The 72,089-nt window shown below is 37.4% G+C and overlaps 2 protein-coding genes across 3 annotated transcripts; one reads left to right on the top strand and one right to left on the bottom strand.

Annotated features, from left to right (window-relative positions):
* Window positions 1–28,366: 28,366 nt before the first annotated feature.
* On the top strand, window positions 28,367–35,520 carry LOC104098100 (glutathione reductase, chloroplastic). Of its 2 annotated transcripts, none has more exons than XM_009604756.4 (11): window positions 28,367–28,855; window positions 30,895–31,120; window positions 31,200–31,478; window positions 31,580–31,756; window positions 32,437–32,490; window positions 32,584–32,732; window positions 32,962–33,025; window positions 33,095–33,265; window positions 33,359–33,493; window positions 33,863–33,949; window positions 35,076–35,187. In XM_009604756.4, exons 1-10 carry the CDS (start codon window positions 28,479–28,481, stop codon window positions 33,902–33,904), a joined length of 1,674 nt encoding a protein of 557 aa, XP_009603051.1. In that variant the 5' UTR covers window positions 28,367–28,478; the 3' UTR covers window positions 33,905–33,949; window positions 35,076–35,187. The 2 variants fall into 2 exon arrangements, with proteins under 2 accessions (XP_009603051.1, XP_009603050.1); XM_009604755.4 differs by having other exon boundaries at window positions 28,368–28,855; window positions 33,863–33,953; window positions 35,076–35,520.
* An 8,979-nt stretch (window positions 35,521–44,499) lies between these two features.
* LOC104098101 (phospholipase A1-Igamma2, chloroplastic-like) lies at window positions 44,500–48,353 on the bottom strand. Its single transcript, XM_009604757.4, has 4 exons — window positions 47,649–48,353; window positions 47,319–47,563; window positions 46,513–47,004; window positions 44,500–44,928 (listed from the first exon to the last, which is right to left on the bottom strand). Exons 1-4 carry the CDS (start codon window positions 48,234–48,236, stop codon window positions 44,685–44,687), a joined length of 1,569 nt encoding a protein of 522 aa, XP_009603052.1. The 5' UTR covers window positions 48,237–48,353; the 3' UTR covers window positions 44,500–44,684.
* Window positions 48,354–72,089: the final 23,736 nt, after the last annotated feature.

Below are 72,089 nucleotides of genomic sequence, written 5' to 3'. Positions count from 1 at the left end.
TCGGGCCCGCCCGGTCAAATCCCGGGTCTCAGCTATAAACAAGTTGCATATGTTGCATTTGCGACATGGGGTTCGCAATTGTGAACCCTCGTAAAAGCGAAGCATCCTTCGCAAAAGTGAAGCTTGAACAGTTCTGATGCCTTCGCAAATGCGACAAAAATGTTACAAATGCGGTCGCTGATCTTTTGTAAAAGCGACCAGTTGGTCGCAAAAGCGACACTACCCCAGCTCAGGCCTTCATCGCAAATGCGATACAGAGTTCACAAAAGCACACTCTACAGGCTTCGCAACTGTGAGTCCCTTCCCTAGCAGCCCAGGTTCGCAAAAGCGAGGACTACCTCGCAAATGCGGTAGTCTCATTTGCGATAAAAACTTTGCAATTGCGACGAAACCAGCACCAGCACTCTAAATGCTATAAAACCAATCTGAAACTCATTCGAGCCCCCGAGGCTCCAAACCAAACACCTACACAAGTCTAAAAATATAACACGAACTTGCTCGCATGATCAAAATACCAAAATAACCTCTAGAATCACGAATCGGATGCCAAAATCCATAAAAATCACAATAAACTTCAAGAACTTCTAGAATTGCAACCACGTGTCCGAACCATAATAAATCAACTCCAAATGACGCCAAATTTTGCAGGAAAGTTTCAAATGATGAAACAGACCTATTCCAAGTCCCGAAATTAAAATACAAACCCGATAGCCTTAAAGTCAAACTTAAAAAAAATTCTAAACCTTTAAATTGTTAACTTCCGCCAAATGGTGCCGAAACCTTCTAGGAACATCCAAATGCAAATCTCTGTCAAAATTCTGATCCGAGGTCAAATACTCAAAAGTCAAACTTATTCAACTCTGTCAACTTCAAGCTTCTCAAGTGGGAGTCCTCCTTCAAAATCAATTCTGGATAACTCAAAAATTAAAACCGACCATGCACGCAAGTCATAATATACTATGTGAAGCTACTCATGACCTCAAACTGCCAAACCGGATGCAATTGCTCAAAACGACCAGCTGGGTCGTTACATCACATATGTAGGTGTGAAGTGTTAGCCGCTTCAATGAGAATTATGTAAGACGGTGTTCATGGCTGAAACAAACACAACAATGAGAATCTAAGACAGTTAAGGATTAATTATGTGACTTATGGTTGTCTAGGTATACACCAAAGCTCGATGTTTCAAAGATATCAAATCTACCAATTGACTGAGTATATCGACATAAGTTCACTATGGAAAGTTTAAAGGAAAACCTACTTATCCAGATACGATTAATCCTTACTTGCGAATCACATAATTTTTTATGCATGCTTTTATCATATAGTCATTCCCCATTCATGTGGAGGATTGTTGGATTTTTCATTAAAGGATGTGAATGGAAAATGGAAGAGGCACTTCTTGGATTGCATCTCTTCATCTCACCCTTTCATTGTCTATAAATTTAGAGGCTTGGCCTCATTTTTCATACCTAGAAAATCTGAAAAATTCTACACTATTTTATTTTTCAAATAAACATAAGTGTCAAGTGTGATTTGCTCCGTTTGTTGAGTTCGCTGAAGTTCTGTGATTTGTAGTACCGCTATCACAGAATAGTTATTCCGTTCTATAATGGGAGAACTTAATCTAGAAAACCTTGGGCAACAGTGAGAGGATTAAACTTCTTAAGGACACACAAGCAACTTGTGGGCTCGAAATTATTTTCAGTTTTGTTTATTGAACTAATATATTTTTTTCTTCTCTGATTTTTTGATTTTGAACACGGTTACTAACACAAATTCCTCCCATCAATATCATGGTCAAAGACTACAATTGCATCAATGTACATCTTCAAGATTTGACAACCCTTGCTAGACTCTACATCCACAATTCTGCATAATTTGCCTATCATATCATGGATGACAACGTGAAGATAATTCTGATCAAACTCCTCAGACAAGTTTTCCAAATTCCTTTGCATGGCATAGTAGAACATATCATATGACATGTATACAGACGGGTCAAGTTAGACATTAAGTGATCTGACATGATCTTCCTGTCCTTGGAATTGTGAAGGGCACCAGGCACTGTCTATACCAATGTAGTTCATGAGCATGAAGGAAGAATACAATGAATAAAGAGGGTAAAGAAGAATTATGTTTATCATCAATTCTTAATTTTTGTGCTGATATTGGTCGCTGAATTAGGACGATTGAATCCGAGGAGGGATGTTGGTACTTAAAAACATCACGCTTCATATCCATATTCAAAAGAGTTGAAATGGAAAAACTAGGAAGTGATCTCCAACCTAGTCTTATGTAGTAGTAATATATTTATACTAATTGAGAAGTCCTAGACCAATTGAACTTACGAAACCTGAATTTCATAGGAAAATGGTAGGTTAGTTGTGCCTTAAGAAATAAAACTATTAAGTAAACAAAAGTTTTTTGTTTAACCCAAAAAATAATTTTTAAGGTCAAAGCAATTAATTTTATATGACGCGCCACAAGCAACCGATTCGATCCGAAAGATATAAATTTTCATTAATACAACGTGATAGAGATTTAAAAAATAAATTCAATTATAGATAATATAATAAAAATAAAATATAGAAGAAATAATTATTATTGGATGATCTTTGATAGGATAATGAGCCGAACAGAGCTTGAAGAGCCAAACTATAGCTAACTTGGGAGCAAGATGCTATGAATTATAATTAATAGAACGGTAAAGAAGAAAATTAGCTGATTATAATGGTGGTAAAATGTCTCTATTTATAGAACTAGATCGAGGTAACCATTCTCCTTCAATTATGGGTCCATTATGAGCATTTACTCAATCCATCTGTTACTTTTGGAAGACTTGTAACAGCTGAGTAAATGCTGGAATTCCGTAGTTGATGTTGAGTCAATCATGTACCTTTTGAGTCAATCTCGTACTCGTGAGTAAATTTCGTAATTGATTGGCTTGTTCTGCCCGTTACAACCACTTATTACATTTATTATACGTTACATAATTGATTTATAACTAATGGCGTAATAATGGTAAATCCTGTGTAATCGGAGATTAATTGATTCTTTTCTCATTTGTAACTATGAGCTATTCTTTCGTACCCGATCCGGGGCTATTTTATGATGATCAGTTCGGAGACTAACAGGTATGGTACGAGTATGTTCGGCCCCGAGGGTATTTCACATATCATCTTTACACGTCATTCTTCACTTTTCTCATAACTTTGCTGACACGTGTCGCCATTTAATAGACCAACGTGGCGAGTCTATTTTTTACTAATACAGATAGTCCCCCCAATTTCCGGTTACTCACTGTGATATGACCGGGAAGTGAAAGATTTTATCTTCTCCACCCTCGCCCTGCCTCATTAAAAATCTTGTCGGAAAAACCGAATAGGGAAAAAAACTGGGTGAATGGAAAAAGAGTACAGAACTTAGGGATTCAAATGACAACTCCGCCACTTATTTTCTTTTCATCAATGATCGGTTGGTGCTAAAAAGTACCACTAGCACAGAAAGCTTGATCTCTGATTTTTAGTATTCATCCGAAACTTTTAATATTTGAGTTTTGACTCTTGAATTTTTAGTTGTACCCGAAACTTTTATAACCTCACAGCCTTAGAGACCGGTGATGTTAATAACCAAGAATTTTGTACTTCTGATTTTGATAAAGTCCAGAATTAATATATCCGGTTAACTTTACGATCGAAAAATAAAGCATCCGACCGTTAGCCATTTGACTGGATGACTTTAGAAGAAGAGTACTATGGGTACTGATCTGGAGAGTGTTTTTGCCTGTCTTCCAAAGAAAAGATTTGACAAGGGGAGGAAAGAGTTTTCCGAGGATAGTCAGAGTAATCCCTGAACCAATCCCCAACCTACTTAGTTTCGTCTCCAATCTAGATGATATTTTCATTATCATGGCGGATGATAGAGAAGATTCTCTGATTTGAGAAAGATATAAGTACTGCAAATATAAGTACTGTAATCACGCTTGTCTAGATATTATTTGGTACTTGTAGGGAATTTATCTAAATACTAATTTTTCTTGACACTTTAAAAATTTGTCTCAGTGCTCATATTTAGTCTTATAGACTTGAAATATATATGTTAGGATGCATTATTTCATATGTGATGTCTTAAAGTTGCACCTTTGGGTATCTGACTTCTAAATAAAAGAGGGCCTTTTATATATTTTAAACACTACGAAGAGGACGTCTCCTCTTCACTCGGATGTAAATAGGATTGATTGATCCGAGTAGACTTTTATTCTGAGGGAGTATTAATTCATGTAGTATTTATGGGAGTATTGACCCTGGTAAGACATTGAATCCAAGGGAATATTGATCCCGAATAAATGTATATCTTAGTAGATTTATCCCCAAGAGACATTTAATCTGATTAGTTGTTAAATCCGAATTGGAGTATACGAACATACTTCCAAGTAGAGAAGAACACATGACCGAAATGATATTTGAGATTTTCATTAATGTATACGGGATAATCGATCCAATTATAATATCAAATAGTAAGTTATTTACTAACGAAATGGAATATATATCCAAGACATAATACAATCAACCGTTAAGAAAGGCTTATATGTTTAACTTGAATAATCGTTGTTGGACCGAATATAAATCACGTGTTTGTTCAAAGTAAACTTTATTCTGGTGGCATATTTGCGTATATTTATCTCAACTTGGATATAAAACTCTCATTTTTGTTTTTTTATCATGGGACTCTTGACTCTGACATGGAGTTCTCAATCCTTTTTTATACACGTGTAGTATATTTATTTTTGAAGAACTGGTTCAGTACAGTTTGAAGTGTATGTGCTTGATATGAACAAGGCAACTGACTGAGTTGAGATAGTAGTAAATAATATCGGAATACTCTTAGGAATTCTATCTCCCAAGGCAATCGATTGTTTGTACTACTTATAATGTCAGAACAAATTGACTAATCTTCAAGTATGGATAGTCCCCCTAATGTTCGAGTTTTGAGGTATGAGAACTCAAACACTGGAATCAGAATTTGGCAGTCCCGAGTTTAACAGTCCCCGGTAGAACAACTAGTTCTAATGTTGATGGATTTTCAAATGGTCCAGTTCTAACATAGGGACGGTACCAGAGCTCTTTTTATCAAATATTTTTTATTCTGGTCGGGAACTACGGAGGTTCCAAAATTTTATCGAGAATCATGTCATATTTCAATTTGAGCTAGTCATACTGGCTTTGATGAGTTTTCGATTTAAAGTCTTATTAACAGAATAATTTTCATTGCTCTCTTTATGAATTTCTTGCATCAGATATTCTGTTTGTCTGGGTCCTTGGCATTTTAGACCCTTGAATATTCTCAAATGTAATTCTCCTTTAACAAGACAATTACTACTAGAAAATTGCTATTTTTTGACTACCAAAATAGTCAAAAAAGTACCTATTTTGACTACTTTTCGACTGATTTACAGTAGTCAGAAAATGGTATGTTGGAAAAAACTTTCCAACTACTGTAGTCAGAAAGTTTATTTTGCCAAAAATTCGAAAAGTGAGCTATTTTTCGACTGAACTACTCGAAAATTCAATAAAATAATTATTTATTTAAAAAATATTTTTGACTACTGTAGTCGGAATGTTATATAAATAATAACTATTTATTAATTATTGTAATTTTATTTTTTGACCACAGTAGTTAGAATGTTGAATTTTCTAAAAAAATTCAGTAATTGTTTCAACTACTATAATCGAAATAAAATAAATATTATTTTTGGGCACATTTTCTGGCTACAGTACTCGAAAAACTGTGTTGATTTTTGGCAGAATACTGCTATTTTATTAGCACACCACCTGCAAAATGACCAATACAATAAACAACAAATTCCAACTAAACAGCCTAATAATCTAGCCAATTCCAAATAACCATATCCAACTTCAACAAACAAACATTCAAACCCTATAATATCAAACTAAAGCATTAATTAAAGTCTAAATATTCAATATCAAGTCTAAGTAGCTAATACAAATCAACACTAATATAATAGAGTCTAAACATATATACCACAACATCCAAACCTACCATAAAGTCTAAATATAAATTCTAAACATCCAAAAATATTAATCAACCATAATACATTACTACGCATCAGATTCAATCTCTTCATCATCATAAAAGTAGGGCATGTATTTTTTTTTATGAATTTATCCACTCTAGCAATGTGAGCTTCGGTTGTTTCACAACGTTTCGACGGCAACTCAATTTGCTTTCGCATCGCTTCCATTTCTTCCTGATTTTGCGCAGTAGGAGCATCCGACAATAATGACGATGGACGAAAAGAGGAAGGTTGTACTCCAAGCCCGTAAACTTTATCTTTCGATACACCACCTGCCATATCTGTCCATATTGAAGTCATATCATCGGGTGACGGTTGGATTGGGGTAGCATCATCAGAAGCAGGCTACGTCTGACGCCATTCATCCAAGCTTATATGATATCCATCATGAATTAAAAGTAATAAGGATTATTACAATAAATTAATATCAAAGAAAAATGGAAATAGTCTTAAAGTTATGATCTTACATATGTTTCCGATGCACGTATCTCAACCCATCCTTCTTTTGAATCTTCCTTCTTCTTTTTCTTATGTGTCTTCGTAAAGACCTCATCATGAGACATTGGTCCCTCTTTTAACTTTTCATGCAAAATTAATAGGATATAGAATTTAGATAAAAGTTCAATTGAATTTAAATAAAATCAAGAAAAATAAAGGTGAAAATTACCAATCTCCGTCAATGCGCAGCAAAACTCATAGATCCCCCAGTGCGCAACGACCTACCCTTTTGAGAGGTTCGGGCTGCCTTTGCTCATTCACTCTTCTTCTTAAATTCATCACTATCCCTTATTTCTAAAAAATTTATGCACATATCTTCTCTTATCCAATCAAGCTTCTTCTTCTTTTCTCGAGCTTCATACAATGAATCTGCAATTATTTTTTTACTTTCTTCTCGAAGACATTGCTGCCATACACTTTGTCTACAAAATAATTAAATAAAGTAGAATAAAATTGGGTATTTGATAAATAATTTAAAAATAAAGTTTATATGTACCCTAAACTGATTCAACATTGCATCTCTGATATGATATAGAATTTCTTTCCATATACCCCAAGCATCATTGTAAAGTGGCTTAAGAGACTCTGTAACCATATGCGCGACAGTATATGGGGGAAAACCCTGGATTAAAATTAATATATGTAAAATATATATTTAACAGACTAAATATAAACATAAGGATTACTTATCCACCATGCTGATCCGAAATGATAATCAACCTACGATATGCATCATACTGTGAAGTCTCTCTATCACTTCGACCCCGTGAAGCTGCTGGTGTAGCACTACCAATAGATGGTGATGTTGGTGTGCCTGAGACTCTAATATTTAACCTAGATATGCTATGTGTTCTTGATTAAAGAGATGCAGCTAGAGTCGATGATGAAGTAGGCAGTGTTAAGGAGCTACCTTGTTGAATAATATAAAAATTCGGGAAATAATTCACATTTGGTATGGGCATAAAATTAAGGTTAGAGCCGGAGTTCGTGCCAACTGAAGGCATAGAAATGTGGATAGGCCCAGCTGGGGGCATGAAAAATATAGGTGACAACGAAGTCGACTGAGCAGGAAAAGTAGGAGGAGGCCCCATATGTGGAGGAGGAGAGTAACTTGTAGTTGGAGATTTTAATTGAGTCCCCTTACCCTTACGTCGTCAATGATCTCTACCCCAAATGCCATCTATGTAATATAAGCATAGTAAAAAATATAAAGTAAATCTTCAACATATTAGATGAATAAGGAATAACAAAAAACAGAAAGATATAATAAAATCATAAAGTGTTTCTTTAACATATTAGATGATTAGGAAAAAACATAAAAATATAAAGAGATAACATTTTCAACATATTAGAAGATTAAGGAAAAAAATAAAAACCTAAAGGAATAATAAAAATATAAAGTAATTCTTCAACAAATTAGATGATAAAGGAAAAACATAAAAACTAAAGAAATAAAAAAAACATAAGGTAATTCTTCAACAAATTAGATGATTAAGGAATAACATAAAACCTAACGAAATAATAAAAATATAAAGTAATTCTTCAACATATTAGAGTAAAGAGGTTTAAAGATGAACTAAGAATTAGCATAGGAAAATTTCACAATAGTATTGTTTAAAGATGTTTATACATGGTATATTGCTTTTTGCATAAAATCTTAAACATTTAATGCGAGATCGTCTTGACAAGAGGTTCACTTCACTTACGGATTCTTTACTAGTTGCTCGAGCGAAATCTATCAAAAGTCGATGTGTTTGTGTTCCAAGACCAATTGGCTATTCTATAACTAACAGAAACATATGCATAAGTCACCTCAAAATAATGAGAGGTGAAGCTAAAAACCCTAGAATTTAGGGCCCTAAATCAAATTGGAAATATTCAACCAAACAAAATGACAAAAACCAATAATTAGTGTCAATTTTTCCGGTAAGGATCATCAAGTCAGTCAATTCTAAGATAACAAAATTCTCGACCACATTGTGGCACAAGTAGGGTAATGAACTACGTACTTTACCCTATTCTTTTTCAAATCTACATAAACATCCCACAAAATTGATTACCATCAAGACTACTCAAATTTATTGAGAAAAGAATATCAAATAGAAAGAGTAATAGATTATGTGACTATTATAATAAGGCAAAACAAATTGAGCTTCAAAATTGAATAATCGAGGCTTTATTTACGCAAAAGATTGACGAAACGAAGAGGGAGAAGAAGATCAGCAATTGACCGGAGGAAGAGGCGAAGAGAAGCCGAGCAAGTTCGCAGCGGGGACGAAGGGAAAGTCGAAGAGGAAGACTCTTTCAGTTGCTCTTCTACTCTACAACTAAGTGAGCAGAGAAGCAATTGAATGGCGTTGATGGCGTAAGGTGTGGCTGTCTAGAAGGGAAAATTCACAGAGGTGTCATATCCGCTCGTTCTGTTCCTTGATTTATTTCTGTAATGTTAGAGCTAAATATTGTAAATTAAAATTACCTGGCATATCTGAACTTCTTGTTCCGGAACTATTTGGTGCGGATCCATTATAGTCAATTTCGGTACTAATAGTTACGGTACAAATATGTCTAGTACCGATGTCTATTCTCCATTTTTCTTTGTTCGTTGCTTCTCTATCATTATCATGGCTATTCTCCATTTTCATTTTTCTTGGTAAAGTCATCTCCAACTCGATTGTCCTCAAGTGTGTTAACTGGCAAATTTTAACCATGATGAAAGTTTAAACTGAAAACAAGCGAAGATAAACAAAAATTGTAAGTATCTTTGGATAAATAGCAAATTTGCTTGAGTTTCCAGTAACGGAACTAAACTGTTTAACACAAAAAATAATTTTTAAGGTCAAATCAATTAATTTTATATAATGGGCCACAAGAAACCGATTCAATCCGAAAGATATAAATTTTCATCCATACAACATGATAGAGAAGTAAAAAATAAATTCAATGACAGATAATATAATAAAAATAAAATATAAAAGAAATAATTCTTATTGGATGATCTTTTATAGGATGATGAGCCGAATAAAGCTTGAAGAGCCAAACTATAGCTAACTTGGGAGCAAGATGCTATGAGTTACAATTTATAGAATTGTAAAGAAGAAAATTAGATGATTACAATGGTGGTAAAATATCTATATTTATAGAATTAGATCTTGGTAATCATTCTCCTTGAATTATGGGTCCATTAGGAGCATTTACTAAATCCATCTGTTATTTTGGAAAACTTGTAACAATTGAGTAAATGCTGGAATTCAATAACCGATGAGTCAATCTTGTACCTGTTGAGTCAATTTCAAAATTGATTATCTCGTTCTGCCCGTTACAACCATTTATTGCATTTATTGTATATTACACAATTGATTTGTAACTGATGGCGTAATGATGGTAAATCTCGTGTAATTCGAAATTTACCAAACTTTCTATACACTTCAAAATCATATCAGACTATAAACATCTGCGGTAAATACTTAGTCACATAACCTAAGGGGGGACTGTCATATATTTTATCTCACAATAATAGCTGCTTCTTATAGTAACTTACTAATATGGTACTTTCTAGTTCTAATATGAATAAATCTGAACAACTTAAAATCATTCCATGAAATTCAATATCGGCTGCTCTTGGTTCTCATATCGTACATCATGTCTTCTTAGTCATATACATGAGTCGTACGAAAAATACATCTCTAATAATAACAATCATTTCTGACTCCTAGATATTTTGCCCTTAGGCTCTTTTCTATCCAAAACTATAGTGACCAATGTTAGGGTCTGACATCTCAACTATCATCATCCAACTTGTGGCTCCATTTTTATGAATTAAAATAAAATTATTCTGTGAGGTAAAATACATACGGATACACTACCATACGCAAACGTGTCCTTCAGAGTATACCATCATCTGATAAATCACTTCCTGCACCATCCGGCGAGTCTTGAGTCTTAATCCGGGCCTAAAACATGCAAAATATTTGCTATAACCACCGTTACTTATATTTTCTTTTAGCACCCATAGGCGTCACTATATACTCACAAGTCACCGGAATTTGGATACACTGAAAATTAGAAATCTGATAACTGAATAACTAAATACTGACATACCGAATAACCATACACCTGCTAACTGAAAGATTGTATAACTGGTAACTGAGGTAAACTGATAACCATAAAACATGATAACTGCTTTTGTACTTTCTGATAAGGTTATGCTCTAATATGTACTACTATCCATTGTATCCCACTTTCAATATCCTCTCAAGTCTCATTTGTTACCAACTTGTACTCTATAATTATACCCCAATAGGCGATCATATCCTCTAGGACCTTGGATTTTTCTTGCCCGTCGCTTGGGCATTCGATACGTATGGAATTCGATAGTAAGAGAATATTACCTATTTCTCTAAGTTTCATGGCACGATCTAGAGTAGAAAGAAATGAGACAATCCTGAATGTCTTGGTAGTTAACCGTTTATATGAGTGGTCGGCACACGCATATAAAGGAAACTCCACTGGACACAACTTCATAGACTCCCCAGGACTCTTAAACCTAGTGCTCTGATACCAAGCTTTGTCACACCCCGAACCTGGGCCTGGACGTAACACGGCAACCGGTGCCTGACTACATGCGACCGAGCGAACCAACTGCTGACTGAATCAACATTTGGTATCATAACATATTGAATGCGAAAGATAAGCTAACACATGTTGATATACTAAAAATCTAAATGATATAAATCAAAGTGCGAAAATACTAATACAATTCTGAAACATATTTGTAGCCAATATAGCTTGACATGAAAAGCCTGCGACTCTGTCTAACTATTACTCTAGTCTGTGAAGCCTCTAATGAAGTACTGAAAACACTGACTGTCTGAAAATACTAAAGACCGTAAGATAATGATAATGTCCTGAAAGAACTGGGAATCACCAAATAGCTGGTACGAGAATCTTAGCGCTCTGAATCGTCAACCTGTAAATCATTGCCTACATCGTGAGATGCAGGCCCCGGGCAAAAGGGATATCACTATATTTGAATTGCACTGGTATGTAAAGCAACTGAAAGAAAGAACTATAAATGTTGAAACTGATACTGAGCTGATAACTGAGAATTGATAATTGATAACTGAAATGATAACTGTTGAAACTAAAACTGAAACTGAAACTGAAATGATAACTGATAACTTAAATGATAATTGATAACTGAACTAAACAAAGGAAGTAAGGATATGAATACTCCCTCTTCTAAATGATGAACAACCTATTTATCTCAATAAACTATGGCTTCGGACCCAATATATATGTGCACAAGCTACGGCCTCAGGCCCAAGTATATGTATACATAACTACGGCCTCAGGCCCAAAAATGCATAAAGCATAAACTACGGCCTCAGGCCCAAACATGCATAAAGCATAAACTACGGCCTCAGGCCCAAATATGCATAAAGCATATAAACTACGGCCTCAGGACCAAATACAGGTGTTCAACATTTAGGGATTTAAATTTAGGAACTAAGAATCATACTGCAATATGTGATGCTGAAATACTGAATCATATTGAGTTACATGATACTGGAATACTGAATAGGACTAGACTGAGACATGTATTCTTGAACTGATTATGAAAACTGAAACTTCAATTGTTTATAACATGCTGAGTAATCTAGACTGAGACTCATGGGCATCAAACCCAAGTCTTTATTGATTACACACTGAGCTCACAACGTTCAGCATCAAAGTCATGAACGAGTTACGAAGCTAGAGAATAGAAGTTCTGCAACTATTCAAGGATCTAGGCTTAACTATATTTCTAAAGAAATTAGTAACGTCGTAAAAGAAATGTAGTGTAGGGAGAATCATTAACATTCCCAAACATGGAGAGTTAGCCTTACTTACCTTAACTTCTGCTCCTGAGCGTAATACAACATCCGCCAACCCTTTCAACTTTAATCTATATCAATACAAGTCAAAGGGATTTCATAATAGCAATAATACTCATGTTTTGGTCACTTAGACATTTTCTTAAACACTTGGTGGGCATAAAGATTCATAGCCCTTATTAATGGTATTTCTATACCCAACAACCCATCCTCTTGCTCATAGATAAATTCTAAAATCTCAAATTACTATAATCATTACCATTTTTTATCACCCATAAGATAATACACCCTTAATTAATAATCAACAATCAACAATCCAGACATATAACCGTTCATGCTTTTCAATCAAATCCATCAACTCATATCTCATGACCATAGAGTCTATAATCATTAATCCAATGCTATAATCATTTAGAGAGTGAAGATATTACTTTTTGACGTCCAATCCTCTTGAATTCAAGTTCTAGAGCTTCTTTCCTCAACAATGATGTCTCAATCAAATATCTAATGATTTGGAGGGTTTACCCATGTTAATAAGGTATTGGGGAATTGAAATTAACTTAGAATCACCATTAAAATTTACCTTGGATGGTGGAGGGACCTTTGAGGAGTTAGGTTCTTCAGAGCTTCCCTTTCTAAAGCATGTTTTTGTGTTTTTGGGTGTGGGGGACAAAGTAGGGCTTTAAAAATGACCACCCCCCGGGTGCACTCCCGTGCACCTAAAGGCCCAACCATGCACCTGGGCATGCAGCAAGGCAGTAGCACGGCCATAAGTACGCGGCCGCGCACGGGACTGTTTGGGCGTGTATACTGCGCATTATCCAGTAAAACACACATAACTCTTTACGTAGAAATTCGTTTGGGATCCACAATATATTGTTGGAAATCTATTTCAAAGGGCTACAACTTTTATGTTTTGTAGTTTCCCAAATTCCTTACCAATATTTACGAAATCTTGATGGAATACAAATCTTCCATAAACTTAGTCAATTTTATCGGATCTTATGCTCTTCACTCTCCGTCTTGATTTCAAAACAACTATTTCCACCCATACTCATACCGATAGGACTTCACATGTCTAAAATATCAAATTAATACTTATTTAACATATCCATTCCTAGTACGAATGTATGGGGTGTTACATTATCTCCCCCTTGGGATCATTCATCCTCGAATGATTGTCCTGACTGTAACTTCGGCTAACTTTGGACCTCAAACGGGTCTGGTGAAAATATTTGAACACTGAAATTTCATGAACATTTGCATACTAAACTAAACGAATACATGATTACCAAACTGCTGAGATACTGAACTAAATGACTACTGAATACTGAGCTGATTGAATACTGAAAGACATGGAGATTATAATATAAGGTTTGAATGAAAAGGTTAGTTATCTTCAACATTTCTCCAAAACACCCGCCAGTTATCATGGCATAACACAAGCCTCACGGGGCATCATAATGCGCATAATATAAAATATATATGTGAATACTAATCTGTCATGGTGTAATGACCCGGCCGGTCGTTTCGATAGTTATAGCCCCATTTCCCACATTTCTGCTCCTTATGTGCCTTACAACTGTATTATGTCTTACCGGGTTGGTTGGTTTGGGTCCGGAGTGATTTTGGAGTGAATTGAGACACTTAATCTCTTAATTAGAAGCTTAAGTTGGAAAAGTCGACCGGATGTCGACTTGTGGGAAAACGACCTTGGATTTAAATTTTTATGGTTCCTAGCTTCGTTAGGTGATTTTGGACTAAGGAGCGCGTCCGAAATGTGATTTGGAGGTCCGTAGTAGAATTAGGCTTGAATTGGCAAAAGTTGGAGTTTTGGCGATTTTGGCAGGCAATGGAAATTTTGATATCGGGGCCGGATTGGATTTTCAAAAGTTGGAATAGGTTCGTGGTGTCAATTTTGAATTGTGTGTAAAATTTGAGGTCAATCGGATGTGGTTTGGTAGGTTTCGGCGTCGTTTGTGGAATTTGAAAGTTTAGAAGTTCATTAAGCTTGAATCCGGGTATAATTTGTGTTTTGATGATGTCTTGAGTGATTCGAAGGTTTGACTAAGTTCGCATGGGGTTATATGACTTGTTGGTATGATTGGTTGAGGTCCCGGAGGCCTCAGGGTGATTTCGGGTGGTTAACGACTTGATGGGAGTTGAGGAATTGCAGCTGAAGCTGCTACTACTGGTGTAACCACACTTGCGGAGTGGGAACCACAGGTGCAAGCCCGCAGAAGCGAAGGAAGAGCCACAGATGTGGCTAAGGAGGTTATGGAAAGAGGACGCAGGTGCGATGGTCGTAGAAGCGGATTTAGGGGCGCGGGTGCGAGTTTGGACCGTAGGTGCGATGTAGTTCCGGCACCCACGAAGAGCGCAGATGCGGTCACTTGATCGCAGGAGCGGAGGCAGTATTTAGGGATTTTTCTGCAGATGCGGAAATGGAGCCGTAGGTGCGAGAAGTCTAGGTAGAACCTATAAATAGAACACTTCGTGATTTTTCACCATTTTCATCATTTTTTAGCTCAGATTTTGGGGATTTTGAGAGAGATTTCAGAGTAATCACTGAGATAAATTCCTTGTGCCTATTTATCTTCAATAATGGTGTTTCCCCACTGATTTTACACCTAGTTGGTGAGCGTTTGAGGTGAGATATTGGGAGATTAGGGCTTGGGAATTGGATAGTGAAATTTGGGGTTTTGGAGGGGCAATTGAGGTCGGATTTTGATAAATTTGGTATGGTTAGACTCGTGAGTGAATGGGATTTAGGCTTGTGTGACTTTCGTCGGGTTTCGAGACATGGGCCCGGGGGGGTTGAGCCGATTTTGGATTTTGGACTATATTTTAGTAGTTTTCTTATGGAACTGATCATTTTAGCCAATATTGATTATCTCGTACTGTTTGTGGCAAGATTCGGGGCATTTGGAGGCCGATTCGAGAGGCAAAGGCATTTCGGAGTAGGATTTCTGCGCGGTTGAGGTGAGTAATAGTCTTAAATCTGGTTTTGAGGGTATAAAACCCCGAGAATTGGTATGATGTGAATAGTTGGAGGTAAAGCATATGCTAGGTGAGGGGCGTGTGAGCATGTACCGTGAGGGATTGTGACTTCGTTCATCCTGTGAGACTGTAAAGTTGAATAGCCATTGTTATTATTTGTTTTTCCTTGTCTTTTAGCAATTGACTACCTTTTATGTTAGAAACCATGCGTAGGCCATATGATATCACTGTTGGGATCCGCATCGGTCGTATACTTGTTGAATTGACTGCTAAGTGTTGTCTTGTACTCAGTCACAGTCTTAATTGTATGTTATATCTCTGTTCCCTTTCATTTCTTGTTGATACTTGTTGTATTCTCTGTCTTGGCTAATTATTATGACATTCTGTGAGCCCGAGGGGCCGGAGAGGTTAGTGACTGAGATAGGGCCTGAGTGCCGAGCTGCGAGCTGTGAGCTATATGGATCGGGTTGCACGCCGCAACAAGCCTTCGGGCTATATATATACATTATTGGATCGGGTTGCACGCCGCAACAATATTGGATCAGGTTGCACGCCTCAATAATATTAGATCGGGTTGCATATCGCAATAATATTGGATCGGGCTACGCGCCGCAGCAATATAATGCTTGGGCTGAAGGAGCCCCTCTGGAGTCTGTACGCCCCTAGTGAGCACAGATACCTATTGAGAGTGTGTATTGAGGGCTGAGAGCCGAGAGTATGAGCTGTTGAGATGAGTTGAGTGACTGCTGCCTTGAGAGGTTGTGCTTGCTTTTATTTATTGTTGCACTTAGTTATTATCTGTTGTTTTTGTGAAATTTCTGGAAGACTCATATCTGTTTTACTTTAGCTCGAACTGATTTGACTTACACCACTGGATTTGAAAGCATGTTCACTCTTTACTGAAAACTTTTGAAATGATCTGTATTTTTATAGTTCGTCACTGCCTCTCAGTTCCTTATTTAATTCTGTTACTTGCTGAGTTGGTTGTACTCATGCTACACCCTACACTTTATGTGCATATCCAGGTGTGTATGGTTCTGGCGATCACTGAGTTTGTGCGCGGGCTGATTATCAGAGACTTATGAGGTAGCTGCCAGTGTACGCAGTCCTTGTTTCTCCTTTCTTATTATCTTTGCTCTCTTGTATTGGCATTTGGCACAGACTGTAGTAGACTCTATTTTGTTTTCTAGATTGGTTGTTAGATGCTCGTGACTTAGTGACACCCCGATGTCGGGCTATCATTCTGTACTTGTATTTTGGATTTTTACCCCGTTATTATGTAAACCTTCAGTTAGTTTAATTGCTTTAGCTCACTTCTATTATATATTGAAAGCATATTGAGAATGTTGGCTTGCCTAGTTCCACGATAGGCACCATCATGACTGGTTAGGTATTTGGGTCGTGACAAGATGGTATCAGAGCCTAGGTTACATAGGTCTCTCGAGTCATGAGCAGGTTTAGTAGAGTCTTGCGGATCGGTACAGAGACGTCTGTACTTATCTTCGAGAGGCTGCAGAACCCTTAGGAAACTCCACATTCTTGAATTCTTGTCGTGCGAATCTGTTGATTCTAGCAACTAAACATCTGCTGTTTCATTCTCTCACAGATGGTGAGGACTCGTACTACCGGGCAGGATGGACAGCCACCAGTTCCACCAGCAAGGGCCGTGAGAGGCCGAGGTCACAGTAGAGGCTGCGGTAGGGGTAGAGGTGTAGCTCGTACAACAGCTGGGGCAGTACCTGCAGATCCACCAGTTGCCTTAGATCAGGACCAGATTCCAATTGTTGATGCACCAGCTCAGGCACCACCTGTGCCTATTGTGATTCCAGGCCTTCAAGAGGCCTTAGCTTAGATTCTGACTGCGTGTACCAGTCTTGCTCAGGCGGTCTCTGTTCCGGCCGTAGCAGCCACTTCGCAGGCCGGGAAAGGTGCTCAGACTCCCGCTGCCCGTACACCAGAGCAGGTGGTACAGGGATTCCAGACACCGGGGGCACTACCAGCCCAGTCGACTGCAGCTGCTCTGGACTATGTGGTTCCTGCTATGCCTGAGGATGAGCAGCGTAGATTGGAGAGGTTTGGGAGACTCCATCCTCTATCTTTTAGTGGTGCAGAGGGAGAGGATGCATAGGTTTTCTTGGACAGGTGTCAGAGGATACTCCATACAGCAGGTATTATGGAGACCAGTAGGGTCCCGTTCACTACCTTTCAGTTCTCTGGGGATTCATTCAGTTGGTGGGAGGATTACGAGAGGCGTAGGCCGGTCGGCGCAACGCCCCTTACCTGGCAACAATTCTCTGTTATCTTTCTGGAGAATTTCGTGCCTCAGTCCCGTAGAGAGGAGCTGCGCAGATAGTTTGAGCAGCTTCGTCAGGGTGATATGTCTGTGATGCAGTATGAGATGTGATTCTCGGAGCTGGTCCGTCATGCTATCTGGTTAGTTCCCACAGACAGGGAAAGGATCAGGAGGTTTACAGATGGCCTCACTTATCAGCTGTGATTGCTTATGACCAGAGAAAGAGAGTGTCTGGTGCTAATTTTGATGAGGTTATCGACATTGCTCGTCAGATTGTGATGGTTCGCAGTCAGGAGAGGGTTGAGAGGGAGGCCAAGAGGCCTCGTGGACAGGGAGGATTTAGCGGTGCTCCTTCTGGCAGTCAGTTCCAGCACGGTAGAGGTTGTCCTTTCAGACATGCTCAGACGGCTCGTCCAGTTCACCATGGTGCATCATCTGGCCATGGTTCTCATAGTTATCAGTAGGGTCGTTCATTTCTTGGTGCCCTCCCAGTGCAGAGTTCGTCCCGTGCTCTATCGGGTCAGGGTTTATCTATGCCAGGTCCTTCTGCCAGTTATCCCGGTGCTCGGGGCTCCTTTCAGTCCCCTGCACCAGCACCGGGGAGTTGCTATGAGTGTGGGGAGTTTGGTCACATGAGGAGAGATGTCCCTATATAGTGGGAGGTCCTGCTCCGTAGAAGAGCCAGTTTATGTCATCAGCACCAACCCCTCCACCACCCGCTCAGCCAGCCCGGGGTGGAGCCCAGTCAGCTAGGGATCGCCCGAGAGAGAGAGGCAAATCAGGGGGTGGTCAGGCCCATTTCTATGCCCTCCCTGCTAGACCAGATGCCATTGCTTCAGATGTTGTAATTAATGGTATTTTCTCAGTTTGCCACAGAGATGCCTCTGTATTATTTGACCCTGGTTCCACTTATTCATATGTTTCCTCGTATTTCGCTCATTTTCTGGATATGCCCCGTGAGTCTTTAGTTTCATCTGTTCATGTATCTACTCCTGTAGGTGATACTATTATTGTGGACCGCGTATATCGGTCATGTGTGGTGACTATTGAAGGTTTGGAGACCAGAGTGGATCTTTTGCTGTTCAGTATGGTTGATTTTGATGTGATATTGGGTATGGATTGGTTGTCTCCATGTCATATTGTTCTAGATTGTCACGCTAAGACTGTGACGTTGGCGATACCGGGGTTGCTGAGGGTTGAGTGGAGTGGTTCTATAGACTATGTTCCCAGCAGAGTGATTTCATACTTGAAGGCTCAGCGGATGGTTGAGAAGGGTTGTCTATCCTATTTGGCTTTTGTGAGGGATGTTAGTGCAGAGACTCCTACCATTGATTTTGTTCCGGTGGTGCATGATTTTCCGGATGTTTTTTCCTGCAGACCTGCCGGGCATGCCACCTGACAGGGATATTGACTTTGGTATTGATTTGGTGTTGGGCACTCAGCCCATTTCTACTCCACCGTATCGTATGGCACCGGCGGAGTTGAAAGAGTTAAAGGGACAACTTTAGGAACTCCTTGATAAAGGGTTTATTCGGCCTAGCGTGTCACCTTGGGGTGCACCGGTTCTATTTGTAAAGAAGAAAGATGGTTCTATGAGGATGTGCATTGACTACAAGCAGTTGAACAAGGTCACGGTCAAGAAAAAGTATTATTTGCCACATATTAATGATCTATTTGACCTGCTTCAGGGGGCAAGGGTGTTCTCCAAGATTTATTTGAGGTCAGGGTATCACCAGCTGAAGATTCGGGATTCGGATATTCTTAAGACAGCTTTCAGGACCCGATATGGCCATTATGAGTTCCTTGTGATGTCTTTTGGGGTGACTAACGCCCCATCAGCATTCATGCATTTGATGAACAATGTGTTTCGGCCTTATTTGGACTCATTCGTTATTGTATTCATTGATGATATCCTGGTGTACTCTCGTAGCCAGGAAGAACATGCCCAGCATCTGATGATTGTGTTACAGAGATTGAGAGAGGAAAAGCTTTATGCAAAGTTCTCCAAGTGTGAGTTTTGGCTCGGTTCAGTGGCATTCTTGGGGCATGTGGTGTCCAGCAAGGGTATTCAGGTGGATCGGAAGAAGATAGAGGCGGTGCAGAATTGTCCCAAGCCGTCCTCAACCACGGAGATTAGGAGCTTTCTTGGTTTGGCGGGCTATTACCATCATTTTTTGGAGTGTTTTCATCTATTGCATCGCCCTTGACCAAATTGATCCAAAAGGGTGCTCCATTCAGGTGGTCGGACGAGTGCGAAGAGAGCTTTCAGAAGCTCAAGACTGCCTTGACCACGGCCCCAGTTCTAGTTTTGCCATCAGCTTCTGGTTCTTACATAGTGTATTGTGATGCCTCGCGGATAGGTATTGGATGTGTTCTGATGCAGGAGGGTAGAGTGATTGCTTATGCTTCGCGCCAGTTGAAGACCCATGAGAAGAATTATCATGTCCATGATCTTAAGTTAGCAGCTATTGTTCATGCCTTGAAGATTTGGTGCCACTATCTGTACGGGGTTTATTGTGAGATCTACACTGATCATCGGAGTTTGCAGCATCTATTCAAGTAGAAGGATCTTAACTTGCGTCAGCGAAGGTGGTTGGAGCTTCTCAAGGACTATGATATCACCATTTTGTACCATCCCGGGAAGGCCAATGTGGTGGCCGATGCCTTGAGTGGCGGAGAGTTTGGGAAATTTAGCGTATCTTCCAGTAGCAGAGACCCTTGGCATTAGATGTTCAGGCCTTAGCTATCCAGCTTGTCAGATTGGATATTTCAGAGCCAAGTCGGGTATTGGCTTGTGTGGTCTTTAGGTCTTCTCTTTATGATCGTATCAGGGAGCGTCAGTATGATGACCCCTATCTACTCGTCCTCCAAGATAGGGTTCGGCGAGGTGATGCTAGAGATGTGACTATTGGTGATGATGGTGTGTTGAGGATATAGGGACGGATATGTGTGCCCAATGTGGATGGGCTTCGGGAGTTGATTCTTGAGGAGGCCCACAGCTCACGGTATTCCATTCATCGGGGTGCCGCGAAGATGTACCAGGATTTGAGACAGCACTATTGATGGAGAAGGATGAAGAAGGATATAGTTGGGTTTATGGCTCGATGTCTCAACTATCAGCAAGTTAAGTATGAGCATCAGAGACCGGGTGGCTTGCTTCACAGGTTAGAGATCCCAGAGTGGAAAAGGGAGTGGATCACCATGGATTTCGTAGTTGGGCTCTCACGGACTTCGAGGAAGTTCGATGTTATTTGGGTGATTATGGATCAGCTGACCAAGTCCGCGCACTTCATTCCAGTTGGTACTACTTATTCTTTAGAGCGGTTGGCTGAGATTTACATTTGAGAGATTGTTCGCCTTCATGGTGTCCCAGTTTCCATCATTTCAGATAGAGGCGCACAATTTACATCGCAGTTTTGGAGGGCCGTGCAGGGAGAGTTGGGTACTCAGGTTGAGTTGAGCACAGCCTTTCACCCTCAGACGGACGGACAGTCCGAGCGCACTATCCAGATATTGGAGGACATTTTACGCGCTTGTGTCATTGATTTTGGGGGTTCATGGGACCAGTTTCTACCACTCGCGGAGTTTGCATATAACAACAGTTATCAGTCAAGCATTCAGATGGCTCCATACAAGGCTTTATATGGGAGGCGGTGTAGATCTCCTGTGGGATGGTTTGAGCTGGGTGAGGCTAGGCTCTTGGGTACATACTTGGTCCAGGATGCATTAGAAAAGGTAAAATTAATTCAGGAGCGGCTTCGCATAGCGCAGTCTAGGCAGAATAGCTATGCTAACAGGAAGGTCTGTGATGTGTCTTTCATGGTCGGGGAGAAAGTTCTGCTGAAGGTATCACCCATGAAGGGTGTTATGAGGTTTGGGAAGAGGGGCAAGTTGAGCCCTCGGTTCATTGGGCCTTTTGAGGTACTTTAGAGGATCGGGGAGGTGGCTTACAAGCTTTCCTTGCCACCTAGTTTGTTGAGTGTGCATCCAGTATTTCATGTTTCTATGCTCCGTAAGTATATCGGTGATCCGTCCCATGTTTTGGATTTCAGCATGGTTCAGTTGGATGGTGATATGACTTATGATGTGGAGTCGGTGGTCATTTTAGAGCGGCAAGCTCGGAAGTTGAGGTCAAAGGATATAGCTTTAGTAAAGGTGCAGTGGAGAGGTCAGCCTGTGGAGGGGGCCACTTGGGAGACCGAGCGAGAGATGCAGAGCAGATATTCACACCTATTTGAGACACCAGGTATGTTTCTAGACCCGTTCGAGGACGAACATTTATTTCAGATGGGGAGGATGTAACGACCCGGCCGGTCGTTTCAAGAGTTATAGCCCCGTTTTCTCTATTTCTGCTTCTTTTGTGCCTTACAATTGTATTATGTCTTTACCGGGTTGGTTGGTTCGGGTCCGAAGTGGTTTTGGAGTGAATTGAGACACTTAGTCTCTTAATTGGAAGCTTAAGTTGAAAAAGTCAACCGGATGTCGACTTGTGGGAAAACGACCTCGGATTTGAATTTTTATGGTTCTGTAGCTCCTTTAGGTGATTTTGGACTTAAGAGCGCATCCAGAATGTTATCTGGAGGTCTGTAGTAGAATTAGGTTTGAATTGACGAAAGTTAGAATTTTGGCAATTTTGACCGGCAGTGGAAATTTTAATATCGGGGCCGAATTGGATTTTCGAAAGTTGGAATAGGTTCGTGGTTGCATTTTTGGCTTGTGTGTAAAATTTGAGGTCAATCGGACGTGGTTTGGTAGGTTTCGGCGTCGTTTGTGGAATTTGAAAGTTTAGAAGTTCATTAGGCTTGAATCCGGGTGTAATTCGTGTTTTGATGTTATCTTGAGTGATTCGAAGGTTCGACTAAGTTCGGATGGGGTTATATGACTTGTTGGTATGATTGGTTGAGGTCCCATCGGGGTGATTTCGGGTGGTTAACGGCTTGATGAGAGTTGAGGAATTGCGGTTGAAGCTGTTGTTACTGGTGTAACCGCACCTGCGGAGTGGGAACCGCAGGTGCGAGCCCGCAGAACGGCAGAAGTGAAGGAAGAGACGCAGATGCGTCTAAGGAGGATCTGGGCAGAGGACGCAGGTGCGATGGAATTCCCGCACCTGCGATGGTCGCAGAAGCGAATTTAGGGGCGCAGATGCGAGTTTGGACCGCATGTGTGATGTAGTTCCCGCACCCGCGAAGAGCGCAGATGCGATCACTTGATCGCAGGAGTGGAGGCAGTGTTTAGGGATTTTTTCGCAGATGCGGAAATGGAGCCGCAGGTGCGAGAAGTCTAGGCAGAACCTATAAATAGAACACTTCGAGATTTTTCACCATTTTCATCATTTTTTAGCTCGGATTTTGGGGATTTTGAGAGAGATTTCGGAGTAATCACTGAGGTAAGTTCCTTGTGCCTATTTATCTTCAATAATGGTATTTCCCCACTGATTGTACACCTAGTTGGTGAGTGTTTGAGGTGAGATTTGGGAGATTAGGGCTTGGGAATTGGAGAGTGAATTTTGGGGTTTGGGAGGGGCAATTGAGGTCGGATTTTGATAAATTTGGTATGGTTAGACTCGTGAGTGAATGGGCTTTCGGGTTTTGTGACTTTTGTCAGGTTTCAAGATGTGGGTCTGGGGAGAGGGGGCCAGTTTGAGCCGATTTCGGATTTTGGACTATATTTTAGTAGTTTTCTTATGGGATTGATCCTTTTAGCCAATATTGATTATCTCGTACTGTTTGTGCCTAGATTCGAGGCATTTGGAGGCCGATTCGAGAGGCAAAGGCATTTTGGAGTAGGATTTCTGTGCGGTTGAGGTAAGTAACAGTCTTAAATCTGGTTTTGAGGGTATGAAACCCCGAGAATTGGTATGATGTAAATATTTGGAGGTGACGCACATGCTAGGTGATGGGAGTGTGAGCGTGCACCGTCAGGGATTGTGACTTGGTCTGTCCCGTGAGACTGTAAAGTTGAATAGCCATTGTTATTACTTGTTTTTCCTTATCTTTGAGCAATTGATTGCCTTTTATATTAGAAACCATGCGTAGGCCATATGATATCACTGTTGCGACCCGCATCGATCGTCTACTTGTTGAATTGACCGCTAATTGTTTCCTTGTACTCAGTCACAGCCTTATTTGTGTGTTATATCTCTGTTCCCTCTCATTTCTTGTTGATACTTGTTGTATTCTCTGTTTGGGCTAATTATTATGATATTCTGTGAGGCCGAGGGGCTCGAGAGGTTAGTGACTGAGATACGGCCTGAGTGCCGAGCTGCGAACTGTGAGGTATATGGATCGGGTTGCACGCCGCAACAAGCCTTCGGGCTATATATATACATTATTGGATCGGGTTGCACGCCGCAACAATATTGGATCGGGTTGCATGCCGCAACAATATTGGATTGGGTTGCACGCCGCAACAATATTGGATCGGGTTATACGCCGCAATAATATTGGATCGGGCTACGCACTGCAGCAATATAGCGCTTAGGCTAAAGGATCCCCTCCGGAGTCTGTACACCCCCAGTAATCGTAGGTACCTATTGAGAGTGTGTATTGAGGGCTGGAAGCCGAGAGTATGAGCTGTTGAGATGAGTTGAGTGATTGCTGCCTTGAGAGGCTGTACTTGCTTTTATTTATTGTTGCACTTAGTTGTTATCTTTGTTGTTGTGAAATTTCTGCAAGACTCATATCTGTTTTACTTGAGCTCGAACTGATTTGACTTACACTACCGGATTTGAAAGCATGTTCACTCTTTACTAAAAACTTTTGAAATGATCTGTATTTTTATAGTTCATCACTGCCTCTCAGTTCCTTATTTAATTTTGTTACTAGCTGAGTTGGTTGTACTCATGCTACACCCTACACTTCATGTGCAGATCCAGGTGTGTACGGTTCTAGCGGTCGCTGAGTTCGTGCGCGGGCTGATTATCGGAGACTTATGAGGTAGTTGCCAGCTTACACAGTCCTTGTTTCTCCTTTCTTATTATCTTTTCTCTCTTGTATTGGCATTTGGCACAGACTATAGAAGACTCTATTTTGTTTTCTAGATTGGTTGTTGGATGCTCATGACTTAGTGAAACCTCGATGTCGGGCTATCATTCCGCACTTGTGTTTTGGATTTTTACCCCGTTATTATGTAAACCTTCAGTTAGTTTAATTGCTTTAGCTCACTTCTGTTATATATTGAAAGCATATTGAGAATGTCGGCTTGCCTAGTTCCACGATAGGCGTCATTACGATTGGTTAGGTATTTGGGTCGTGACAAGTTGGATACGTGAATGCTGAACTAACATGGATATATGAATATTGAACTGGCACGAATATTTGAGTACTGAACTGACATCAATATTTGAGTACTAAGCTGGCATGAATATCTGAGTATTGGATTAACATGATTATCTGGGTATTGAACTGACATGAATATCTGAGTACTGGAAACTTGAATGTCATAATATGACACGTGAAGTAGTGGGTGTACCACCGCTAATTCTGGTGGCAACTCCAACTCATAAGCTATTTGCCCGATCTTTTGTAGGATCATATACGGCCCGATGTATCTGGGACTGAGCTTTCCTTTTTTCCCAAACCTTATAACACCTTTCACAGGCGAAACTTTCAGAAGCACCCAATCATCAACTTGAAACTCTAGGTTTCTATGTCGCATGTCCGAATAGGACTTTTGGTGGCTCTGAGTCGTCTTCATACGCTCTTGAATCAACTTGACTTTCTCCATAGTCTGATAGACCAAATCTGGTCCCAACAACTCTACTTCACCAACTTTGAACTAACCAATTGGTGATCTACACCTTCGCCCACACAAAGTCTCACACGGTGCCATCTTGATACTACAATGGTCCCACAAGTGCCCATATACCACAACTTGCCACAAAGTCAACAACACTAATATTTCTACAACAAATAGCCCATGGCTCAACCACAAGGTGTACAATAATTTCAACAATAACAAAATAAATGAGAATTCTCAATAAGGAAAGGTATCTCAACAATTAAAAATCTCGCCTTAATGTGATAACGACTATTACAACTTCAATACCAATAACCCAACAAGATGATATTTTACGAAATAACAACTTCAATTAAAAGTGATTCAATAATTAATAGGTAACAAGATAAAAGAAGGGAATAACTTCAACTAAAGCATATAAGAGCAAAATAACAAGTAAGAGATAGAACAAATGCTAACAACATCAAATAGAGCATGTAAGAGTAGATTAACAATTAGAGATATAACATGTTATGACAATACAATTAAAGCGATAGAAAGAGTCTAGATAATCTAAACCGGTCAAATACCACATATAGACTATCTACCCACTCGTCACCTTGCGTACAGGGCCTTCACATAATACAAATAGCAAAATCAACCCAAATCCTAAGGGGTAGTTTCTCTCACACAAAATTAGGCAAGATACTTACTTCAAACAAGCCCAATTGATACACTAGAAGCACCATCCCGCTCCAATCATCCTCCGAACGGCTCAAAACTAGCCAAAAGCAACTCAAAATCATCAAATAATGCCATAGAAAGCAAACCCAATCAATAAAAGTCGAGTCTTTACACATTTATCCAAAGACAAACTCACGCCCGCACCTCGGAACCCGACAAAACTCATAAAATCCGACAACCCATTCAGTTACGAGTCCAATTGAATGGGTAGTAGTTTCACAACAAAAATTGAATGGAGAAGCAAATCAATGAGATGATTCCAAGTGTCACAAAAAAAATTCAATGTGTAAAATTTTAGGACAAAATTAGTTAGATTAGTTAATAATTAGTTAATCTTTTTTAATTTGATTTAAAATAATTAAATATCTATATATTTTAAAGAAAACTATTATATAAAAAAGGAAAAATATATAAATAAATAACTTCAATTATAGATATATAAAATAATAAGACTAATTTATTTTTTGAGATGAGAAAGTTTCTGAATAATAATTCATATGGTCATGATATATGGATAAGATCATGTAACTAAAAATATTATAATAGATAAAACTAAAGACAAAAATATAAAAAATAATTTCAAGAAATAAATAAAATATATAAAAATACAATTTAACTTATTATATAGTAATTTTAATAAATCAAACTTTCATATTAAATACAAAATAGGAAGAAGAATTCAATTTAATTTTTTATTGAAAATAATACAAAAATAAAATTATTACAATTATTAGTAAATTCACATATAATAAAAGAACTTCCTTGTTTAACCTTTGAACTAATTCAACACTATCCATTTCGAAAAATAATACAATAATATTCATATTATAGATAAACACTAAATGAAAAAAATTAAAATATTGTAGAATAAAAACTAATGTATAAAGAGAAAAATTGATATAATGTGATTTTATCCACGCTTTAAATTTATTTGATAAAATTAAGTAAATAAATAATATTCTAAAATATTATTGATAAATTTAAATATCGACATAATTTGAGAAAGTCATATAGGATAAAGTCAAGTTAAATTTCATGAGTAATATAAAATTATATTAATTGTATTATATTAAACTGGTAATTTATTAATAATTCATATGTTAATTTAGTAATATTAAGTAATGGATAATACAATTAGATAAGCATGGAACAAAAAAATATAAATTTGTGGGAAATTATAAAAATATAAGACTTATAATTAGAATTATTTGAGAAAAATCGGACATATACACATAACTAAAATCATAATAAGCAAATAGTCATAAAGCAAAAACACTAAGAAAAAACAAATTTCAAGCCATAGCGTAAAAATATATATACTAATTAAATTTTTCATGTAGAAAATTTTAGTTAATAAATAGATCTCATAATTTCATAATAAGAAATACAAAAATATAAAAATACTATTAAGATATTATACATAAGATAGGTATATTATATATATAACACGAATTAATAATTATTAAAAATATTGGTAGATTTTTTTTATATAAAAATAATAAAATGCTTATCTCTTTATACTTTTTATGAATTAAAAATTAAAATTTACTATAAAAATTAAATTATTTAAATTTTCAATATAATACAATATGAGAAAACTAATCAAATATTATAGTAGAAAAAAATATACGAAAAGAGGGGGATAAAAATAATTTTATGATATTTATGTTTTGAATTAATTAATAATAAAATATAAATAAATAACACTCAAGAAAATTATTAATAAATTTAGACAATTGAAGAATTTTGAACAATATAAAATAAGTTTTAAAAAAAATACTTTCAGAGTAATAAAATATATATCTATATTATATTATAAGAGAAGTAGCATTAAAATATTAAGCCAATTGACAAATTAATAAAACGTCATATTAGTAAATGTATAGTACTAAATACTTGCCAATTTAATAATAATAAAGAATAAATAAGGAACATTAAATAACAAATTAACAGCTAATATTTATAAAAATATTATGATATATTAAATTATAATTTTATAAGATTAATATTCTATCAAATTAGGCATTCTAACACTAGTTTGAGTTTTACTTTTGCAAATTAGAGTTTAAAAAGCACCTCAAACAAACAGAAGTGTAAAAACCTAAAAAGATTTTGCAAACTCTAATAATTTTTGTGAACTCCGAATTTGCAGCTGTTTTTCGGATATTTTGAGAATTAGGGACTGTTTCCTACACAATACACAAACATCTGTCATCACCAAAACAGATTAGAAACGAACTGTTCGATTCCGCCAGCCATGGCTACATCTCTGAGCACACCAAAGCTCAGCACTACTCTTTCTTCTCCAGCTCTCCACACTCTTCTCTACAAACACAAATTCTCTCTTCTTTCTCTCTCTAACCCAATTAAGCCTCTCCACTTCAATTTTCTCACCCACTCCCGTACCACCCCATCCTTGTCTTACACCCGCCGCCATTTCTCCGCCCCGCGCGCCGAGTCCTCCAATGGCGCTGACGCTCCTCGCCACTACGACTTTGACTTATTCACCATCGGTGCTGGTAGTGGTGGCGTTAGGGCTTCTCGTTTTGCGTCTAATTTTGGGGCTTCTGTTGCTGTTTGTGAGCTCCCTTTCTCTACTATCTCTTCTGATTCCACTGGTGGCGTTGGTGGCACGTGAGTTTCTTAGTTTTACCCTTTTAACTTGGTAGTATAAATTTGCTATCTTTAGTTTTGAGCTTACTTTGTTATATGGGGAAGTAAGTCTAGGAAAATTTAAAATGCCTAATTATAGTGGAGTAGGTAAGATAGGGTGATTAAGTAATAGCCTTTCCGGCCCAATTGTGCTTTGAGCTAAATATAATACTATTGTTTTATGATATTGGTGGCAATGTTTCTGAATTGGTCGAACTGGGTGGGCTGTGTGATTCCCAAATGAAGTCAGAGGATTAAGTTGAGTAGGACACTTAAAAACTGCAGCCGGGTGTGTGTTGGTTCATCCAAAAGTAATGCATTTTTGGAGGATCCGACACGGGTGTGGCAACCATTTTAGAGAGTCGAAGCAACATAGACTCTACAATGGGTTCCAGGATCACTTCATGAATATGGGTTCACTGAATCACTTCACGGAAGGTCCTACACAAGTCATGCATATTGCACTAGGGAGAGTGAGGTTGTTTTCGGGAAACTAGACTATGATTGGCATGAATTTAAGATAATAGTATATAAATAAAGGTTGTAAATGCCTGTGATGTGAAGGAAGTCGTAAAGAAATGGAACGTAAAGACTACTTGAAAGAATATATGTGTTGCACTTGCATGCATGTTTGATGATGCATGACCTCCATTCTACGTGCAAAAGGTCCAATTTATAACTTTGGGGTAGCCTTTATGGGACTTGTTGAAGACGTGTAATTAAATAAATAAAAGTATGCTCGCTAACAGTTTAAACTTGGTATCAGAATAGGCGGGGGTCGTGGTTTCGAGCCTTATCGTCACCTTTATTCTTTTTAGGTACTTGGCTCATAAAAACATAATTAAGGCTGCACGTGATGGGGCATGTTGAATCAATATGATTAAGTAACTAAAAGTGTGCTCTCTCTAACAACTTAAGCTTTTACATGATATGATCACAAAATTCAACTTAAACAACTTCGTATTGTGCTCTGGATTGTTCTTTAAAAGCTCAGCGTGTTCCAGCTAATATTGTAGTAGTTGTTGTCTCCGTTTCACATTGGCTAACCGCCTTAACACCACGTTGGCTAAATGCCTTCACCTTCAACCGAAGTCTTCTTGCCCCATTCTCCATGGAGAGGCGGTTACTTGATCAAGTCATCATATGGTAACACCATGTATGACTTGATCATGCAGATTTTTCTTTCTTATCCAATCCTTTGAGATGGATATTGGAATTAGTCCATTTAGGCCAAGTTGTCACGAACAATTCCATCCATAGGGTCATGGCCCAAATTAAGCAGGCGAAGAAGAGATCCAAATTATTCTTAGCCAAATTAAGCAGGCGAAGAAGAGACCCAAATTATTCTTAGTCTCAAATTTTTTGTGTGTTAACAGATGGAAGAGATTTAAAGGAAAATCAAGAAATTGTCTTTATAGCGGAGTTGAGATGATAATATTGTTTGAACTTTGAAGGGTGAATGAGTACCCCATTCCCGAGAAGAATGATGGAGTTCGATGGTCAAATATTTTGGTGTGAAGTTGAGACCCATGCTTCAATTTTTAAATGAAATCCACATATTTAGAATTACGTAAAAGTGCTTTAAGTCAATATATTAAAATATCTAAATAATTTTTAGAAAATCATTAATAAAAGAATTGTTTGATTCCCTAAACACTACTCCCTCCTTTTCATTTTATATAAAGGTATTTGACTAGGTATATAGTTTAAGATATTAGTTTGACTTATCTATTATATTAGTGACATTGTAAAAAACTATTATAATAATGGTTGAAAAGTTAGTTTAATAGAGAAAACATCAGATCATTGTTTAATAAAATCAGAACTATTAATATATCTGAATTCTTGATAATTGTGGAAGTTGTACAGAAATAGAATGGTATCAAGCATTTTGGAACATCCCAAAATGAAAAGAACGTCATAAAAATTAGAATGAAGGGAGTATTAGTTTCATGTAAAGTGTAACCTAAACACTATTGTTTCTATTTAATTGAATGATTTTCTTTGTTTCTCTACTAAAGGTGTGTACTTCGGGGATGCGTACCCAAGAAATTACTCGTGTACGCGTCAAAATATTCTCATGAGTTTGAGGAAAGTTGTGGTTTTGGATGGAACTATGAGGTGGAACCTAAATTTGATTGGAGCACCCTCATTGCCAATAAAAATGCCGAGTTGCAGCGCCTCACGGGTATTTACAAGAATATTCTGAAGAATGCTGGTGTCACTCTGATTGAAGGGCGAGGAAAGGTTGGGAAATGTACAATTTTATTATCATGCTCCGTAAGGCTTCAAGTTAAAGCATATTACCTTGTATTTGACCTTTCAGGTTGTGGATCCTCATACGGTGGATGTGGATGGAAAACTCTACTCGGCTAAGAACATACTGATTTCAGTTGGGGGACGCCCATTTATCCCAGACATTCCTGGTAGCGAGTATGCTATAGATTCTGATGCTGCCCTTGATTTGCCAACGAAGCCTAACAAAATTGCCATAGTCGGAGGCGGTTACATTGCACTTGAATTTGCTGGAATCTTTAATGGCTTGAAAAGTGAGGTCCATGTTTTTATAAGACAAAAGAAGGTTTTGAGAGGATTTGATGAAGAAGTGAGTCATTTATTCCTAACATGCACAGGAGTTTTTTGTTAAGTAATTTCCTTCATAACCCAAAATCTTGATTATGCACTCAAATTCTTTGATATATGCAGATTAGGGATTTTGTTGGTGAACAGATGTCACTGAGAGGAATTGAGTTCCATACTGAGGAGTCGCCTCAGGCTATTATAAAGTCAGCGGATGGCTCACTGTCTTTAAAGACTAGCAGAGGAACAGTTGAAGGTTTCTCTCATATCATGTTTGCAACGGGAAGAAGACCTAATACAAAGGTTTGTTCTGCTTTCCTGTTGCTAGCTTATCTCTGATAGACCTAATAGGGTAAGGTAGTTCATAGCTAAGGGGTTCTTGCTCAATACAAACCTGGATTCATTGAATCCTTGCGGAGGAACGATGATTTCTCCTCAAAGTCAACCACTTCCTCTCCCCTCAAAACCGGCAAGACTATCACGCAACCCCAAACTCCCTTGTGCCTGTGAAAGCTTGCTCTAATTGCTTTTAATGCAGTGAAGTTCTCAGATGAGAAAAAGTTCTTTTTAGCACCCTTCTTTTGGGCTCTCCTGCACTCCCTCTTTGGGTGGCATGAGATTGCCAAAGCCCAATCAGATGTGGGCTTTGGGGCAGGATTGATTATTTTGTTAGACTAGTGATCCTGTAGTCGTGATTGTTTTTTCTTCTATTATCATTATTTACTCCATCGTTATTTGTTCTTTTAATATTGTAATTGCATTATTCATCTCAAAGGTTATTGTCATTTCTATTATTATCGCGATCATCATCTTTGTCACCATTGTTGCAGTTACCATTGTACTTATAATTGTGGTTCCTTATTTTATGTTCATGTTTATCAGTTGGTGCTTTGTGTGGTGTGGTTTCTTTTGATGGATTTGATCGGATACTCAAGTTGTAAGCACCCCTTGCTAAAGTTTCTTTTTGTTTGAATGTGTGGCAGAATTTAGGATTAGAGACAGTGGGAGTGAAAATGACAAAGAATGGAGCCATAGAGGTGACTGTCTTTCTCTCCTTTTTCCTAATTTGCTTGAACTACTCTGCGAATGTGTTTTTGAATGATAGTTTCATTTCCAAATTGCTTTTACAGGTTGATGAGTATTCTCGTACATCAGTACCATCAATTTGGGCAGTTGGAGATGTTACTGATAGAATTAATTTAACTCCAGTTGCTTTGATGGAGGGAGGAGCATTGGCAAAAACTATTTTCGCTGATGAACCCACAAAACCAGATTATAGGTGTCTCTCTTCTTCGTCTAAGTATTCATCTGATGACTTAAAAGTTTGATAAAAACTGTCAAAGATGCACATTTGTCCATTTATTTTCGACTACAATTGGTACAATGTGCTTTAAGATCGGTGGTTCTACCATGTCAAATGCATAAGCTCTTACAGCTGAATTTTAATTGGTTTAAAAAGAAACATCTATAACTTTTATCTGATCTGGGTGTTCTCTTCTCCCAAATAGGAATGTACCAGCTGCGGTATTTTCCCAACCGCCTATTGGACAAGTTGGTCTAATGGAAGAACAGGTATAGTAACTAGAGCTTGTGGGTTGACAATTAACTATTATGATTAATGATTTGATTTTGTTTTCCCAGGCCATCAAAGAGTTTGGTGACGTTGATGTTTATACAGCAAATTTTAGGCCCTTAAAGGCTACTATTTCTGGTCTTCCAGATCGGGTTTTCATGAAACTTATAGTCTGTGCAAAGACAAGCAAAGTTCTGGGCTTGCATATGTGTGGAGATGATGCACCAGAAATTGTACAGGTGGCTATTTCTCTTATTTCTTTGGTGCAAAGTTCTCAGATTGATTATAGGATATACATGGGTAATGTATTTTTGTCATCATGAAACTTCCAGGGATTTGCGATTGCAGTCAAAGCTGGGTTGACCAAAGCGGACTTTGATTCCACTGTGGGAATCCACCCTACATCAGCAGAGGAGTTTGTCACCATGCGTACCCCTACAAGGAAGGTTCGAAGCAGTCCATCTGAGGTTAGTAATTCACCTGAGATTGCCGTGCATTCATCCTTGTAATTCTTTTGTTATAGTATATGTGAAGAAACGACTTTCACTTCTCCGTCTCTCACTCCCAATAAAACTAAATTCTTGAAACGAGACAAATTGTATCCACCAGTATGCTAGTAATTAGGACGGTACCTCGATTGAGCTGGATATGTCCCTCTAATGAGGCAAATGATCAACCTTTAATCCTTTCTTCTTCTTCTTCCAAGTTCCAAATGAGATTGATTTTTAACAATATTACTTCATCCTCTGGAAACGTAAGTAGAATTTTGATGTTTTAATTTTGTCTCATGCTCTTTTTTGCCACTCAGTAGACTATGCATTTTGTTATTTTTTCAGGGAAAGGCAGAGCACGATATTAAAGCTGCAGCTGGAGTTTGATGTGCTCCAATAAAGGCTCAATTTGTTGAATGACATAAAATACATGTGGGTAAGAAAGGGTTCCTTCTTGAATGCACCTAAAGTATAACAGACAAAAAGGATACTGATAGCCTCCGCCCTCTTATTGCCATGTGCCATGTAATCAAGTTTGACAGAAATGACTGCTCCCTCTGTCTCTCACTATAAGGAGGAACATGCAGACCACTACACGATCACATTAATTAGTGTTCCTTTTTGTCCGACATTCTTAGCTATATTCAATTAGCCCAAGTCTGAACTGAGATCACAGTTTAGAAATTTTGGTTTTGTGATTAATGTTCATTATGGAAAATATCTATAACATAATTCCAAAGAGAGGACCAAAAACCCTGTCTGGAATGATTTGTCATGGACAATGCAGATTTCATGTCATGGGGCCATATTAGATCCAATACGACACAAATTTACTGACATTAGCCCTACATAATATGATCTGTCAGATTGTGAATAATTAAATAAAATGTGTCTTAGATTGAGAACTCTTGGTATTGTTGTTCTGTAACATTAGTAGGTTTACCTATGGATTAAGCGTGAAGCAAGCAAACTTCAAGTTTCTAATGGCTAACAGATCTGCAAATGCCGAGCTAAAAAGCCTGAGATATTTGAAGTGGTAGATGGAGGAATTTACTCCTCTGGTAATTTTCCAGTTTGTAGTGTTGCAGCATAGATAATGGAATAATGAGGATAGAGATAACAATGTTCAGAGGGCGCAGAGATCAATTATAATGCATCTAAGTATTCAAGTTTTTGGTTTTCTTTTTTCCCTTAAATCTAGGTGATTGGTGGTGTCCAAAATGATTGCATCATTCCTAATTTAGACTAGCAACTTGATTGCCCTCACTGTCAATGTTGACCCAACTATGCTCTGGACTAGATCAAAGTTAGGAAGGTGTCATTGAGCTGTAGCAAGTATTTGGAATTGATAACGTGGTGTTAAAGTTTGGATTGTTCGTTCTATTGACTGTTGGCGTCATTGTGACGAAAAAATTCACACCTGTAAACCCGGTGTGTGAATTTCTTATATTCCAGTCTTCCTCAGCCAATTCAGATATAGCATCTTTTTCCTTAACCAATATGTTGTACATTTCTCAAGTGCTCCCTGTTCATTATTATGCAAACTATAACTTTGCAGGTACAACTTTGCAAGAGGTTTTGGACTGATGGGAGCATATGGAACTTCAGTTGTGGACTCACAACAAGCAAAAAGCTTTCTCGAACAACCGAGTCACTGATACTTGTTGGAACCAGGGCTAACTTCACTGCTTGAAAAGGGCTTGAAAGGTGCTTGTGAGGATGCTATATGTATTCGTCCACTTTCTTGCATCTTGTCAACAGTATTGGCTTTGATAAAAGTAATAGTGATTTAATAGTTGTCCAACTTTCTCTTAGGGAAGTCCAGAGAGAAGTTATTATTAATATCCTGTTGATGTTTTTCTCTATTTTATATTATACTTTCCTTTTGGGGGTGGGGACACAATCAGGTGGTGTAATTATAATATTGCTTATTATATATTGTTTCTGTGTAACTATAACATTATTTGATATTCTGCAATAATATCAGTTATGCAGATTGCTCATGGCGTTTATATACAATAAAGCAGCTAGGGGAAATATTGATCATTGGTCAGCTTACACATCTTTCATTACTTGTTGGCATTTGATATTGTAAAGATTTAACTTATACACACTGAACAGCCTGTCTCGGATCGGTAAATGAATGATGACATCGCAGGTTTAAGTTTGGAAACCAAGCTATTGTCATGTCATAAATCTAGCTCAACATCGGTAATTTGGCGCAGAATGAGAACAGTGATATATTTCTCATTTGCAACACATCACCATGTATCTGTGGTAGTGATGGCAAAATGATTAAAAGAAAATAGTTAATCACCTAAAATATCCATTAAAAATAAGCTGGATAATGAACTTTTTAAAAACTGGTCAAATATGGATAAGAACCATATTATTCATTTAGAAAATGGATAACCAATTGATAACTTCTCAAATTTGGGGTTCCTCAAGTTTGGGAGATTAGGAATTCTTCCAAAATTATATTCAAAAAGTCATGGATAATATGATTCCGCCAGTTAACCTGTTTTTTATCCGTATTAAATATGGGTCGGGTAAGATAATTTATTCGTTTTTTCATTATCCGCTTTCGATCCGTCCCATATCCGACCCGCCTCGCTCGCTTGCCACACGCAGTGATCTTTCAAGGACTCGCATCTTTATATCAATTTGAGCTCCCTTCCACGTTATTGGCTAGCTTTTCTGTGGCCTATCTAAAATTTAAATGTTGTGTATTCTGAATAAGAGCGAGTTTTTCAAAGTATATTTAATTTTATTTTGCACATAGAGTTCGACCTTAAAATACTGTTACTAGATTCTGTTGAAGCCACAAATTTATGATTGAATCCGCCACCAAAACTTGCTCCATGTTATCCGTCCATATAAAGACAAATCAACTGTCAACGTTCCCTAATTAATCATACATGTGCTTTGTACACAGTTTTCTAATACCTAGACATCTATGAAAAAAAAAATTGTTTTACATAATTGACTCAGCGTTGGTAGTTGGAAGAGATGTGTTTAATTATTGTTAGAAAGAACCAGGCTGTCTGCTTAAACAGTCATTTACTCGGTGGTTGTGATCTTGATTCTTGATATATTTTCTTTTCACTTTCTTGCAACTTGCGAGCAACATTGCTTTTGATAGAGGTAAATACTTTGAACAGACGTGTCCACGTGTTGTCTTAAGGAAGTCAGAAAAGGGATTAGCTTTTAATTGGTATGTTTTAGCTGCTCATTTGAGGAGTTAAATTTTGGTCATGGGTGGTGTAAGTATGACATCGCTTTTAGATAGTGTCTGTGTAATTTATAAATTATTATTAACATTTGTTGATATACTTCACCAATGCCTATGTCCCTTCCCTTTTGGTAGCACGAATTTCTTCCCGCGAAATCATGATTTCAAATTTATGGATTCAGAATTTTAGTCTTTTTAAATTATTGAATTTTAAACTAATAATAATTTATATATATTAAATATTTTTTTAAAGAAAAATATATAATTTAGACCAAAATCCATGATGTCTGTCCACATAAAGCCAAATCAAGAGTCTACTGCAGGTTCCTTAGGCAAATTATTATCTACTCAGGATATAAAGACAGCTTCGTCTCTTTTCTTATTATTATTATTATCATAAATTCACACTATGGATTCGTATGAGTTGGTAAGTATGATTTGTCAAGAGACTGCAAAAACAAGACGATAATCGTGCCGATTAAACAAATGGATGACTAATCTAATTTTCTTATTATAAAAAAGGTGTTGGTGCCAGAGCACTTGCCTTTGTTTTATAACTTTCCAGTTTTGTTGGTGCCTTCGTCTAAACTCAAATAGTTACAGATCATAAGCTGTTGACTTCATTAATCTTTTTTTTTGGTTAATGACATCATTACTCATAACTAACTTAACTATGATAAATGCCCAACTATATTCTGTTATTTACAATACAAGCTTATTAAGATGATCTCATCTCAATCTCGTATCCGATTCTGATTCTAGATAGGCTTTAACTCCTTTCAGATGTTTGAATACTTCGATTCAAGTTTTGTAATTTTCATATTATGTGCTATTATGTTTTAAAAGGCTTTTTTGAGATTCGTTCATGGGTCGGGCACCATCAAAACGCCATGAGACTCACGTGTGGGGCTTAGTTCCATAAGATTACGCCCAAAGCGCCTGACTGTACGACTTGAATACACTTAACGCTCAATGCTCGGGGGTCGCCCATATTTTTTACACAAATTATGTGTTGAATTCCCTAATTAGTTTTGTTAGCCCTCATAATTCTACAATAAATGAATGATAAAAGTTCTATTCATCTGTAGAAATATAAAAATTGAGAGTAACTCAAATAACGAACTATAATATTATTCCATATATTATTAAATTGAACATCGTGAGGTTGAATTTCATTTGAACATTTTTTTTTTGAAAAATAGATAGCTAAAATTTGTATCTTCACTTGCTATTGACCTTCATTCATATTTTAGTTTTATGTCTCTCAAATTTGAAAGTAATTTTATATTTAACCGTGAAGGAATAATATTTTAAATTACAGTATTGATGAAATTTATTAATTATTTTATTTTTAGGAAGGTAAAATGTGTAGTTTGATAATAGTTTTTAAGAAATTATAATTTTTAATTATTTAAAAGTTAAGTGCGGTTGATTTGTATCTCATAACTTTAACACTATTATATTATTTATATTTGTAAAAACATGCTAGATACTTTATTTTCTATGAGTTTCTTTAATCCTTGATATATTAATTTTAATGTATTTTTTTATACTTTTTGTGTTATTATTTTATTTTGTTAATTTATAAATTAAAATTTTGAAAGATCCATGGGGCTTACGCCCCTTGCCTCAGAGCTTTCGCCTTGCCCCGTATTAAATAATTAAAACACCCCGGTTTATGCCCCTACCCTTTTAAACACTGATGTGCTATAAGATATGCCAAGTTTTGTTTGGTAATAGTTACTTATGTTGTAAAGAATCGCTAATTAAGTAAAAACTAGAAAAGTTACGATTACTCATCTTTGACTATATCTTTTTTTTTTTGGGAAATGAAATGTTTTGCCTCTTTTATATTTTGAACGTATTAAAAGCCAAGAACATCTTAATGAATACTTTTTTCCCTTCTTTTTTAACGTTGAATAGAGACATTTGTGTCGGGTTTTTTTTGGTTCAAAATTGAGGTGAATGGGAAATGAAAGGAAAAATAAAATTTTGATTTTAGATCTTTTACAAAGGAACATTGTCCCGTATTGGAGGAAGAAAGCTTATTTGTTGAGTGTGTGTATGTGTGTGTGTGTGTGTGTATATATATATATAATTATACTTTTTCTAGCTCTTAAAGAATTGAGAAGAAGACAAATATATATATATATATATATATATATATATATAATTACACTTTTTCTAGCTCTTAAAGAGTTGAGAAGAAGACAAGTATATATATATATATATATATATATATATAATTACACTTTTTCTAGCTCTTAAAGAGTTGAGAAGAAGACAAGTATATATATATATATATATATAATTACACTTTTTCTAGCTCTTAAAGAGTTGAGAAGAAGGCAAGCCTCGCGCAATCGTCGTCGCTCACTCGCTCGGCTTCGGCTTCATGATTTGATCGATTAATATTTTGGAAATTCATTTGTTAAATATTAATATTTACGTAGTAGCCGTTTTACACGAACAATCATCTAGAAGAGTTGCACCTCTTCGTTTGAACCCAACATGCTCTCTCTCTCTCTCTCTCTCTCTCTCTCTCTCTCTCTCTCTCTCTCTCTCTCTCTCTCTCTCCTTATTTCGTATCTTCTAGAATGTTCAGTTCTGCCATAGCTGAAACTTTTCAACGTGGTATCAGAACTCGACGCTCGATTTTCTTAAACTATGTTGTGATAGAACTTGAGTAATTCAATTTTATCAGAGTTCCTCATTTATATCGATTGATCGAGATGATTTTCAACACAGAAGTCTTCTCGCTCAACCTAGGGTTTGGGAATTTCGATTATCTGGTTGAACCACGGGCAGATCGTGTGTAATTTCGTGTGAGACTAATCAATTTGTGAAGTTTTTGAAGTAATTTTTACTGGGGAAATGTTGATTAATGAAGAGGTTATTGATTCTCTATTCGTTGCTTCAATGTCTACTTCTACTACTGAGTTGGTTGACCACAATCACCCTCTTTACATCCATATTCTGATACTCAATGTTATGTGCTCATCTCTATTCAACTTCAAGGTTCAGAAAACTATTCTATTTGGAGTAGATCTATGAAAATTGTATTGCATGGTAAAAATAAACTAGGTTTTGTCTTAGGCACTTGTCGAAAAAACATATATAATCCTAGTTTATATGAATTGTGGGATAGGTGTAATGTTATTGTCCTCACTTGAATAATGAACACAATCTCACCAAGTTTAATTAGTTATGTGATCTATGCCTCTGATGCACACACAGTGTGGGATGATCTTAAAGAGAGAATTGACAAAAATAATGCAACTAGAGTATGTTATTTGCACAAGGAAATTACCACATTGACTCAAGGCATATCCTCAGTGTCTATGTATTACTCTAGACTGAGAGAACTTTGGGATGAATATGAGACATTATCTCCACCATCTACTTGTGGTTGTGCTGAATCAAGGAAACATATAGAACACTATTACGTACAGAAACTATATCAGTTCCTCACAAGTCTGAATGAATCTTATGGGAATGTAAAGAATCGGGTTCTCATGACTCGACCCTTGCATAATCTGAACCAAGCTTATGCTATGATAGTCAATGTAAAAAGTTAGAGAATTGGTGGAAAAGGTATATATGTTGAAAGTAATGAAGCTGCTATGATGAGCAATAAGGAGTACACTGGTGATTACAATGGTGGAGGACAGCCTAATATTAGTTCTCATGGAGGTTATAAACCTAGAAACTCATTTGGTAAGGCTGAAGTTTGGTGTGATTAATGCAAATATAAGGGTCATTCTAGAGAAAAATATTTCAAGCTACATGGTTATCCTTCTGACTTTAAGAACAAGAGGAAAGGAGGAGATCCAAATGCTCAAGCTAATAGTTTGAACAGTTCTGGTATTCAAGCTGCAGAGTCACAAGGATAGTGATACTCCTCCTCTGGTGGACATCAGGTATCAACTACTCCAGCACACTTTTTTACTCAAGAGCAGTATCAACAAATTCTGCATCTGCTGAACAAGGACAAGGAAGCTGAACCTGTAGCCAATGCAGTGACTGTAGGGTCAACAGGTATTGTACATGAATTTATGACAAGTTTGGTGAATACTAGATAATAGACATGGGTGCTACAAACCATATGGTTCATAGTTTGAATTTTCTAGAGAAGTATGGAGAGATACCACAAAATTTTAGGAGTAAAGTTCATTTACCAATTGGAGAATAAATGTCTATTACTCACACTGGTATATGTTCCTTTTTCAAGGATAAGAAAGTTCAAAACATTCTTTACATTTCATAATTAAGATATAATTTTCTCTCAGTGTCCAAATTCACAAAGGAATTGAGACGTCTGGCAATATTTTACCCTGACTTCTGTGTCTTTCAGGAACTCCCAAGTAGGAAGATATGTATTGGGGATTGGTAAGGAGGAGCTTGGCTTGTACATCCTCAAGGCAGATGACAGAAAAGCATTCAGTCAACAAGTTCCTTTTCGACCGATGTCTCATTCTACTTCAACTGTAAATACCATCTCAGGTGATATCAATAAATGTAATAATCTAGCAGGCAATAAGCTTTGTGCTATATCCTCCTTGTGGCATCAAAGATTAGGTCATGCTCCTTTAAAGGTCTTGAGGTCTATGAATAATTTGTACAGTGTGCAGTTAAAACAACATCATTGTACTGTGTGTTCTATAGCCAAGCAATCAAGACTATCTTTCCATGTTAGCTCTTCTTGTTCTAAATCTATATTTGACATTATGCATGGTGATGTGTGGTGATCTTATAGAGTGCATACGCATGATAGCAAGAGATATTTTTAACCTTGGTATATTACTATTCTAGATATACCTAGTCATTACTGTTGCATTCTAAATCAGATACTATTGAAGTATTGAAAAACTTTGTAGCAATGACTTCCACCACACAGTTTGACAGTAGATTCAAATGCTTAAGAACAAACAATGGAACAAAAAATTTTAATGAACAAGTGAAGACCTTATTGAAAAATCAAGGCATCCTACATCAGAGCTCTTGTACATATACCCCTCAACAGAATGGGATTGTCGAAAGGAAACATAGATCTATCCTAGACATGGTTAGGGCACTCAGATTTCAAGCTTTTTTGCCTATAAGGTTCTGGGGGGTGTGTGTATCTATTGCAACATATCTTCTGAACAGGTTGCCTATTGTTCTACTGCAAGGCAAATCTCCTTTTGAGAAGCTCTTCCAAAGAATTCCATCTCTGCAACATCTTAGGGTATTTGGAAGTCTTTGTTATGCCACTAATGTGAAGAAAGGAGATAAGTTTTGTCCCAGAGCAATCCTAGTTGTTCACATGGGATATTCATCATCTTAGAAGGGTTGTGTCCTCTATGACTTATGTTCCAAAGGATTCTTTGTCAGCAGAGATACTGTGTTCAAGGAGGAGGTGTTCCCATTCAAGCATATATCCTCTGGCATATCTCCCCTATTTCCTATCCTAGAATTTGTAGAACAACTTGCTCATCCAGTTGTCTCTCTTAGTGCTTCTTCCTTACCTGTTGTACCTCCAAGTCTAAACAATACTGACAATGTTGGTACTCCCTCTCCTACTGCTTCAATTCCTCTCACTCATGGCCAGTCTCAGTTGTCATTACCTGCTTCTCCTCATGTATCATTCTATGAGCCATTTGCTCCTTCTACAGTACTCAGAAGGTCTTCTAGACTCACCAAACTAACTGTGCAGTTAGAAGACTATGTTGTGCCACCAAATAAGTTAGCTTGTCCTTATCCTATGTCCAATTATGTGACATATGATTACTTGACCCCTGCCTATAGATCTTCTACTACTGCATTCTTAGCCATTCTGGAACCCAGGTCCTCCTCAGAAGCCAGCAAGGATCCTAAGTGGGTTGAGGTTATGCAAGCTGAGATCACTACTCTTGAAGAGAACAACACATGGTCCATTGTTCTTCTTCCTCCTGGGAAGGTCCTTATAGGTTGCAAGTGGGTGTTCAAGGTAATGTACAAGTCCTCTCGTGAAGTAGAAAGATACAAGGTCATATTGGTGGCTAAAAATTACAGCCAACAGGAAGGCCTGGATTATACATAAACCTTCTCTCCAGTGGCCAAAATGGCCATTGTGAGAGTTGTGGTTGCCTTGGCTACTGCTTCTTGTTGGTATGTGTTTTAGATGGATGTTCACAATACTTTTCTTCAGGGAGACTTACTAGAAGAAGTGTACATGCATGTTCCTGATGGATTTTCAAGCCAGAGTGAGTGTCAGCATGTGTGCAAGCTACATAAATCATTGTATGGATTGAAACATGCTCCTAGGCAATGGAATCTAAAATTGACTAAAGCTTTGGTGGATATCGGATTTGTTCAAAGTCACTATGATTATTCTCTCTTCACACAGAAGGTAGACTTAGAGCTAGTATTCATTCTAGTGTATGTGGATGACCTCCTAGTAACTGGAAGTAGTCTAGCCTTGATCAAATAAGTCAGGAAATATCTGCAAGAGAGGTTCAAGATGAAAGATCTTGGGGAACTCAAATACTTCCTAGGCAGTGAGTTCTCCAGATCTGAGGAAGGCATAGATATGTGTTAAAGAAAATATGCCCTAGAACCAGTGTCTGAGCTAGGTCTAGCAGGTGGAAAGCCAGCAGCTATACCTTTAGAGTTCAACCATAAGCTCATATCCATTGAATTTGATAATCAAGTACCAAATGATAGTACTACAGTAGATAAGGATCTTAAAGACAAAAGAGGCTATCAAAGTCTAGTTGGCAGATTGTTGTACTTGAACATGAAAAGGCCTGACATTGCCTTTGTTGTTCAAGTACTCATTCAGTATATGCATGCACCTAAGATGTCTCACATAGAGGATGCTTTCATAGTAGTAAGATATATTAAAATTGCTCATGGACTTGGATCGTTTATGCCTGCAAGCATTTGTCTGCATATTGTAACTCTGATTGGGGAGCATGTGTGGAGACCAGGAGGTTAGTAACAGGCTATGCAGTGAATTTGGTAAAGCACTAATATCATGGAAGTCTAAAAAACGGGGAACTATATCCAGAAGTTCTGCTGAAGCTGAATTTCGAAGCATGGCTGCTACTATAGTAGAGATGGTGTGGCTAACTCTTCAAGGGGCTGGGAACTGAATTAGTGCAGCATATACAACTTCATTATGATAGTAAATCTGTTATACAGATTGCAGCTCATCCTATTTTCCATGATAGAACCAAACACGTGGATATTGATTACCACTTTGTGAGAGAAAAGATTGTACAAGGCTTGATCCAAACACAACACATCAGGACAACAAAGCAGCTGGCAGATCTGCTAACTAAGAGTCTTTGCAAACCACAACATGAATACTTACTAAGTAAGCTGGGAATGAAAGATGTATTTCATCCCTCAGCTTGAGGGGGAGTGTTGAGGATAGTGGGACCCAGCTATTTATTAATTAAAGAGTAATTAGTTATAAGTACCTAGAGTTAGTCGGATGTACAATATAAATAGAGTAGTCTACTATCAGTTGTATTACCACTATTCATTTTCTTCTTTGAAGCTAATAACGGAAGCAACTTCTCCTCATTCTCTCTCTTTCTCTCTTTCATTTCGTATCTTCTAGAATGTTCGGTTCTGCCATAGCTGAAGCTTCTCAACAGATTTACAGTTTCTGATTGATCGAAAGCATAAAGTACCGTCTGTGCGGGTAGCTCATGACTAGAGGCAGATTCATTTTTTAAGTTTATGAGTTCTAAAATCTAAAAAAGACAGCTTAATTACTGTGTTTCGGATAATTTATTTATATATATTTAGTGAATTTCTAAATACAAATACAAAAAAACGATGGTACATCACATATTCACATTGTATATTTTGCATATATTTCTAAATTTTCCTGGCCCTTTGTCAACATCCAATATATCTAGTGACGTACTTCTTCTAAGTTTTATTTTTCCCTTCATTATATTATCAAGAAGATGAAAGGCCTAAATGTTTAAGGTGATGATGAATATCTGGAGGGTGATCATCAAGTACTCTGGGACGTTCAGGTTGAATCCAACGGCCATCTTTGTCTCTAATCATGCCTTTGTTTTCATCCTGTCTCCAATTTGGTGGAACACAGTAATGATCTTTCAAGAAATCGCATGCTTTGTTTACTAATGCTATATCCCTTCCCTTTGCTAGCACGAACCTTCTTCCTTTCCCATGATATCTGTCCACACATAAATCCAAATCAACAGTCAGTCAATCTCCCCTAATAATAAGCAGTACTACTAACCTATTTTACTTAGCCGGGTTTTTAAGCAAATTATTTTACTTGTGTACACTTATAGAGTAAATAATTTTATGTTGTCCATGTATCTAACGAGCTATAGTACTGTTATTAATGTCATTCTTTCAAGATTACTATAAACAGTTTCTTGTTATTTTAAGTTATTTTAACTCGATAATAAAAATATTATACGCCGTTAATTATCTGATTATCGATTAGCCTTTATTATAAAAATTTACCTACTATTTTATATGTGATATGAAAAATAATTAAAGTATTATATAGAAGTTAAACTATTTAATCACTATGAGCGGGAGGACTTTGTTTTCTTAAAAAAAAAAAAAAAAAAATTATCAGAGTTTCTCACAGTGTGGATTCATGTGATCAGTAAGATCTGTCAAGAAGGGCAAAACAAGATAATTATGCCGATTAAACAATTATGAATTAGTAATGACTCGTCTTTCCTAATTAATAAAAATATGTGATGGTGCCCGAGCACTTTCCTTTTTTTTATCAATTTCCTTTTTTAAGTCTTCGTCTATGCATCTTCTCAAATCTCAATCAATATGCTGAACTGTAAATAATTACAAATTCCCACCTGTCTACCTCACAACTACCTTTACTATATATAAGTTTGATTGATAAATACCCTATTATATATATTTTCTGTTATGGACAAGATTTTAACATGATCTCATCTCCATTAATAATTCGTACCAGAAATCTCATTCTAGCTATGCTTAAAGTACTCCTTTCGGACGTGATCTTATTTTTTATTGACTGAAGCTTTTGTATGTCCACCGCAACTCAGATTAGTTAATAATGGATCGAGTAGGTAATTTTGGAATTTTTTATTTGTCCAAAACTTTTGATTAGCTCTTGGAATTATGGATTGTATTGTATACCATTTCAAATAGCAGACTTTTCAATCATTTTTGCTCGTACTAATGCATTAAAATTTGCAAGAAAAAAGAGTTGGAGCTCCATAGATTTAGCTCGCACGATTCAGAAATTAGAAACTTACTCCGTTTCTTGTTTGGTGCTAACTCAACTTAAGCTATGGCTCCAACGGTTTATGCATCCTCTTATTTCAAATTAAACAATAACGTATTACTTTAATGCGATCAGAAAACATGTACTTATATACCTAGAAGCTAGAATTAAACTTTCAATGAACTAATTCATTGTGTAATTTTTTTTATACCTTCGTGTGATTAATTTAAAGTCTTTTATAATCATCGGTGTAACCCATATTTTCCATTTACCGCCAAATATCTCTATAACAACCGTGTTTGTTCCGATATTGTTTTGATGCTACAGTGAAGTATTACTACAGAGGACATATATTATAACATAATATAAAAGATCGGTTCCGAAATTTTTTACTTTTATAGTGATTGACTGTTATATAGGAATGTTGTTATAGAGATCTAACACTACATTGTTGGACGCTTGGACACAAATTCTTGAATTGTCAATTATGTGCATTAAAAGAGTAAAACTTTCAAAAAGAAGAAGACTAACCCGTCAAGCAAGTGCAAATGAGCCTCCAAGTTATGAGCACAAACAAGATCATTAGTTGGTTTCAAGAAAGGTGAATTCTTGTGATCTAATGCCAACTCAACTCCAACGTGCGAATAACTCCACGGCAACCCTTCACAAATCTTCATAACCATAGACGGAGAATGCTCATTAAACACTAACCCAGGGGACTTTGGAACAATGTCATGAACATTCACAACTCTCAGAACTTTCACACCCAACTTTTCAAGTCTTTCTTTAAACCTTGCATTTCCCACTCTTGGCCCTGCAAAGGAAAATACACCAATAGGCACAGTCCTAGTATCTGCCCTTATATTTAAACCCGTTTCCACAATATCATACGCACTCAATATTGCCAATGCACTGCCTAAACTGTGTCCAGTGACTGTTATGCTCATTTCCTCATTTGGGTACTTTTCTACTAATCTTTTCACCTCGGTTAGTATCTGTTCTCTTGCTGAGAACTTGCAGTACCTACAGAGTAGGTAGCATATAATCAATGAGTTTAACTAAACCAACTTTTTTTTACAGTGAACTTGTTTAGATATACATGTAAAAAAAATTACTAGAGCTCAATTAAACAAATACATTAAATTTCTAAATCCTATATTTAAATAGTGTAATGGGTTCAACTAAATTAATGTTTTCAACAAGGAACTAGAGATAGTTAAAAAATCAGTGAAATTTCAACAAATAAATAGCTATGAATGGATAAGTTTAAAAGTATAATGGGTTCACTATTGAAAAACTAAATGTTTAACCTATCAAATTTAAGTTTTAGATGTTACCTGCAATTCTCGTCTTTGTCAGTGTAGAGATCAAGAAACCCAGATTCGACCTTGACATTAGGATCAGGACAAGGTATTTTGTCTGAAGAAATCGGACGGAGAAAGTCCATTAAATCAGCAATCCACTCCAAACGAGTCACAGTCCCTCTCCATGCAATTGTTATGTCACGGCGGCCTAAGCGTTTTGAAGTTTCGTCATTTGAAACAGCAACATAACCAATCCAATTCGCGTTTTTGCTCCATACCTATTTAGACATAATATAATTAATTAATTATAAGTATAACTTCTTAACAATTTAAATTTTTTAATGAGACGACCACCAACAATACCTTAGGCCAACGAGATTGTTTGAAGAAATTTGGCAAGTTAATATTTGAAGTTGCATATAGATAACGTGTGATATCGTAGCCATAGTTGACCATGTCTAGGCCGTCAAAAAACTTGTGCCGTGGAAATTTGCAGCTCCCACAGTACTTAGAATATGGATCAAAATCGAAAGCATCGTAGCAAGCTTGAGCCATTTCTCCATATCGAATTAACTCATTTCTTAAAAGTGGATCCAGTGGATCAAGCATGCCTACCCAATCATCTTTGCCAAAAATTTCTAGCCATCGATCTGCTAGTAATTCTGGTTCTTGAATTTTTATTGTTGTTGTGCTAGTATTTTCACCAACTTCTAATTCATCCACCATATTATTGTCCCTTTCCTTTTCGAGCTCATTGATGATAGATGTGAGAGATCGACTACTTTTAGAAGACAAGGAGGGTGTTCTTGTTGACAATTTGACTATATTTGGAAACTTTTGGCTAGGGAAAAAAGAAGAATAAGGCAATGAATCGGGTCTAAAACTTGTACCTTCGTGCTGATGGCGTGTACTTGTTTGGAATGTAAGAATTGAGTTAGTAAGAGAAGCCATTGAAATGTTAAAGCTTTTTCTTCTTTGGAAGATGAAACAGAATAGTTGAGATCAATGATAAGGCTGAGGGGTAATATAATGATATTCTTCACGTTTCATCATTCAAGAAAAAATGAAAGTTGATATAATAAGGTCCACCGGGTTATTAAAAAAATTATTTTGTTGATGTGTTGAAAAATGAAGTGAGCATGTTTCACATGGGCCTTATAATCTTGAATAAGAGCTTTGGAGGTTGACCTACGATGAATTCTCAAGTCTCAAGAAGCTTCCAAATAATGATCTTCGATTTTCTTTTTTTAATTAACTTTGATGCGTGTGAAGCTATTATTTGATTTTGGTTTCCACATTTCAAGAGAACCTCCAAATATAATTTTGGTTGAAATTAAGCTACTTCCTTTCACATATGACATGTCACCCGATGTTAATATTAAATGAATAAAATACATAATATGTGCTATGTTGTTACTTGAGCTTTATTACTTAGCTATAGTCATTTAAGAAATACTTTAACACAATATTAAAAATCTTTTCATACTCATTTACTTATTTCATATATTCTCGACATAAATATAGTAGCATCACATACCCACTTGTAAAAGTATGCAAAATAAATAAAACTTAGCTATTAAAATAAAACACCTCCAAATTCATTACAAGAATTCAAAACCGAGAATTGAAAAATAAAAGAAAAAACAAGTCAATCCCGTTCCAATTTGTAACTAGAACTCCTTATGAACTTGACTTAATCAAATTTAATGTACGTAAGAATCAAATATTTTTGTTCGTAGCAACAAATTCGCCCTTGCTTAAAGGCCCACCCAAAGCATTAATGACTGAGCAAAAAGGTAAGGATGGACATATGGTTCTGGTTGTTAATATTGTTTACGTCTCTCCTTGCATTGCAAGTTGCAACCACACAAGAATCGGTTACTCTAGTGGTGAGCACCCTCTACTTCCAACTAATAGATTGTGAGTTCGAGTCATCCCAAGAACAAGGTGGGGAGCTCTTGGACGGAGGAAATAAAAAAAAAGTTGCAACTGAAAAAAGAAAATAGAGTAGTCTTGGGTATGAAGAAAATATTTTCTATGAAAAATGAGTGGTTTTATCACTTATTTTTCCTTGTTTGGTTGGTGAGTGAAAAACTTTTTGCGAAAAATATTTTCTAGTATTTGGTTAGAAAGCAGAAAATATATTTTTATGCTACTCTCCTCACCCCTTTCCCCCAAGTCCCCATGTCCCCCCCCCCCCCCCCCAAATACCCAACATTTTCAGGACTCGATTTTCTTCAAAAAATTTAATTATTCTTCTAAAAATTAACACAAGCCCAAAGGAACTAATGTGTTGCTTTACTTTTTTACACAAAAATAACGTTAAAATTTGTGCTCCACACCTAAAGAGAAAATACTCTTTTTTTGGTTGAAAAAGAAAGTACTATTTTTACAACATGAAAATAAAGTACTCATTTTATTAAAATAAAAGAAAATACTCATTTTGTTGAAATAAAAAAAATATTTTTTTTACATTATGAAAAGAAAATATTTTTTTGTTGAAATGAAGGAAAATACTTTTTCAATGAAAAGAAAGGACTTTTTTTGTTGAAATAAAAAAATACTTTTTTATATCATGTAAAAAAAAATATTCATTTGTTGAAATACAAAAAAAAAACTATCTATAATATGAAAAGAAAGTATTACAACAACAACAACAACAACAACAACCCAGTAAAATTTTAAAAGTGGGGTTTGGGGAGGGTAGAGTGTACGCAGACCTTACCCCTACCCCAAGAGGTAGAGAGGTTGTTTCTGATAGACCCTCGGCTCAAGCAGACGAAAAAGACAATATATCAGTACCAACAGCATAAGGCATAAAAATAATAACAGAATCAAAAGTACCAGAAAATAGATAAAAAACAATAACAGTAGCACGTAAGAAAGGCCAGGTACTATGAAAAGTGAAAGAGAAATGTGGACACAACAATAACCACTAGCACTCTAGGACACAACCCTGTCAGACTAGCATCTCACCCGGTGCGGAGTAGCAAAGAGCTCCGCTACCCCCTATCCTACAACCCTAATGCTAGACCTTCACACTTTCCTATCAAGGGTCATGTTTTTGAAAATCTGAAGCCTTGTCATGTCCTGCCTGATCACCTCTCCCCAATACTTCTTGGGCCGCCCTCTACCTCTTCTTATACTTGTCAAAGTCAACCGCTCATATCTTTTTACTGGGGCGTTTGGACTTCTCATCCGCACGTGTCCGAACCATCTGAACCATCTGACCTTAATAATATTTTATTTAGGTTGGGGGTGGGATAGGGTGAAAAACAAATCGTTAAGGCTGATTATACACCCCCTATTATCTATATTTCTACTGGGAGTCTGGGACCACATCGATTCTTCATAATTCATGTGTTAAATGACAAGATCATCATTCATCGCTACTTACATATCTCATAAACTCGGTGTTTCATGATTTGTTTAACATTAATGATGTTGAGTTTCACTCTTATTGTGACAAAATTACACAGCAGATCTAATTGTTTATTATGCGCCCACTCGCTAGCTTACGCGTTGCCAACATTTTACAAAAGAATTATCCTCATATTATTTGTCGTTTTTACGTGACAATCCGTCATTTCCACATGTTCATATTAAGGGACATAATATAATTCTTATATGTAGTACTTATCACATCTTAACTACTTTCTTGTACCTATCTCGAGTAATTAACACACTCAATTATCTCATGAAAATGATGTAATATCTTTTGTTGTATTTCATATAATGTACAATAGAAATGAAACACCCGCCTCTAGAATTCATTGACCTTCACAAGCTTCTTCAATTAAAACCCTATTCTATAAGGGTACAATCAGATTTGCAGTGGTTGGAACTCTAATTTTATCGAGAAAAGAACTTTAACTTTATTTTCTGTAAACAAAGAGAAAAACTAATAGAACGACAGAGCACTGGGTAGATCGTGATTCATTATAATCTTTGCTGTATTACACGTAAATTTTGCTTTTAAAGAAATTTGATGAGTAAGATGCCAATTATGTTGTCAATATAGTTTAATTTGCAGCGGCCGCGAGTTTCACCTCTTACCAAAAAAAAAAATTGTGCCACTTTGTTAAGCAATATGTCATAAGTTTCCAATTCTTCGTTAAATTTCCTTGAATACCATGCGAATTACTCATATTTTCCATTCTAACTAGTTGAAAACTCGTATTATCATATATGTACGAGAGAAATCACTAGAAAAAAAAAAAGATTTGTGTTGCTCCCAAACGCACACGGAAGTATACGCGGTCGACAAGTATAATATAGGATTGTAAGTCCAAATATCATACTCACAGAGACTTGTGATTAACTATCAACTAAATTAACCCAAACAATTAATCTATTCAAGCGAATCCTAAAATATGAATATTTAACTAAAACTAATCTAGAGTAACAAACTATGATTAAAGGAAACAAGTTGGCGAAAGTAGACACGAATTTAATGAGAGACAATATTTTAGAGTTATGGGTTGGCTAACAATCCCGTTGAGTCTTTCACTTAAATTGTTTAATTAATTTATCTGGTTTATTGATTGACAGGGTTAATAGTACTACTCACCTATTCAAGTTAACCTAATGACTATATTCCTATGGAATTAGGATTAACAAGAACGCATTAATAATTCATGTATAGTAACCAAGCAAGGCGATTAGGTATATCCTTATCCTAACGGCAAATCCGTTCCCGATGCACGAGTTCAAGATCTTTCTCTACTCAATCTTATATGCAATCTAAAATTCTCACTCCCGAGTTCAATGCTAGATTCGTAGATAGTATTCAATTGGTGATCAAGCAATCAAATAATTAAGCACAAGATTGAATAAATAAACCAATATGATAAAATAATAAGAACAATTCAAGCTTCAACCTATAACGTTCATGTAGCACCCAAAATGTTATAACTAATAAACTATGAGATTAAAGGAAGGGAAGAGTTTTATACGAGTTGGGGGCTTCTTGGGTCGAAATAACCTTGTCCCGGACGAAGCAAGATACTTTCCCGTCACCCAGCACCCAGGGTAACGTGGGGCGCTAGGTTCTGGAAACTGGGCCACATGTAACGCCCTACGCTACATATGGCGCTACACTGTCCCAATTTTTCGTTTTGCTCCATTTTTGCTTCAACTCGTGCACTTTCGTCTCACATTACCTCTGGATGACTCCTATATATTAAAATAGCACGAATTAACATATTTTATAACATTAAGCATCCGAAATTTACGAAACATGAATAAAATGCGAAGCGATATACATATATATATATATATATATATATATATATATATATATATATATATATATATATATACTTTAAGCTAAATATCATCTTCCATCTACATAGCCTGGCTATTTCAATATTTGGTGCATAGTGCATACTCTCATAGTGATATTATGCACAGAGAAGAACGTGACTTATTTACTCTTAGGTGAGACATCTTTTTACAATTGTTCTTTGTTATTTTTTATATAGATAGCAGACTCTTGCTATCAGAATCTCCTTCAATTGTATCAGAAACAAAACCCTTCAAAAGATCAATAGAAAAATTTTAACAGAAAACGAGGAACCCACTACAACGCTTTCTTAATAGCTGGGCCTGAAATATGCATAAGAGGTCGCTTCTATACAGGGCCTACTTAGTGGAGAATCCAATAAACATAAATTGACTTTCCACGGGTCCATGTTAAATTTTTGTCCCCATTCAGAAAGATTTTGAAAAATAGCCCCGCACCGGAATTTTAAAGGAAAAATACCAACAATGTCCATTTATAAATAGCTTATTATAAAAATTGGCCAATTCATAAAATATAACTCATATTAACCAAATAGCTATTTATAAGCAAAAAAGGTCAATTTTTTGCTTTCTTATTTATGAGTGGGTATTATTAGAATAGATTGGATACATCTTAAGTAACTTGAATCTCAGTTTTGGGATGATTTGGTGGAGTTTTAAGGTCGTTTGAATTGAAAATTCGAAGTAAAAGATGAACATGAAAAAATAATAGGCGTATCATTTGTGTATCACATATGTATCTTATTAGTATCAAATGTGTATCACATGTATATCCATGTATACATGCTGTGAGATACATGTGTCGTAGAAGAATTTTTTGAACTCGATTTTAACTACGAATTTTGATACCAAATCAGTCCAAATCACCTCCAATCTTCCTTAGATTTTATATATTGACTCATCTATATGTTTTAAATGAATCTCGACCATACCCATTGAAATAAAGTTCCTTTTTGCTTAAATTTTTGGAATCTTGTATATATATTTTTTTGTATTTTATCACCTTTTTTATTACCTCATCTATGAAATTATCCTTATGTCTTGCATCTAATGTTGCTAATCATGCTTAAAATATGGAAGGAGATCTTTGTGTGTAATTCTTGGAGAGAAAGAACCTTATTTCTTTGGGTTTTTAATTTTTACACGTGCTTGGCTAGTTTTAGCAAGTCTATGATTAATGGTTAGAGGTTGGTAAGTTAGGACTTTTTTGGGACATTTCTGTAAGATTCCCAATTTTAAAACACACTCAGCGGTATTTTGAAGCACTCTCTAGAATTCTAAAGTACGAGAAATTCTGATGAACATCATAAATTTTTAGCGCCAGAATTTTGAAGCACCATAAATCATTATGAGCACCAGAATTTCAGCCATAATGCTGGAAAGTTTTGATGATTCGTCAGGATTTGTAGCAAAATCATGACGATTACTATAACTATTTTGTGCTAGTAAATTCTGGCAATTGAAAAAAAAATTGCCAAGCGAACTTGAAAATTTTGACATGGGCTTTTTTTCCTAACTTTTGTTATCAGAGTCGAAAAATCAATAGTTAACCAGTTTATTTTTTCTTTTTTTGATTGTGAGGAGGTTATGAGTGGGGAAAGGGGGAGGATAGAGTTGTCTGTAAGAATCAGAACCTTATTTTTTCGGAGGGGATTACAATTGTTAAGTATTATATTTTGGTCTCATTTAAAATCAAAAGAGTGCTTGTTTTGGTGTAATGGTTTATTGTGCTTTAGGGAACAAGTTAAAAAAACTCTTGGTACTATTAGTGTATAAAAGTTATTACCTAACTTCTAAATGGACCTTTGTGAGTTTCTAAATACCTTCTAGTTAATGAGTGCATATATAGGGTTTAATTTAGTTACATTTTGTGTGTTTACTAGTTATTTTTTGAGCAATTTTGGTGACGTTTTTATTATAAAACTCACTTTTTATTTTGTTGATGTGCGACAAGTTTTGAGCTTAAATGTTAGAAGAAAAAGATAAAGAGGTTCAAGGACATATATATATTCTTTCTGTTTTTGAATATGATGTTCTAGAGATCAAATAACGACAAATAATGAAGATTCAAGCGATAGATATTGGGATTTAGAGTTTGGAGCAATAGTTTCTCTCAAGAATCATATAATCCATCTTCAACAGATAATATATCCCAATCTACGAGGATTTTTATCATTATTATTCATGAAAAATAATAAACTTTGAGTTTAGTTTTCAGTGGTTTAAACGTCTCGTCGTTTTGACATTCTTAAACAAAGTTATGATTTTGTTACCGGAAACTACCAAGTCCACGCGCCCACCAGCGCGTCGGGTAGGGATGTGCATTTGGATCGGATATCCAAGAATCCAAACCAATCCACTCTATTCATATTTTGGAATTTTGTTTTTTCGAATTAGATATGGGTCTGGTTTTTAAAAGTTCGGATATTCGAATTGGATTTGGATTTGTATAATTTTAATCCAATACGATCCTAAATCTGAATTATATGGACATGTATAAATATTAGAATTACATTTTAGGGTTAAGTCTTCTCATTTCATCCGCATCTCTTCAGACTCTTATTTTCTTAGTTTATATCGAAGTCTCTCTCTGTAACCTCTCTTCAGATTGCTCTGTCCGCTTCTCTTAAGTCTTACCTCTGTGTTTCGCATTCTCTCCTTCCTATCGACGAATAACGACGCATTTCCCTTATTAGACATTTTTTTTGAAATTTCAGTTTATTTTATTTTGCTACGAAACTTTTGTTGTCTATTGCTATGAAAGATATTTGTTGCCTTTCCATTTAATAGAATGGTGAATAGCAGTAGCCTTAAAAAATATAGTAGCCGATTAGATTATTAGTAGCCTTAAGAAGGTGAACAATCCGATCCGAAAATCTGAAATATTTACCCGATCCAATTCAATTTAATTCGGATTCGATACGGATTGAATTTTATAAAATCCAAAATTCGAATTAACAATCTGAAATGTGCTAAATTCGATCTGATACGACCGATGGACAACCCTAGCATCGGGGGCTTCAGGTGCGTTGCAACGCACTGTGCTGACAAAATTCTTTTTTCATGGTCAATTTTGGAATTGCCTTTACTTACCCCTTGATCTATATAAGGCTTGAGCTCGTCCTAATCATGTTATCTAGAGTTTTACAACTGCACCAAAAGGTTTTTAACACTTTAGATTGAAGTTTTGAACGAAGGAACAATTGAGAGCGGGATTTTATTCTACAACTTGATTGTAATATTTTTTTTCTTCTTTTTCTATGCTTTATAACACGAAATCCTTTTTGGAATAATTTTTTTATGAGAACTTGATGATAAATTAATTTAGACTTTAGTTTCTTGTTTTAATATTTGTTGTGTATAATTGATGGTCTATCCTTTATTATTGACTCTATTATATTTGAGAGAAGTAATAAAATTGATAAGGTACTTGATTTGATTTCCAAAATTTATTTATTTAAGAGAAACATATTTTATAGGATTAATTCTTTATAATCCGGTTGTTCGAGATAAGAAATGGTTGTAGAAGTTATAATGATCCGACCAGTCGTTTTGAACTTTAGTATTCTGTTTGGTGCTTTAAGGTCTTAAGAAGCTTCATATTATATATTAGGACTTGCGTACATGGCCAGTTTCGGTTTTCGGACGATTCAAGATTGATCTGGAAGAAAAATTTTTGTTTTAGAAGCTTATGTGGTAAGAGTTGACCAGAGTTTGATTTTTGTGTAAACGACTGTGGAATGATGTTTTGATGATTCCAATAACTTTGTATGATAATTTTGCACTTAGGCGTATGTCCGGATTTGAATTTGGAGATCCGTAAGTTGATTTGATGCATTTTAGGGAAAGTTGAAAAGTTTAAGGTTTGAAAGGTTGAGAGGTTTTGACCGGAAGTTTACTTTATTGATATCGGGTTCGGATTTCGATTCTGAAAGTTGATATAGCTCCATTGTATCATTTGGGACTTGCATGCAAACTTTGAGGTCATTCCGTGTTGATTTGATATGATTCAGCGCGAGTTGTAGAAGTTGAAAGTTCATTAGTTCATTAGGCTTTAATTGAGGTGCAATTCGTAGTTTCGATATTGTTTGATGTGATTTGAGGCCTCGAGCAGGTCCTTGTTATGTTATGGAACTTTTTGGTTTGATTGGATGGGGTCCTGGGGGCCTCGGGTGTGATTCGGATGGGCTACGAGTCATTCCTTCATATTTTAGAGTTGTTGGCTTCTCTGTTATTCTTCAGTTCTATGTGCTCTCGTGAGGAAGAATGCGATCGCGAAGAGTACCTCGTGTCCCTGAGGAATTACTCACCGCGTTCGCAAGTTGTTCATCGTGTTCGTGTAGCCTGGGGGAATATTGGTCATCGCATTCGCGTCCTTCATGTAGCGATCGCGTAGAGTTAGAGCTAGAGGGGCACCAGGGGATTGGCTATCGCGTTCGCGTGAAGAGCATCGTGTTCACGTAGTTCAGTTGAGTTGATATGTCGCGTTCGCGGTCTGCGTATCGCGTTCACGTAGGGTTATTTGGCAGCTTATGACCTTGTGCTTCGCGATCGCGAGGCATCTTCCACGATCATGAAGAGGAAGACCTCGGTAGACTATATAGTACTCTATTTCGAGAGATTGTCATTTTATCACTTTTTTGAATTAGAGAGCTCGGATTTGGGCGATTTTGGAAGGATTTTCACTATTTGGATTGGGGTAAGTACTCTTGACTCGGATTCTATTATATTTCACGATTCCATCTTTATTTTTATCATTTAATTAGTGATTTGAATTGGAAAAATTGGGGGGGGAGGGGGGGTTGTAAAAACTTTCTAAAACACAAAAATATTGATTTGATGATCGATTTGATGTCGGAATTGGATAATTTTGGTATGGTTAGATTCGTATTAGAATGGATATTCGGATTTTATGAGTTTTGTCGGGCTCCGAGTTGCGGGCCTAGGTTGACTCTTTGGATTGACTTTTTGATTTTCATTAAAGATCGAAACTTTATTATCCGTAATTATTTGCTATGACTTTTATTTATGATGTTATGTTATTTTGGCTAGATTCGAGCCGTCGGAGGTTGTTTCACACGAGAAGGTCATTTTGGAGTATTGACATAGTTTCTTTGAGGTAAGTATTTTATCTAACTTTGTGTGTGGGGAGGGGGGGGAGAACTACCCACTAATAATTTAGGTTGATTGTATAATTTGAATTATGTGAAAGACGTGTACGCAATGTGATGAGTGCATACTCGAGCTTATATGTAAAAATTGACCGGTTTAGACTCTTAGGCTTATTTCATGTAATTATTCGAAGTTATTAGCACATGTTATATCTTTTATTTGTCAAGTTTACTCTCACATGCTTTATTTGAAGTTGTTAGCACATGACCGATCTCTTACATATAAAGTTTACTCTTATGTGCTTTATTTGAAGTTGTTACCTCTTTATTTGTAATGTGACCTCATTTATTGTTGAGTTATTCCTAAATGAAATTGTTGCTACATGATATCCTTTCATTGTCGGGTTATTCTCATGCATTTAGATGTAGTTGCTAGTTCATGCCATCTCTTTCATTGTTAGCTTATATCATATACTAGAATTCAAAGTTTGTCATTTCATGGAATACCTTCATTATTGAGTTTACTCTTAAGCAATTAATTGAAGTTGAAGTTATTGAAAGTCATTAACCTGTTTTAGTTGAAGTTGTTGTTAATGGGGAATTTTTCATTGTTGAGTTACTATCCCCATTCATTTTGTTACTATTGATGTTATACATATCAAGTTTGAGTCGTGGGCTATGTGTTATGGTGATATTGGTATTGTTGTTGTTAAGAGTTGTGGCTTATGGGCACTTGTGGTATGAGTTGATATGTAGTGTTGTTGTGATGTTAGCACATGTGAATTTGTGGTATGGATTGATTGTTGTTATGCGGAGCATAAGGGTGGCACCACACTGTTAATGATTGTGTGGAGTGATACGGGTGGCTATTATGTTAAATATCTGGGCAGAGCGATAAGGGTAGCTGTTATAATGTTATCAATACAAAGAGAGAAGAGTGGCTATGTTAGGGATGATATGTGATGGCATGGGGGCATTATGTTTATGATATTCGTGTGATGGTGTAATTTTCCTTGTGTTTGTCATGCACCTTACGTGACTTGTTGTGTTGCTTTCAATGAGCTACTCGATGTCTTTGATATTACTTATTGACTTGGACTGTGATAGTACACTCGCACAAGCACACACCGTAGCATGCCACTTATACCAGTTCAGGAGTATGAAAATTGACATTCATTGATCATGCCTATGTATTCCTGTATTATCTGCTTCCATTGCAATGTTGAGCCTATGATCATGCCCGGCGGATTTTGGTATTGAGCATGTGACCACGCCGGGCGGATTGATTGTGAGCCCGTGATCATGTCGGGTGGATTGAGATATTGACACGCGATTTGTACGTGCGGTTGTGATTAATAATGTGGGCACAAGGTGCCGTGAGCATATGATTTGTGGTTGGAGACTCATGAGTTATGTTTATGAGATGAGGTATCTCAGAGTAATTCCGTTGTGAAATGATGTTAGGCCAAAATGCTATACTTTTAGTACAATACTCGCCTTACATGTTGTTAGTTTAGTGGTTAATTGTGCGACCTTTGAGCTAAATTATGTTGATTTATGTGTAGGAGCATCAGAAGACAAAGACGAGTGAAGGTTGCACAAAAAGAGGATGAAAATGCAAGAAAAGAGCACAAGAATGACAAGTACCTAAACTGTGCTACAGACCAGGCTTCGCGAGGTCTATAGCCAGGTTGACCGCGCTATAGATCAGGCTTCGCGAGGTCTATAGCGAGGTTGACCGTGCTATAGACTAGGCTTCGCGAGGTATATAGCCAGGTTGACCGCGCTATAGACCAGGCTTCGCGAGGTATATAGCTAGGTTGACCGTGGTATAGACTAGGCTTCGCGAGGTCTATATCCAGCTTGGCCGCGCTACAGACCAGGCTTCATGAGGTCTATAGCCAGGTAATTAAAAGTTGCGTGTTAAAAGACTCCGACCCGGATTTGGACTCAAGGACTTCAAACCTAGCCTATAAATACTCCCTAAACATGTCTGAACGAGGGAGAGCCCTTTTTTAGGGGAAGACTCCACCAAGGAGGATGTTTTTGAGAGGGGATTCGGCCTAAGGAGGCAAGAACATGCTAGGAGAAAGACGACGAATTCTTCTATGAGTTTTTCACTTCCTTCTTCCTGTTTTCATTATTGGTTATGAATTCTATTATTTTAGTTTTGCATACAATTATGAATAGCTAATTTGTTATCTAGAATTTTGATATAACCTTTTGTAGGATAAATTCTTGTTATGTTTTATATAATTAGGTCATTGGATTCCTTTACTTTTTCAACTACGTGTTTATTGTTGTTCATTGAATGACCATTCAATCAACTGTGCCTATTTAGTGTGTGTATTGCTCGGGAGAGAGTACGCATTTAGGTAGTTGTTAAATAACATCAATCCTAACGTATGTGGGAGATCAATACAGAGGGTTTAAAGGTGGGATTAGAGATCACGAAACCTCAGTGCGATCGTAATGAGTAGTGAATTAGTGCCAGCTAGCGTAGTTTGAGATAATACGTCTAGTAAATTATCGTAGTTGCTAGAGAGAGAGCTACGACACCCAAAGTACTCACGATCGGTAGAGAATACTTAGGCGAAATTATAGAAGGCGTAGTGGGAAGGATTCTGACAATTAGGGAAATCATAACTCTAGACCTCCTTAGTCTTATCTCAAATTTCATCCTTGTTAGTTGATAATTTTATTGCTTTATAATAGTTATTAGCTAATTAGTTAGAAATAAACATTATAATCTTTATAAGTAGGAATTATTTGGACTAGTATTTCTTAGCAATATTGAACAATTATAGCTAAGCCTTAGTTCTCTGCGGGATTCGACTCCGGACTTGTAAACCGGATTATATTTGCAACAACCGCTTAGTCCTTTTTATAAGGCATAGTTGGGCATGATCATGAAACTTATGTTAGAATGGTTTGAGTATTCACTTGTCATTGTTTTTATTTTATTGGTTTCACTGGTACTTAACGGTGTTCCAGTTACTTTACGGTTATATCACATGCTTATTCCTTGTTGTCATTTACTGCTTATTGCTTTTTATTTGCTTTATACTTATTTACTGCACATGTTATTATGACTAATAGGTGTCATGACTTGTACCTCATCACTACTCCACCGAGGTTAGTCTTGATACTTACTGGGTACCGACTGTGGTGTACTCATACTACACTTCTGCATATTTTTGTGGAGATTCAGGTATTGGAGATAACAGACTCAGGCATAGTTAGCTTTTTGATCGCGAGGATTCAAGGTAGAGCTACTTGGTTGTCGCAGTCCCTTAGAGTCTTTTTCCTTTTAATTGTACTATTAATTTGGTATTCGAACAATATTGTATTTTGTTTGAAGATATTTCTATGTATTCAGCTAGAGTTCATTACTCTCTATTACCTAATCTTGGGAGGTTGTTGTGATTTTTCCACGTAGACTTGTTTCACTTTTATTTCGGTATTTATATTAAACTCTGTTTTAAAATATCACTGTTAAACTAACTTAATTGTTGTAAGAAATTGGCTTACCTAGTCTTAGAGACTAGGTGCCATCACGACGCCTAAGGCGAGATTTTGGGTCGTGATAAGTTGGTATCAGAGCTCTAGGCTCATAGGTTCTACGAGTCATTAGCAAGTTTAGTAGTCTTGTAGATCGGTACGGAGACGTCTGTATTTATCTTCGAGAGGCTAGGGAACTATGAGAAAAAATTCACTTCTTTCATTCTTGTCGTGCAGATTTGTTAATTTAGAAGTTTGAGTCTTTGTATCTTTATTCTCTCATAGATGGTGAGGACACACACTACCGGATCAGCTGATTAGACACCCGCACCCCTTGCTAGAGCCGCGAGAGGTCGAGGTAGAGGTAGAGGCCGAGGAGGGGCACATGTCGTGGCTAGTTCACCTGCTAGAGCAACAGTTGATGTGCCGCCAGTAGCTTTGGTTGGGGGACAGGCACCGGAGGCGCCTATTGTTATCCCCTGACTTCAGAAGACTTTAGTGTAGTTCCTGAGCATGTTTGGTTACATTTTCTCAGGTGAGACTGATCCCAGTAGCATCGGATACTTCACATATTGGGGGAGGAATTCAGTCTCCCGCCACCCGCACTCCTGAGCAGCAGGCTTATGATGGCCATACTCTGAGTGTGGTGCTAGTTCAACCCGTTAACATGGTTTAGCCTGAGGTCAGGCCATAAGCATCTGAGGAGGAGCAACAGAGACTTGAGAGGTTCAAGAAGTATCACCCTCCTACTTACAATGGCATGGTGACTGAGGACACACAGGTTTTTCTAGAGAAGTGTCACCGTATTCTCCGCACCATGGGTATTGTGGAGGTGAGCGGAGTTGCTTTTACTACATTTCAGCTATCAAGAGCAGCGTATCAGTGGTGACAGTCATATGAGAAGGGTAGGCCAGCTGATGCAGCACCACTCACTTGGACTCAGTTTTCAGAGATATGTTTGAGGAAGTTTGTTCCCCAGACCCTCAGGGATGCATTGCGTATAGAGTTTGAGTAGCTGCGTCAGGCCACTATGGCAGTGTTAGAGTACGCCATCGGGTTTAGCGAGTTGTCCCGATATACACCTACCTTGGTTTCTACAGTTAGAGAGCGAGTCCACAGATTTATCGAGGGGCTCACTTATGGTTTTAGATTTAACATGGCTTAGGAGTTGGAGACTGATACTTTATTTCACCAGGCTGTAGAGATTGCCAAGAGGTTAGAGCGTATTCAGGGTGATGAGAGAGAGGATAAGGAGAACAAGAGGTCTCGAGGTTCTGGAGAATTTAGTGGATTCTACTATTCAACTATGACCCATCACGGTGGAGGCTCAAGTAGCCGGCATGTCCAGTCCACACTTCGGACTACGTGTGGTGCTACTCAGGGACCACGGGTACTCATATAGGGCAGTCATCTTTTAGTGCACCACCTACACGGGGTTCCTATAGCGGTTATTCCATTTATCCGGCACAGACTCAGTACTAGCAGCCACGCCTGCGATACTAGGCACATCATAAGAGGTTGCCCCAGACTCGGGAGAGGTGGATTTCATCAGAGAACTCAAGTTATGGGATCCATTCTAGTTGCTACTCCACCTGTACATCCACTTAAGAAGGACTATATATGGGTAGAGGGTGCCTTAGAGGGGGATTCCCAGCCAGTTGATATGTTTTCCATGGTAGGGCTGAGGCCGTTGCACCAGATGGTGTCGTTATAAATATGGTTTCAATTTGTCATGGCTGAGCATCAGTCTTATTTTGATTCGTTCCTATTTATTAGAGTGAGTCCTCCTATCTTGCTTCATATATGGGTGTATTTCATTATTCTTGTACTTTGCTTATGTGTTTACCTCTGTTAAGAGACTCTATAGTGGTAGACCGTGTCTATCGTTTTGGTTTGTTCACTATTGAGAGCTATGAGACTATAATGAACCTTATGTTACTCATTATGGTAGGTTTTGATGTGATTACCGGGTGGTTTGGCTATGATTGGTGATTTAGGTTCTCTACCAGTGTGGGAAGTCTGTTACTTGTTGTGATTTTATTTTGCGGAATTGAGTTAGTGGAAAGTTTCGATTGATGTGATGTGTATTCTACTTGTGATTTAGAGATGAGGATGGGATCCTTGTGTTTTTCATATGGATGGATATGTTTGGACCGGGCTACATGCCGCGGTGGAGCTATATTAGGATGAGATCCTTGTGATTAGTTCATATATTTTGTTTCTCACCTATGGAATGGATTTGTAGTATGGTACTGATTGGGAGTTGTGCATGTCGGACTCTTTTGATAGTTCTCTCATGTGTTTCTCTTTCCATGTTCAAACATATTCTATTTGTGCTTATTGGGTTTAACTTGCGAGGTATGTGCCCAGGTGGCGTTGGGCGTGACTTGTTGATTTGGGTGAATGGTTATGAGATCTTAGTGTTTTTTGCATCGTTGTCCGCATTATGAAGGTTTGGGACAAGGTTTTAGTTGATATGAGGTTATTTGTCGGTGTAAGATTTGATTATGGGCAGCTATTATGGTCAGAGATATTGTTTTGGGCATGGGCGATGTATTATGTTGGGTGGTCATACCTTGTGGGTGTATGCATGAGTTGTGGCAGCTAGTTGAGGTGATACAATGGGTTTATGTGGATTGGGGTGACGTGGGGTCACCCTCGAGTATAATTTTGATGAGTTCATTTAGTGATTTCGTGGCTTTGGAATAGTTCTTGGCACGTTCGAGGACGAACATTTGTTTAAGAGGGGTAGAATGTAATAACTTGACTGATCATTTTGAGCTTTAGCATTCCGTTCGATGGTTTAAGGTCTTGAGAAGCTTCGTATTATATATTAGGACTTGCATGTGTGGTCGGTTTCGGTTTTCGGGCGATTCAGGATTGATTTGGAGGAATGATTCTTGTTTTAGAAGCTTAGATGGTAAGAGTTGGCCGGAGTTTGACTTTTGTGTAAACGACTCCGAAATGACATTTTGATGATTCCAATAGCTTCGTATGATGATTTTGGACTTAGGCGTATATCCGGATTTGGATTTGGAGGTCCATAGGTTGATTTGATGCATTTTGGCGAAAGTTGGAAAATTGAAGGTTTGGAAGGTTGAGAGGTTGATGGGGAGTTGACTTTGTTGATATCAGATTCAGATTTCAATTTTGGAAGTTGATATAGCTCTGTTGTGTCATTTGGGAGTTGCATGCAAAATTTGAGGTCATTCTGGGTTGATTTGAAATGATTCGACGCGAGTTGTAGAAGTTGAAAGTTCGTTAGTTCATTAGGCTTGAATTAAGGTGCGATTCGTAGTTTCGATGTTGTTTGGTATGATTTGAGGCCTATATCATATCCGCATTATGTTATGGAACTTTTTAGTATGATTGGACGGGGTCCCGGGGGCCTTGGGTGTGTTTCAGATGGGCTACAAGTCATTCCTTCATATTTTAGAGTTGTTGGTTTCTCTGTTATTCTGCAGTTCTATGTGTTCGCGAAGAGATCTGGTGTGGCTGAGGAGTTACTCATAGAGTTCACGAGTTGGTCATCGTGTTAGCGTAGCCTGGGGGAATATTGGTCATTGCGTTCGCATCCTACATGCCGCGATCGCGTAGAGTTAGAGCTGAAGGGGCGACACGGGATTGGCTATTCGCATGAAGAGCGTCCATTCGCGTAGTTCAGTTGAGCTGATGTGTCACATTTGCGGACGGCGTATCATGTTCGCGTAGGGTTATTTGGCAGCTTATGATTGTGTGCTTCACGATCGCGATGCATGTTCCGCGATCGCGAAGAGGAAGACCTGGGCAAACTATATAGTACTCTATTTCGAGGGCTTTTGTCATTTTATCAGTTTTTGAGTTAGAGAGCTCGGATTTGGGTTATTTTAGAGGGGGTTTTACCATTTGGACTGGGGTATGTATTCTTGACTCGGATTTGGTTATATTTCAGGATTCCATCTTCTTCTTTTTATCATTTAATTAGTGATTTGAATTGGAGAAATTGAGAGTTTTTGTAAAAACTTTCTAAAACACAAAAATGCTAATTTGAAGGTCGATTTGATGTTAGAGTTGGATAATTTTGGTATGGTTGGACTCGTATCGTAATGGGTATTCGTATTTTGTGAGTTTTGTCGGGTTCCGAGGTGCGAGCCTAAGGTTAACTTTTTGGGTTGACTTTTTTGTTTTCATTAAAGATCGCAGCTTTATTATTCGGAATTGTTTTCTATGGCTTTTATTTATGATATTAAGTTATTTTGGCTAGATTCGAGCCGTACAGAGGTTGTTTCACACGAGAAGGTCATTTTAGAGTATTGATTTAGCTTTTTTAGGTAAGTATCTTATCTAACGTTGTGAGGGGAACTACCCCTTAGGATTTGGGTTGATTATATTATTTGAATTTGTGAAAGACGTGTACGCGGGATGACGAGTGCATAGTGGGGATTATATGTGAAAATTGACTTGTTTAGACTCTTAGGCTTCTTTCATGTAATTATTTGAAGTTGTTAGCACATGTTATATCTTTTATTTGTCAAGTTTACTCTCACATGCTTTATTTGAAGTTGTTAGTACATGTCCTATCTTTTACTTGTCAAGTTTACTCTTACGTGCTTTATTTGAAGTTGTTACCTCTTAATTTGTAATGTGACCTCCTTTATTGTTGAGTTATTCCTAAATAAAATTATTGCTACATGATATCCTTTCATTGTCGGGTTATTCTCGTGCATTTAGACGTAGCTGCTAGTTCATGCCATCTCTTTCATTATTAGCTTATGTCATACACTAGAATTCGAAGTTTGCCATTCCATGAGAATACCTTCATTATTGAGTTTACTCTTAAACAATTAATTGAAGTTGAAGTTATTGAAAGTCATTAACCTGTTTTAGTTGAAGTTGTTGTTAATGGGGCATTGTTCATTGTTGAGTTATTTCCCCCATTTATTTTGTTACTATTAAGATGTTGTACACATCGTGTTTGATCCGTGGTCTATGTGTTTTGGTGATATTGGTATTGTTGTTGTTAAGAGTTTGTGGCCTATGGGCAGCTGTGGTACGAGTTGATATGTCGTATTTTTAGCACATGTAAATTTTTTGTGTGGATGGATTATCGTTATGCGGAGCATTAGGGTGGTACCTCACTGTTGATGATTGTATAGAGTGATACGAGTGGCTAATGATACTATTGGGGGGAAGTGATACGGGTGGCTAATGATATTGTCGGAGTGATACGGGTAGCTATCAGAGTGATACGAATGGCTATTATATTAAATGTATGGGTAAAGAGATAAGGGTGGCAATTATGATGTTATTAATTCGGAGAGATAAGGGTGGCTATGTCATGGATGATATGTGATGGCCTGGGGGTATTATGTTGATGATATTCGTGTGATGGTGTGGTTAGACCGGCCATGATGTATGGGGATGAATGTTGGCCTGTTAAGAACTCACATATCCAAAGGATGAAAGTAGCAGAAATGAGAATATTGAGGTGGATGTGTGGGCACACTAGGATGTATAAGATTAGGAATGATGATATTCGGGAGAATGTGCACGTGGCTCCCATTGATGACAAGATGCGGAGAGCGAGGCTTAGATGGTTCGGGCATGTTTAGAGGAGAAGCCCAGATGCTCCGATAAGGAGATGTGAGCGGCTGGTAGTGGAGGGCACGAGAAGAGGTATAGGGAGGCCTAAGAAGTATTGGGGAGAGGTGATCAGGCAGGATATGGCGAGGCTTCATATTTCCGAGGACATGACACTTGATAGGAAGATGTGGAGGTCGAGTATTAGGGTTGTAGGTTAGGAGATAGTTGAATCTTTCCTTACTTCGTACCATTATGAGACCAGTCTGTTAAGGTTTATGTTTAAGATAGATAGTGGCAATGTGGTGTCTTACTATTTCACTTTTCAGTGCAGGACCTATTTACTAGCTATCGCTTTTGCTTGGCAGCTTTCTTTTGGGTTTCATGTTGTTCCTATTTTTCTTATGATTTATGTGGTGATACTAATATTGTCTCCTTTTGTATTTTTGTTTACTTGAGTCGAGGGTCTTTAGGAAATAGCCTCTCTACTCCTTCGGGGTAGGGGTAAGGTCTGCGTACACACTACCCTCCCCAGACCCCATTAGTGGGATTTTACTGAGTTGTTGTTGTTGTTTGTTGTTGGTGTGATTTTCCTTGTGTATGTCATGCACCTTGTGTGACTTGCTGTGTTGCTTTCAATGAGCTACTTGATGTCTTTGATATTACTTATTGTCTTGGACCGTGATAGTACATTCGCACAAGCATACACCATAGTATGCCACTTATACCAGCTTAGGAGTATGAAATCTGACATTCATTGATCATGCCTATGTATTCTTATATTATCTGCTTCCATTGCGATGTTGAGCCTGTGAACATGCCGGGCAGAGTTTTGTATTGAGCTTGTGACCATGCCGAGCGAATTGCGATTGTGAGCTCGTGATCATACCGTGTGGATTGCGATATTGGCATACGAGTTATCTGTACGGTTGTGATTAATAATGTGGGCATAAGGTGTTGTGAGCATATTATTTGTGGTTTGAGATTCGTGACTTGTGTTTATGAGATGAGGTATCTCAGAGTAATTCTGTTGTGAAACTTGTGTTAGAACGGTTTGAGTATTCAGTTGTCATTATTTTTTCTTAATTGGTTTCACTTGTGCTTAACTGTGTTCGGATTACTTTATGGTTATATCACAGGTTTATTCCTTATTGTCATTTACTGTTTATTGCTTCCATTATTAGATTTATACTTATTTACTGCATAGGTTATTATGACTAGTAGGTGTCTTGACTAGTACTATAACGACCCGGCCGGTCATTTTAAGAATTTAAGTCTCGTTCGGCAGCGCAAGGACCTGAGCAGCTTTGTATTATGAGTATTGACTTGCGTGCGCGATCAAAATTCAGTTATCGGATGATTCATAGTCAAATTGGGAGAAGGATTCAAGTCTTGGAAGCTTAAGCGATAAGAGTTGACCAAAATTTTGACTTTTGTGTAAACGGCTCCGGAATAGGTTTTGGATGATTTCAACAACTTTGTATGGTGATTTTGGAAATAAGTGTGCGTCCGGATTTAGTTTTGGAGGTCCGTAGGGTAATTTGGAGCATTTCGGTGAAAGTTGGAAAAGTTGAAGTTTTGAAGGTTGAGAGGTTTGACTAATAGTTGACTTTGGCGATACCGGGGTCGGAATGCGATTCCGGGAGTTGGAACAACTATGTTATGTTATTTGGGACTTGCCTGCAAAATTTGGCATTATTTCGGGTTGGTTTGATAGGTTTTGGCGCGGGTTTTAGAAGTTGGAAGATTTTAAAGGTCATAAGTTTGATTCATGGTGCGATTAATAATTTCGACGTTTTTTGATATGATTTGAGACCTCGAGCGAGTCTGTATTAGGTTATGGAACTTGGTTGTATGCTTGGACGGAGTCCCGAGGGCCCGAGGTGTGTTTCGGACTAGTTTCGAAAGGTTTTCATGGTTGTGAAGAGGTATGAGTTCTGGTATAATCGCACATGCGGACCTTGGGCGCAAGTGCAATGGTCAGAAGTGCGAAGGTGGAGGCCCAGGTACGAGAAGAGTTGAACTTGGCAGCCATCGCAGAAGCGGAGAATTTGTGCACATCAACGGCTCCCTAGAAGCGGATTTTTATGCGCAGAAGCGAAAAGAAACGCATGTGCGGTTTGGACATGTGCACCTGCGGTTGTGCAGATGCGGCTAATTATGTCGCAAGTGCGATCACGCCTGGGCAGAACGTTATAATCGAGGATTTGGCCATTGTCACCATATTTTGAGTTTTAGACCTCGGTTTTGGGAGCTTCTTTGATGGTTTTCTAAGCAAGTCGATTGGGGTAAGTATTCTTCACCTAGAATTTAATATATTCCATGATATTATCTTTATTTTTATCATTTAATTTGTGTTTTGAGTTGAGGAAAATGGTGGTTTTTGAAGAAAAGTTTCAAAATGAAAAATCATGATTTGAGGGACGAAATGATATCAAAATTTGATGATTTTAGTATGGTCGAACTCGTATCAGAATGGGTGTTTGGGTTTTGTGAAATTTGTCAGGTTCCGAGATGCGGGCCCGGGGGTCGACTTTTGAGTCGATTTTTAGACTTTGTTAAAGATTGAGGCTTTATGATCCGGAATAGACTCTTATGAGTTTTATTTGTGCTTTGAAGTTATTTTGATTAGATTTGAGCCGTCCGGAGATCATTTCACTCGAGAAGTTCATTTTTTAGTATCGGTCAATTTTCTTTGAGGTAAGTATCTTGCCTAACTTCGTGTGGGTGAAACTACCTCTTAGTATTTGAGTCTTCTATGCTAATTGTAGTCCGTGTACGCGAGGTGACGAGCACGTGCCCGGACTTATTTGTGAAAATTGGACTTTTAGGGATTCTTAGGTCCTTGTATTCACTGTATTTGCAGTTGTTCTCGTTATGATTATGTTTCTTAAATTTCGGTTGCACTTCTACCTGCTTTAATTGGAATTAATTGCTTCATGATCCACTCTTGTTGTTCATTTGATTTATCTGTGCCTTAACTGAAATCTTTATCTCTTCTATTGTCATGTTGTCCTTTTCCCTGACTTTTTATCCTTATTTTAAGTTATAATTATCCTTTTCTGTAATTGTTCATCCTTAGTTGAGGCAAAGATTACCCCTATACTGCTTATCCTTAATTGAAGTTGTTGTACCTCTTTCTTAATTTCCCCACCTTAAAAGAATTTAGATATCCTATATGTTAGTGACTTGTCCTTTTTTTGAATTATTCGCCTTGCATTAGCTCCCTCGTTGTCGAACTATACATTTTGGACCGGGTTACATGACATTTCCTTTCTTGTTGAGTTGTTCTTATTATGACTAGCATTCTCTATTGTTGCTACTCCTTGTGAATTAGTTCCTTTGTTTCCTGGAGTTCTGGAATTTCTTAGTTGATGTATTTGTCGTATCCTTGTATTATTGTCATTGTTGATGTTGTTATTGTGATGCACGAGATTTATGCCGTGCGACTGTGATTATTGTGATGCACGAGGTTTCTGTCGTGCGGTTGATGTTATGGGGTTGCACGAGGTTTATGTCGTGCTATTATTACTATTGATATTTTTACATGCGGCGTGGCAAGGTGGGATATATATATATGGGTTACGCATGTGGCAAGACAAGGTAGGAACATTGTTATGCACGTGTGGCGAGACAAGGCGGGCACTTACTTTATTATTGTACACGTGGGGAGACAAGGTGGGTTGTGTCAAGGATTGATTTGTGATGATTTGTGATGGCCTGGGGACATTTTTGTTGTTGATATTTGTGTAGTGGTACACTTAACTGTGTGAGCTTTATCTTGTGAAAGCTATGAGAAACTATTCTACGTGTTATCCGTTCTTTTTTTATGCTTATTTGCTGGTATGGACTATGTTAGGACACTTGTACAAGCATACACGTAGTTAAGAACTCTTATCGGATAAGAGGTTTTCTTGATATTATTGAGCATAGATGCTCACCCTTGTTTACTTGCCTTCTATGTGAGAATGGATCTATTGGCACATGAGTCGTCAGTGCGGTTATGAGGTGTTATGAGGGCACAAGATGCCAAGTGTTAGGGTTCAGGTATTGATACCTATGAGTTGTGATTTGTCTGAGGTTTGGTACCTCATGGAGTTTGTTGGCTGAAAACCTGATGTAAAAGAGATTGTAGTTGCTGAGTTATTACTTCTCCTTGATGTATTTGTGATTCCGGATTTAGGTTGTGTTCCATTAACTTTTCTGATGTCATTTTTATGGTATTCTGTTGATACTTGTTGTTTCCTTTCTTATTGCCATTACTGTATTGTGAGCCATATTGCATAGTCTTTATGTAGATATTATACTTATACTTGTTCAGTTTATTAGACCAGTGGATGTCTTGATTGTCCTCGTCACTACTCCACCGAGGTTAGTCTTGATACTTACTGGGCACCGCAGTGATGTGCTCATTCTACACTTTTGCATATTTTTGTGCAGATCCGGGTATATGTTCGTTAGAAACTGTGCGGGTCGTTGCTGTGGAGACTCAAGGAAAACCTGTTGCTGCGTTTGCAGGCTTCAGAGTCACCTTCAAGTTTTCATTTTGCACTATTTATTCTTATTTCTGGATAGTTGTATTTAGAAGTTTTCTAGAAAACACTCTGTAGAGCTTATGACTTGTACTACCGATTTTGGGAATTGTAAATTTTAAGGGATTTCTATTTCAAATTGTTAGATGTTATATAAATAATGTGTTGTTTCAATTAATGTTAGTCTCACCTAGTCCCTAAGACTAGGTGCCATCACGATACCCAAACGGAGGGGAAATTAGGTCGTGACAAGTTGGTATCAGAGCTATAGGTTCATAGGTACTATGAGTCATAAGCGAGTTTAGTATAGTCTTGCGGATCGGTACGGAGACGTATGTACTTATCTTCGAGAGGCCATGGAACTATTAGGACAATCTCACTTCTTTCATTCCTATCGTGCGAGTTCATTGATCTCAAAGTTTGAACTTTTACCATTCCATTATCTCACAGATGGTGAGGACACGAGCTGCAGTTGCTGATAACGTTACCCCCGGAGCAGATGTCGCTAGGGGCAGAGGCTGACGAGGAGCACGTACCGCAGCTAGAGCACCTACCAGAGCAGCAGTTGAGAAGCTGCCAGTAGTTCCAGTTGGGGGGGGGACAGGTACCGAAGGCGCTTGCTATTACCCCCGGACTTCAGGAGACCTTAGCACAACTCCTGAGCATGTTTGGTACATTAGCTTAGGCGGGGTTGATTCTGGTTGCACCATCTACTTCACAGACCAGGGGAGGAACCCAGACTCCCGGCGCCCACACCCTAGAGCAGCGAGTTCATGTTGGTCAAGTTCCAAGTGTCA

Source organism: Nicotiana tomentosiformis, chromosome 1 (assembly GCF_000390325.3).
Source record: "Nicotiana tomentosiformis chromosome 1, ASM39032v3, whole genome shotgun sequence".
NCBI classification, from domain to species: Eukaryota; Viridiplantae; Streptophyta; class Magnoliopsida; order Solanales; family Solanaceae; genus Nicotiana; species Nicotiana tomentosiformis.
This window is presented reverse-complemented; position numbering and strand designations above follow the sequence as displayed.

Bases quoted from the DNA above. Each gene is read 5' to 3' on its own strand.
- LOC104098101 (XM_009604757.4), bottom strand. From the start codon at position 48,236: ATGGCTTCTCTTACTAACTCAATTCTTACATTCCAAACAAGTACACGC. The intron at 47,564-47,648 runs GTATTGTTGGTG...ATGTCTAAATAG, and splicing joins AACAATCTCGTTGGCCTAAG to GTATGGAGCAAAAACGCGAA. The intron at 47,005-47,318 runs GTAACATCTAAA...CCTACTCTGTAG, and splicing joins GACAAAGACGAGAATTGCAG to GTACTGCAAGTTCTCAGCAA.
- LOC104098100 (XM_009604755.4), top strand. From the start codon at position 28,479: ATGGCTACATCTCTGAGCACACCAAAGCTCAGCACTACTCTTTCTTCT. The intron at 31,479-31,579 runs GTGAGTCATTTA...TGATATATGCAG, and splicing joins TGAGAGGATTTGATGAAGAA to ATTAGGGATTTTGTTGGTGA. The intron at 33,266-33,358 runs GTGGCTATTTCT...TGAAACTTCCAG, and splicing joins ATGCACCAGAAATTGTACAG to GGATTTGCGATTGCAGTCAA.